The sequence below is a fragment of the Hemitrygon akajei genome, chromosome 3 (genome assembly GCF_048418815.1).
Source record: "Hemitrygon akajei chromosome 3, sHemAka1.3, whole genome shotgun sequence".
Taxonomy (NCBI): domain Eukaryota; kingdom Metazoa; phylum Chordata; class Chondrichthyes; order Myliobatiformes; family Dasyatidae; genus Hemitrygon; species Hemitrygon akajei.
In genome coordinates this window covers 103,420,657-103,492,745 of record NC_133126.1, presented here as the reverse complement: position 1 = coordinate 103,492,745, position 72,089 = coordinate 103,420,657, and the positions used below count along the sequence as shown (strand labels likewise).

Here is a 72,089-nt window from a genome sequence, read left to right as displayed (position 1 = left end):
ATTATGATTAGGCACGGCACCCCACTTCACAAATAACAGATAATCAGCTCCTGAGTGGCCGCTGCAAGCTGTGTCGCGCCGCAATCTTGGAAATCAATAGAGTGCATATTTGAATTTTGCTGTAAACTACTCTGTCCTAACTTGTTGTAAACCTTTTAATTTTACTTCCCACATGAATTAGAGTTGTCTGCAAATAATTTTATGAGTGTGCTACAAATGTTAGTGAAGTTACTTTCAGTAATATCACCTTTTTTATGTAATAGAACATTAGCATTTCCAAAGCCAAACAAGATATTGGCTGTTCCACTCTAATTGCTACATAGCAGGTTCCTGAATTCAGCCTGCATTTGAGTATTCCATTGCTCTGAGTAGTATACATGCAGTTTCTATACAGTTCCAGCTCAACCTGAATAGTTATGTACACATACATAACAGAAAATGCGTAGAATATAAATAATGCATTCAGCTCAATAAAGTTTGAATTTTACTGAAAACTACAATGTGCTAACTTGTTGTAAACATCTTAATTTTACTTAGCATATGATTTAAAGTTGTCTGCAACCAATTTTATGAGTGTGCTACTAAAGTGAGAGGTTCCTTTCAGTAGTAGCTCCTTTTGTACATAATAGAATATTAGGGCTTCCAAAGCAAAACAAAGATATTGACTGTTCCACTCTAAGTGCTTTGTTTGACGTTCCAGAATTCAACGTGCATCTGAGGATTCCAATGCTCTGTTTAGTACACTTGCAGTTTCTTTACAGTTCCATCTTAAACTGAAAAGTTATGTACATATACTTAGCACAGAATGTAAAGTAATGCATTCAGCTCAATGAAGGTTGAATTTTACTGAAAACTACAATGTGCAAACTTGTTGTAAGCCTTTTAATTTTATTTCCCATATGAATTAGAGTAGTCCTGAACCAATTAAATCAGTGTGCTCTTAAAGTTTGAGAAGTTACTTTCAGCAATGTCAACTTTTGTACGCACTAGAACATTAGCGTTTCCAAAGGTAAACAAAGATAGTGGGTGTTCCATTCTAATTGCTATGTGGTACGTTCCAGAATTCAGCTTGCATTTGAGGATTCCAATGCTCTACGTAGTATACTTGCAGTTTCTATACAGTTCCAACTCAACCTGAGCAGTTATGTACAATTACTTAACACAAAATGTATAGAATATTAAGTAATGTATTCAGCTCAATATTCAGATTCAGATTATTGTCATTTAGAAACCACAAATGCAATGCAGTTAAAAAATGAGACAGCGTTCCGCCAGAATGATATCACAAAAGCATATGACAAAACAGACTACATTAGAAAATCCACATAACGTTTGGCAATCCCCAATCCAGAGTCCGGAGAGGCTGCTGCGTATTAATATCGCACTGCCGTCTTAGCGCGCTCCCCGGAAAGGAGCTCCAAATTTCACCAAACCAGACGAAAAACTAAAGCTACAAGAACTGCACAAAACCACATAGTTACAACATATAGTTACAACTGTGCAAACAATAGCATAAATGATTTTTTAAAAAACAGACTATGGGCACAGCGAAAATAGTACAAAGATGTTAAAGGTGTATAAGTTCAAAAGAAATCACCACACAGTTTCCACAAGTCCCCAGGATCCCGATATACTCGCCATCCCACGCAGAGGGCAGAATGGAATAACCCCCGCTATGAACTTCCACGGCGCCGCCCGACTCAGCCTCGCAGACGCAGCACACAACGAAAACTCCGTCGTACGGAGCCTCGAAGACGTAGCACGCACCGAAAGTGACATGACCGCAGCGGTCTCTGAGTCCGTCGAACCTCCGAGCCGACGACCATCCCCTCCGGAACAGCTTCCCTGAGCACAATCCTCTGCCGAGCGTATTAACACGGCACCGCTAACTTCCATTGGCAACGCGACCCCGAGGACTGGGGGCCGGCCATCCCAGCAGAGTCCCGGACCTCACAGCAGCAGCAGCCACGAAGAAGGTCTTCTTGGAGATTTTCCGATGTTCCTCCGTGCTCCCACGTCCGTTTTCAATCGATTATGATTGGGCATGGCACCCCACTTCACAAATAACAGAAAATCAGCTCCTGAGTGGCGCTGCAAGCTGCGTCGCGCCGCACTCTTGGAAATCAATAGAGTGCATATTTGAATTTTGCTGAAAACCTCTCTGTCGTAACTTGTTGCAAACCTTTTAATTTTACTTCCCACATGAATTAGAGTGGTCTGCAACAAATTTTATCAGTGTGCTACAAATGTTAGTGAAGTTACTTTCAGTAATATCACCTTTTTTACGTAATAGAACATTATCATTTCCAAAGCCAAACAAGATATTGGCTGTTCCACTCTAAATGCCACATAGTAGGTTCCTGAATTCAGCCTGCATTTGAGTATTCCATTGCTCTGAGTAGTATACATGCAGTTTCTGTACAGTTCCAACTCAACCTGAGGAGTTATGTAAACGCATAACACAAAATGCGTAGAATTTAAATAATGCATTCAGCTCAATAAAGTTTGAATTTTACTGAAAACTACAATGTGTTAACCTGTTGTAAACCTTTTAATTTTATTTCCCTTATGAATTAGAGTAGTCCTTAACCAATTAAATAAGTGTGCTCTTAAGGTTTGAGAAGTTACTTTCAGTAATATCACCATTTGTACGCACTAGACCATTAGCGTTTCCAAAGGTAAACAAAGATATTGGGTGTTCCACTCTAATTGCTATGTGGTACATTCCAGAATTCAGCTTGCATTTGAGGATTCCAATGCTCTCTGTATTATACTTGCTGTTTCTATACAGTTCCAACTCAACCTGAGCAGTTATGCACACTTACTTAACACAAAATGCATAGAATATAAAGTAATGCATTCAGCTCAATATTCAGATTCATATTCAGTTTATTGTCATTTAGAAACCACAAATGCAATGCAGTTAAAAATGAGACAGCGTTCCTCCTGAATGATATCACAAAAGCATATGACAGAACAGACTACATTAGAAAATCCACATAAAAGTTTGGCAATCCCCAATGCAGAGTCCGAAGAGGCTGCTGCGTGTTAATATCGCGCTGCCGTCTCAGCGCGTTCCCCGGAAAGGAGTTCCTAATCGACCAGACAAACCAGACGAAAAACTAAAGCTACAAGAACTGCACAAAACCACATAGTTAGAACATATAGTTACAACAGTGCAAACAATAGCATAAATCATAAAAAAAACAACAGACTATGGGCACAGTGAAAACAGTCCAAATATGTTAAAGGTCTATAAGTTCAAAAGAAATCACCACAAAGTTTCCACAATTCCTCAGGGTCCCGATAGACTCGCCATCCCACGCCGGCGGCAGAAGGGAATACCCCCGCTATGGACTTGCACGGCGCCGCCCGACTCAGCCTCGCAGACGCAGCACGCAACGAAAGCTCGGTCGCACCCAGCCTCGCAGACGTAGCACACACCGAAAGCGACCGGACCGCAGCAGACTCTGAGTCCGTCGATCCTCCTAGCCGACAACCAACCCCTCCGGCACAGCTTCTCCGAGCACAATCCTCTGCCGAGCGTATTAACACGGCACCGCCGAAGTCCATCGGCAACGCGACCCCGAGGACTGGGGGCCTGCCTTCCCAGCAGAGTTCCGGACCTCACAGCAGCAGCAGCAACGAAGAAGGTCTTCCTGCAGATTTCCCGATGTTCCTCCGTGCTTCCACGTCCGTTTTCAATCGATTATGATTGGGCATGGCACCCCACTTCACAAATAACAGAAAATCAGCTCCTGAGTGGCCGCTGCAAGCTGCGTCGCGCCGCCATCTTGGAAATCAATAGAGTGCATATTTGAATTTTGCTGAAAACTACTTTTTGTTAACTTGTTGTAAACCTTTTAATTGTACTTCCCACATGAGCTAGAGCAGTATGCAACAAATTTTATGATCGTGCTACTAACGTTAGTGAAGTTACTTTCATTAATATCCCCCTTTTTGCGTAATAGAACGTTTGCGTTTCCAAAGCCAAACAAAGATATTGGCTGTTCCACTCTAAATGCTATGTGGTAAGTTCCCGAATACAGCTTGCATTTGAGTATTCCGAGGCTCTGAGTAGTATTCTTGCACTTTCTATACAGTTCCATCGCAAACTGAGTAGTTATGTACACATACTTAGCACAAATGCATAGAATAGAAAGGAATGCAGTCAGCTCTACTTAGTGTAGATTTGAATTTTGCTGAAAACTACTCTGTCCTAACTTGTTGCCGACGTTTTAGTTTTACGTAACATATGATTTAGATTTGTCTGCAAGAAATTTTATGAGTGTGCTCTTAGAGTTAGAGAAGTTACTTACAGTAATATCACCAATTCTATATAATAGTACATTAGCTTACATATACTTAAGTAAATATACTTAACACAGAATGCATAGAATGTAATGCATTCAGCTCAGTAAAGTTTGAATTTTACTGAAAACTACAATGTGCTAACTTGTTGTAAACCTTTTAATTTTATTTCCCATATGAATTAGAGTAGTCCTTAACCAATTAAATCAGTGTTCTACTAAAGCTAGTGAAATTACTTTCAGTAATATCATTTTTTTTACGTAATAGAACATTAGCGTTTCCATAGCTAACCAAAGATATTGGCTATTCCACTCTAACAGCTATGTGGTACGTTCCAGAATTCAGGTTGCATTTGAGGATTCCAATGCTCTGAGAAGTATACTTGCAGATTCTATACAGTTCCAGCTCAACCTGAGTAGTTCTGTACACGTACTTAACACAAAATACATAGAATAGAAAGTAATGCATTCAGCTCAGTAGAGCGTAGATTTGAATTTTGCTAAAAACTACTATATCGTAACATGATGTAAACCTTAATTTTATACTGACCATATGACTTAGAGTAATCTGCAACCAAATTTATGAATGTTCTACCAAAGTTCGAGAAGTTACACTCAGTAACATCACCATTTGTATACAGTGGAGCATTAGCGTTTCCAGAACTAAACAATGTCATTGGCTGTTCCACTCTAAATGTTAAGAGGTAGGTTCCTGAATTCAGCTTCCATTTGAGTATTCCACAGCTCTGAGTAGTATCCATGCAATATCTATACAGTTCCAACTCTCCCTGAGTAGTTAAGTACGCATCCTTAACTCAGAATTCATATAACAGAAAGTAATGCATTCAGCTCAATAGAATGTAGAGTTGAATTTTGCTGAAAATTACTACATGCTAACTTGATGGAAACATTATTTTTTTTACTTACCATATGATTTAGAGTAGTCTGCAACAACGTTTATGAATGTTCTACAAAAGTTCGAGAAGTTACACTCAGTAACATCACCTTTTGTATACAATGGAACATTAGCGTTTCAGGAACTAAACAAAGTCATTGGCTGTTCCACTCTAAATGTTATGATGTTTGATCCTGAATTCAGCTTGTATTTGAGTATTGCAAGGCTCTGAGTAGTATACATGCAATATGTATTCAGTTCCAACTCTCCCTGAATAGTTATGTAAACATCATTAACTCAGAATTATTAGAATAGAAAGTAATCGATTCAGCTCAGTAGAGTGTAGAGTTGAATTTTGCTGAAAACTACCATGTGCTAACTTGACAGAAACTTTATTATTTTACTTACCATATGATTTAGAGTAGTCTGCAAACAATTTTATGAATGTTCTGCCAAAGTTCGAGAAGTTACACTCATTAACCTCACCTTTTGTATACAATGGAACATTAGCATTTCCAGAACTAAACAAGGTCATTGACTGTTCCACTCTAAATGTTATGAGGTAGGTTCCTGAATTCAGCTTCCATTTGAGTATTCCAATTCTCCAAGTAGTATGCATGCAATATCTATACAGTTCCAACTCACCTCAGTAGTTATCTACACATACTTAACTCAAAATGCATAGAATAGAAAGTAGTGCATTCAGCTCAATCGAGTGTAGAGTTGAATTTTGCTAAAAACTACTGTCGTAACTTGATGTAAACCTTAATTTTATACTTACCATATGAGTTAGAGTAATCTGCAACCAATTTTATGAATGTTCTACCAAAGTTCGAGAAGTTACACTCAGTAACATCACCATTTGTATACAGTCGAGCATTAGCGTTTCCAGAACTAAACAAAGTCATTGGCTGTTCCACTCTAGATGTTAAGAGGTAGGTTCCTGAATTCAGCTTCCATTTGAGTATTCCAAGGCTCTGAGTAGTATACATGTAATATCTATACAGTTCCAGCTCTCCCTGTGCAGTTATGTACACATAATTAACTCAGAATTCATAGAATAGAAAGTAATCAATTCAGCTCAGTAGAGTGTAGAGTTCAATTTTGCTGAAAGCTACTATGTGCTAACTAGATGTAAACCTTATTATTTTACTTACCATATGATTTAGAGTAGTCTGCAACCAGTTTTATGAATGTTCTGCCAAAGTTCGAGAAGTTACACTCATTAACCTCACCTTTTGTATACAATGGAACGTTAGCGTTTCCAGAACTAAACAAGGTCATTGACTGTTCCACTCTAAATGTTATGAGATAGGTTCCTGAATTCAGCTTCCATTTGAGTATTCCAAGGCTCTGAGTTGTATCCATGCAATATTTATACAGTTCCAACTCTCCCTGAGTAGAGGCTGAGTCGGGCAGCGCCGTGGAACTCCATAGCGGGGGTATTCCCTTCTGCCGCGGGCGTGGGATGGCGAGTCTATCCAGACCCTGGGGACTTGTGGAAACTGTGTGGTGATTTCTTTGGAACTTATAGTCCTTTAACATCTTCGGACTATTTTCACTGTGCCCATAGTCTGTTTTTTTATCATTTATGCTATTGTTTGCACTGTTGCAAGTACATGTTCTAACTATGTGGTTTTGTGCACTTCTTGCAGCTTTTGTTTTTCGTCTGGTTTGTCTGGTGGATTTGCAGCTTCTTTCCGGGGAACGCGCTGAGAAGGCAGCGCGATATTAATATGCTGCAGCCTCTCCGGACTCTGGATTGGGGATTGCCAAACGTTATGTGGATTTTCTAATGTAGTCTGTTTTGTCATATGCTTTTGTGATATCATTCTGGAGGAAGGCTGTCTCATTTTTTAACTGCATTGCATTTGTGGTTTCTAAATGTCAATAAACTGAATCTGAATCTGAATATTGAGCTGAATGCATTATTTTATATTCTATGCATTTTGTGTTAAGTAAGTGTACATAACTGCTCAGGTTGAGTTGGAACTGTATAGAAACTGCAAGTATACTACGTACAGCATCGGAATCCTCAAATGCAAGCTGAATTCTGGAACGTACCACATAGCAATTAGAGTAGAACACCCACTATCTTTGTTTACCTTTTGAAACGCTGATGTTCTAGTGCGTACAAAAGGTGATATTACTGAAAGTAACTTCTCAAACTTTAAGAGCACACTGTTTTAATTGGTTAAGGACTACTCTAATTCATATGGGAAATAAAATTAAAAGGTTTACAACAAGTTAGTACATTGTAGTTTTCAGTAAAATTCAAAATTTATTGAGCTGAATACATTACCTTACATTCTGTGCATTCTCTACTCACTGTGCATTATGTACATAACTGTTGAGTTTAAGATGGAACTGTATAGAAACTGCAAGTGTACTAATCAGAGCATTGGAATGCTCAAATGCACGCTAAAAATCTGGAAGGTACCACATAGCACTTAGAGTGGAACAGCCAATATCTTTGTTTCTCTTTGGAAGCGCTAATATTCTATTATGTACAAAAGGAGCTACTACTGAAAGTAACCTCTCACTTTAGTAGCACACTCATAAAATTGGTTGCAGACAACATTAAACCATATGCTAAGTAAAATTAAAAGGTTCACAACAAGTTAGCACATTGTAGTTTTCAGTAAAATTCAAACTATATTGAGCTGAATGCATTATTTAAATTCTACGCATTTTGTGTTATGTGTGTACATAACTCCTCAGGTTGAGTTGGAACTGTACAGAAACTGCATGTATACTACTCAGAGCAATGGAATACTCAAATGCAGGCTGAATTCAGGAACCTACTATGTAGCAATTAGAGTGGAACAGCCAATATCTTTGTTTGGCTTTGGAAATGCTAATGTTCTATTACGTAAAAAAGGTGACATTACTGAAAGTAACTTCACTAACATTTGTAGCACACTCATAAAATTTGTTACAGACAACTCTAATTCATGTGGGAAGTAAAATTTAAAGGTTTACAACAAGTTAGCACTTTGTAGTTTTCAGTAAAATTCAACATTTATTCAACTGAATACATTGCTTTGTATTCCATGCATTTTTAAAGTATGTGTACATAACTAATACTGTTCAGTTGGAAATGTATAGAAACTGCTCGTTTACTGCTCAGTCTCATGGAATACTCAAATGCAAGCTGAATTCAGGAAACTACGACATAGCACTTAAAGTGGAACAGCAAATATCTTTGATCAGGTTTGGAAGCGCTAATATTCTATAATGTACAAAAGGAGGTACAAAAGTAACTTCTCTCACTTTAGTAGCACACTCATAAAATTGGTTGCAGACAACTCTAAATCATATGCTAATTAAAATTAAAAGGTTTACAACAAGTTAGCACATAGTAGTGTTTAGCAAAATTCAAATCTACGCTCTACTGAGCTGAATGCATTACTTTCTATTCTATGTATTTTGTGTTAAGTACGTGTACAGAACTACTCAGGTTGAGCTGGAACTGTATAGAAACTGCAAGTATACTTCACAGAGCATTGGAATCCTCAAATGCAACCTGAATTCTGGAACGTACCACATAGCTGTTAGAGTGGAATAGCCAATATCTTTGGTTAGCTATGGAAACGCTAATGTTCTATTACGTAAAAAAGGTGATATTACGGAAAGTAATTTCACTAGCTTTAGTAGCACACTGATTTAATTGGTTAAGGACTACTCTAATTCATATGGGAAATAAAATTAAAAGGTTTACAACAAGTAAGCACATTGTAGTTTTCAGTAAAATTCAAACTTTACTGAGCTGAATGCATTACATTCTATGCATTCTGTGTTAAGTATATGTACTTAAGTATATGTAAGCTAATGTACTATTATATAGAATTGGTGATATTACTGCAAGTAACTTCTCTAACTCAAAGAGCACACTCATAAAATTTCTTGCAGACAAATCTAAATCATATGTTACGTAAAACTAAAATGTCGGCAACAAGTTAGGACAGAGTAGTTTTCAGCAAAATTCAAATCTATACTAAGTAGAGCTGAATGCATTCCTTTCTATTCTATGCATTTATTCTAAGTATGTGTACATAACTACTCAGTTTGCGATGGAACTGCATTGAAACAGCAAGTATAATACAGAGAGCATTGGAATCCTCAAATGCAAGCTGAATTCTGGAACGTACCACATAGCAATTAGAGTGGAACACCCAATATCTTTGTTTACCTTTGGAAACGCTAATGTTCTAGTGCATACAATGGTGATATTACTGAAAGTAACTTCTCAAACCTTAAGAGCACACTTATTTAATTGGTTAAGGACTACTCTAATTCATAAGGGAAATAAAATTAAAAGGTTTACAGCAGGTTAACACATTGTAGTTTTCAGTAAAATTCAAACATTATTGAGCTGAATGCATTATTTTACATTCTGTGCTAAGTATATGTACATAACTATTGAGTTTAAGATGGAACTGTATAGAAACTGCAAGTGTATTAATCAGAGCATTGGAATGCTCAAATGCACGCTAAAAATCTGGAAGGTACCACATAGCACTTAGAGTGGAACAGCCAATATCGTTGTTTAGCATTGGAAGCGCTAATATTCTATTATGTGCAAAAGGAGGTACTACTGAAAGTAACCTCTCACTTTACGAGCACACTCATAAAATTGGTTGCAGTCAACTATAAATCATATGCTAAGTAAAATTAAAAGGTTTACAACAAGATAGCACATTGTAGTTTTCATTAAAATTCAAACTTTATTGAGCTGAATGCATTACTTTACATTCTATGCATTCTGTGTTAAGTATATGTACATAACTATTGAGTTTGAGATGGACAGTATAGAAACTGCAAGTGTACTAATCAGAGCATTGGACTCCTCAGATGCACGTTGAATTCTGGAACGTCCAACATAGCACTTAGAGTGGAACAGCCAATATCTTTGTTTAGCTTTGGAAGCGCTAATATTCTATTATGTACAAGAGGAGCTACTACTGAAAGTAACCTCTCACTTTAGTAGCGCACTCATAAAATTGGTTGCAGACAACTTTAAATCATATGCTAAGTAAAATTAAAAGGTTTACAACAAGTTAGCACATTGTAGTTTTCAGTAAAATTCAAACTTTACTGAGCTGAATGCATTACATTCTATTATATATAAATGTACTATTATATAGAATTGGTGATATTACTGTAAGTAACTTCTCTAACTCTAAGAGCACACTCATAAAATTTCTTGCAGACAAATCTAAATCATATGTTACGTAAAACTAAAACGTCGGCAACAAGTTAGGACAGAGTAGTTTTCAGCAAAATTCAAATCTACACGAAGTAGAGCTGAATGCATTCCTTTCTATTCTATGCATTTGTGCTAAGTATGTGTACATAACTACTCAGTTTGCGATGGAACTGTATAGAAAGTGCAAGAATACTACTCAGAGCCTCGGAATACTCAAATGCAAGCTGTATTCAGGAACTTACCACATAGCATTTAGAGTGGAACAGCCAATATCTTTGTTTGGCTTTGGAAACGCAAACGTTCTATTACATAAAAAGGGGGATATTAATGAAAGTAACTTCACCAACGTTGGTAGCACGATCATAAAATTTGTTGCATACTGCTCTAGCTCATGTGGGAAGTACAATTAAAAGGATTACAACAAGTTAACAAAAAGTAGTTTTCAGCAAAATTCAAATATGCACTCTATTGATTTCCAAGATGGCGGCGCGACGCAGCTTGCAGCGGCCACTCAGGAGCTGATTTTCTGTTATTTGTGAAGTGGGGTGCCGTGCCCAATCAAAATGATTGAAAACGGACGTGGAAGCACGGAGGAACATCGGGAAATCTGCAGGAAGACCTTCTTCGTTGCTGCTGCTGCTGTGAGGTCCAGAACTCTGCTGGGAAGGCAGGCCCCCAGTCCTCGGGGTCGCGTTGCCGATGGACTTTGGCGGTGCCGTGTTAATACGCTCGGCAGAGGATTGTGCTCGGAGAAGCTGTGCCGGAGGGGATGGTCGTCGGCTAGGAGGATCGACGGACTCAGAGTCCGCTGCGGTCCGGTCGATTTCGGTGTGTGCTACGTCTGCGAGGCTGGGTGCGACCGAGCTTTCGTTGCGTGCTGCGTCTGCGAGGCTGAGTCAGGCGGCGCCGTGCAAGTCCATAGCGGGGGTATTCCCTTCGGCCGCCGGCCTGGGATGGCGAGTCTATCGGGACCCTGGGGACTTGTGGAAACTGTGTGGTGATTTCTTTTGAACTTATAGCCCTTTAACATCTTTGGACTATTTTCACTGTGCCCATAGTCTATTTTTTTATCATTTATGGTATTGTTGGCACTGTTGTAACTATACGTTGTAACTATGTGGTTTTGTGAAGTTCTTGTAACTTTAGATTTTCGTCTGGTTTGTCTGGTGGATTTGGAGTTCCTTTCCGGGGAACGCGCTAAGACGGCAGCATGAAAATAATACACAGCAGCCTCTCCGGACTCAGGATTGGGAATTGCCAAACGTTATGTGGATTTTCTAATGTAGTCTGTTTTGTCATATGCTTTTGTGATATCATTCTGGAGGAACGCTGTCTCATTTTTTAACTGCATTGCATTTGTGGTTTCTAAATGACAATAAACTGAATCTGAATCTGAATATTGAGCTGAATGCATTATTTCATATTCTATGCATTTTGTGTTAAGTAAGTGTACATAACTGCTCAGGTTGACTTGGAACTGTATAGAAACTGCAGGTATACTACATAGAGGATTGGAATCCTCAAATGCAAGCTGAATTCTGGAACGTACCACATAGCAGTTAGAGTGAACACTCAATATCTTTGTTTACCTTTGGAAACGCTAATGTTCTAGTGCGTACAAAAGGTGATATTACTGAAAGTAACTTCTCTAACTTTAAGAGCACACTAATAACATTGGTTGGAGACTGCTCTAACTCATATGGGAAGTAAAATTAAAAGGTTTACAACAAGTTAGCACATTGTAGTTTTCCGTAAAATTCAAACTTTATTGAGCTGAATGCATTACTTTGTATTCCATGCATTTTGTGTTAAGTATGTGTACATAACTACTAAGGTACAGTTGAAAATGTATAGAAACTGCTCGTTTACTACTGAGAGTCATAGAATATTCAAATGCAAGCTGAATTCAGGAAACTACGACATAGCACTTAAAGTGGAACAGCCAATATATTTGATCAGTTTTGGAAGCGCTAATATTCTATAATGTACGAAAGGAGGTACAGAAGTAACTTCTCTCACTTTAGTAGCACACTCATAAAACTGGTTGCAGACAACTCTAAATCATATGCTAATTAAAATTAAAAGGTTTACAACAAGTTAGCACACAGTAGTGTTTAGCAAAATTCAAATCTACTCTCTGTTGAGCTGAAAGCTTTAGGTTCTATTCTATCCATTTTGTGTTAAGTATGTGTACAGAACTACTCAGCTTGAGTTGGAACTGTATAGAAACTGCAAGTACACTACTCAGAGCACTTGAATCTTCAAATGCAAGCTGAATTCTGGAACGTACCACGTAGCATACAGATTGGAACAGCTAATGTATTGGCTTACTTCTGGAAACGCTAATGTTCTATTATATAGAATAGGTAATATTACTGTAACTTCTCTAACTGTAAGAGCACACTCATAAACTTTCTTGCAGAAAAATCTAAATCATATGGTACGTAAAATAAAAGGTTTACAACAAGTTAAGACACAGTAGTTTTCAGCAAGTTTTTAATGTACACTCGATTGAGCTGAATGCATTAGTTCCTTTTCTACGCATTTTGTGTTATATATGTGTACAGAACTACTCAGGTTGAGTTGGAACTGTATAGAAACTGCATGTATACTACTCAGATCCTTGGAATATTTAAATGCAAGCTGAATTCAGAAACCGACTACATAGAATGTGGAGTGGAAGAGCCAACATCTTTGTTTAGCTTTGGAAATGTTAATGTTCTATTACTTCTAAAGGCATTGGAATCCTCAAATGCAACCTGAATTCTGGAACGTACAACATAGCAGTTAGAATGGAATAGCCAATATCTTTGGTTAGCTATGGAAACGCTAATGTTCTATTACGTAAAAAAGGTGATATTACTGAAAGTAACTTCACCAACTTTAGCAGCACACTGATTTAATTGGTTAAGGACTACTCTAATTCATATGGGAAATAAAATTAAAAGGTTTACAACAAGTTAGCACATTGTAGTTTTTAGTAAAATTCAAACTTTATTGAGTTGAATGCATTACATAACTATTGAGTTTGAGATGGAACTGTTTAGAAACTGCAAGTGTACTAATCAGAGCATTGGAATCTCAAATGCACGCTGAATTCTGGAACGTACCACATTGCACTTTGAGTGGAACAGCCAATATCTTTGTTTAGCTTTGGAAGCACTAATATTCTATTATGTAACCTCTCACTTTAGTAGCACACTCATAAAATTGGTTGCAGACAACTGTAAATCATATACAAAGTAAAAATAACAGGTTTACAGCAAGTTAGCACATTGTAGTTTTCAGTAAAATTCAAACTTTATTGAGCTGAATGCATTACTTTAAATTCTACGCATTTTGTGTTATGTATGTGTACGTAACTGGTCAGATCGAGTTGGAACTGTATAGAAACTGCATGTATACTACTCCGAGCAATGGAATACTCAAATGGAAGCTGAATTCAGGAACCTACCACATAGCATTTAGAGTGCAACAGCCAATATCTTCGCTTGGGTTTGGAAACGCTAATGTTCTATTACGTAAAAAATTTGTTGCATACTGCTCTAGCTCATATGGGAAGTACAATTAAAAGGTTTACAACAAGTTAAGAAAGAGTAGTTTTCAGCAAAATTCAAATCTACACTCTATTGATTTCCAAGATGGCAGCGCTACGCAGCTTGCAGCGGCCATTCCGGAGTTCATTATCTGTTATTTGTGAAGTGGGGTGCCGTGCCTAATCATAATCGATTGAAAACGGACGTGGGAGCACGGAGGAACATCTGGAAATCTCCAGGAAGACCTTCTTCCTTGCTGCTGCTGCTGCTGCTGCTGCTGCTATGAGATCCGGGACTCTGTTGGGAAGGCAGGCCCCCAGTCCTCGGGTTCGCGTTCCCGATGGACATTTGCGGTGCCGTGTTAATACGCTTGGCAGAGGATGGTGTTCGGAGAAGCTGTGCCAGAGGGGATGGTCCTCGGCTCGGAGGTTCGACGTACTCAGAGTCCGCTGCGGTCAGGTCGCTTTCGGTGTGTGCTACGTCTGCGAGGCTGAGTCGGGCGGCGCCGTGGAAGTCCATAGCGCGAGTATTCCCTTCTACCGCCGGCGTCAAATGGCGAGTCTATCGGGACCCTGGGGACTTGTGGAAACTGTGTGGTGATTTATTTTCAACTTATAGTCCTTTAACATCTTTGGACTATTTTCACTGTTCCCATAGTCTGTTTTTTTTTATCATTTATGCTATTGTTTGCACTGTTGTAACTATATGTTCTAACTATGTGTGTAGTGTTCTTGTACTGCTTCCTGGACCCATGAGGCTAGGCTCGTTTCGCTTCTTCGCCTCCTTGCACACAAACCTAGTGAAATACTCAAAGGGAGGAAATCGACCTTTGTGGCCTTCCTTGTACTCTGAGGCAACAGACACCCACCTTTCCTGCAGCCCAGATGGAAGTTTGTCCACAATTTGTCTAATCCCATATGGAGTATCTCGGTATACTAGACCAGTTGAGTAGCCATCTTCTTTGGCGCCTTGAATCTCCATGAGTAAATCTCCAAGCTCTCTTAACTTAGTGTGGTCCTTGGCTGACACCTTAGGAAAATTTTCCAGACGTTGGTATAGCGCCGCTTCAATAATTTCGGGGGCCGCATAGCCCTCCCAAAGTCTCTCCCATGCTTTGCTTAAGGCTAGCTTGGGGTTGTTGATGGACACTGAACATATGCGTCTCACCTGTTCGCATGATTCTTTTCCCAGCCATTTCGCCATAAGATCCAACTCTTGGGTTGCTCTGAGCTGGACTCCGTCAATAGCGTTGGTGAATGTGGAGTACCATGCACGGTAATTTTCAGGTTTATTGTCAAACTGGTATAGTCCTGAAGTGACGAGATCTCGTTGTGCTAAATACTGTGCCATGGGTTCAACTGCAAGTGGCATGCGGGCTGTGGGAATATGTCGGCGGGTATACATAATATACATAATATGAGGGCGTACATCTGTTATGGAATTTGCTGTTCTGAATTCAGCCTTTGGCTCTCTTCTCGCCAAATCTGCTAAGTTTGGTGTCGAGAAGTATTTGTCATCAGCCCTTTCATTCTTTAATTCATCGCGGAGTTGCGAGGGTAAGTTGTCTTCCTCGAATGGATGTGATGCAATCGGGCCTCTCTGAGACTCGTCATGAAATGGGACGTTATCAAATAAGTATGGAGAGGAAGAACGAGTCTTCCAGTCTATTTGAGATTGGACATAGTCGCTTGTGCGTTCCAATCTGATCTTTTCTGAAGTAGATTTTACGTCAACCAGATCATGCATTTCTTCAGCATCTTCTATTAACTCTGCTTCCACCCTGGCAGCTTCTGCTTCTCATTGTAGCATTGTAGCTTCTAACTCTGACGCTATCCTTGCCCTTTCCAACTGGTTTTCGGCTTCTCTGGCAGCCGCTTCCTTCTGGTTTTTGGCTTCTCTGGCAGCCGCTTCCATTTTCAATTTAGCTTCTTGTTTGGCATAGAGCGCTCGCACCCTGGCGGATTCTGCTTTAGCTCTTGCATGGGCGGCCTTACTTGATGATGTCCTACTGCCCCTGTCGCTGGATGGTAACGACTTGATGCTGGATCGAGTTGTCATTGCAGCACTTGAAACACCTGATAATGCCGCCTTTTCACTGTAATGTTCTCACTCAGGTGTAAGAGAACGCTGATCTAAACACCGAGGTAAACTGTAGTCAATGAAAACAGGATCGCAGTAAGATTAACCGTTTACTGTTCACTCGTCCACATTAACGTATGGTGAAAACTGTTGATCAAACAATACAAAATTTGTACAGTATTTGTTTCCTTCTTGATATCACATTTACATCATAAATACTTGCAAAAGTAAACTACAACTACATTACATTAAAATGCAGCATACAATCGGAATCTACCTTCGCCATTGACTGCTTTAAATACACTTCAACACAAACTATCCGTAACTCTTTAACTAACGAAAACATAAACCTTATCAACCGTCATTACTTTTAACAGAATCAGCGTTAACATTTTAATTCAACACATCGATTATCTCATGAACTTACGGCGTTGCTTCACTATGTTTCTAATGCGTAGAAAGACAACTTTTCTTGCGCTGATCTTGCACATGTGAGCCCCCTCCTTCCCGTTTCTCCAAACCGGTATTTTCCCACAAGACGCGGCGAAACCGGATGTGACGTCATCGCATGGCCGCGATATATCACAGACAACGAATTTACTTTAAACAATCCTAACTTTAACTAAAAAATGCTAACAAACGAATTACTAAAGTGAAAATATTATAAACTAAACAAATGCCATAAAGGCAACACAATGTGGTTTTGTGCAGTTCTTGTAGCTTTAGTTTTTCGTCTGGTTTGTCTGGTGGATTTGGAGCTCCTTTCTGGGAAACGCGCTAGAACGGCAGCGCGATGTTAATATGCAGCAGTTCTCCGGACTCTGCATTGGGGATTGCCAAACGTTATGTGGATTTTCTAATGTAGTCTGTTTTGTCATATGCTTTTGTGATATCATTCTGGAGGAACGCTGTCTCATTTTATAACTGCATTGCATTTGTGGTTTCTAAATGACAATAATCTGAATCTGAATATTGAGCTGAATGCATTACTTTATATTCTATGCATTTTGTGTTAAGTAAGTGTACATAGCTACTCAGGTTGAATTGGAACTGTATAGAAACTGCAAGTATACTACGTAGAGCATCTGAATCATCAAATGCAAGCTGAATTCTGGAACGTACTACATAGCAATTAGAGTGGAACACCCAATATCTTTGTTTATCTTTGGAAACGTTAATGTTCTAGTGAGTACAAAAGGTAATATTACTGAAAGTAACTTCTCTAACTTTAACAGTACACTGATTTAATTGTTTAAGGGCTACTCAAATTAATATGGGAAATAAAATTAAAAGGTTTACAACAAGTTAGCACATTGTAGTTTTCAGTAAAATTCAAACTTTATTGAGCTGACTGCATTACTTTGTATTCCATCTATTTTGTGTTAAGTATGTGTACATAACTACTAAGGTTCAGTTGGAAATGTATACAAAATGCTCGTTTACTACTGAGAGTCATGGAATACTCAAATGCAAGCTGAATTCAGGAACCTACCACATATCATTTACAGTGGAACAGCCAATATCTTTGTTCAGGTTTGGAAGCACTAATAATCTATTATGTACAGAAGGAGGTACTCCTGAAAGTAACCTCTCACTTTAGAAGCACACTCATAAAATTGATTGCAGACAACTATAAATCATAAGGGAAGTAAAATTAAAAGGTTTACAATAAGTTAGCACATAGCAGCTTTCAGCAAAATTCAAATCTAAACTATTGAGCTAAATGTCTTACTTTCAATGCTATGCATTTTGTGTTAAGTATGTGTACATAACTACTCAGCTTGAGATGGAACTGTATAGAAAATGCAAGAGTACTACTCAGTGCCTCGGAATATTCAAATACAAGCTAAATTCAGGAACCTACCACAAATCATTTACAGTGGAACAGCCAATATCTTTGTTTGGCTTTGGAAACGCTAATGTTCCATTACGTAAAAAAGGTGATATTACTGAAAGTAACTTCACTAACTTTAGGAGCACACTCAAAATTTGTTGCAGACAACTGTAAATGATATGTTAAGTAAAATTAAAGGATCACATCATGTTAGCACATAGTAGTTTTGAGCAAAATTCAAATCTACTCTCTATTGAGCTGAATGCATTATTTTCTATTCTTGTCATGGTTCCGGTTGTCCGTTCCCCTTTAACACTTCTTTCTCCTCGATTATGCCCCAATTTTAGTTAATTGCTGCTAGTTCCCCATTTTCCGTACATCTGGCTCTCATCGGAGACTGGGAAATAAATACGATGGCGACTCTATCACGGGTTGCCAGTTCGTTCGTCAATTCTCGTGTGATCCTTCGTTCCCTGTTCCGATTAGAACCGGTAGTTCCGCTCCAGTTTCTAGAGAGTCCCTGTGAATCCCATCTCCTTGTCAAGATCCCTTTGGTTTCCTGCTCTCCGTTCAGTTCTCCGTCAGCCTCCCCAACTGAGTCGACGTGCCAGTGTCCTGCATTTGGGTTCTCCTCCGTCACCCCCGTGTAACAGAACGAATTGGCCAGAATGAACCCAGAGGACACGGACCAACAGGCCCTCGTTAGCCAGGGCTCCCTACTGGCAATACATGAGCAACTACTCAGAGAAGTCATGAATGATCATAGTACCCTATCCCAGGATGTAAAGAAGCAGGTTAAACAGTGTATCCGCTCCCCTTACTCCGTCCCTTCCAAGAACCCAGTCTGACCAAACCGCACAGCCTGGGATGGCTACGCCCCTTTGCTCGGCAACACAATCACCTCGAAAGCCTTACGTACACGAACCAGAACCCTACGCTGGGAACTTAGGGAAGTGCCGGGCTTTCTTACTGCAGTGCTCTCTGGTTTTTGAGCAACAGCCACGTACGTACAGCTCGGACAGATCAAAAATTGCGTACATCCTGGAGCTGTTACGAGGGGATGCCTTGTCATGGGCCACCGCGATCTGGGACAACCGGCCAGAGGTCTGTTCCTCCTTCTCCACCTTCGTCTCCGAAATGAGGAAGGTTTTTGAACAGCCCATTCGCGGGAAGGACGCCGCTAGGTGCCTCCTGCCTCTCTGTCAGGTCTCGCGAAGAGCAGCGAAATACTTCGTAGAGTTCCGAACATCGGCGGCCGACTCTGGGTGGAATGACGAAGCACTACAGGAAGTGTTTCGACGGGGTCTCTCTGACAAGATAAAAGATGAATTAGCGGCCAGAGATGACGCGAACAGCCTGGACTCTTTGGTCTCTCTAGCCACCAGGTTAGATAATCGACTTCGAGAACGTCTGAGAGAAAACACCGGTCACCCCACTCCTCGGGTCACCCTACCATCTTCGGCCAGCCTCTCTTCCCCGTCCACTCCTAGTGTAGCCCCCGCTCCAATTGTTCTGGTGAATCAGACGACACTCCCTTCAGTTCCCCAAGCCCGGATGCAGATCCAAGCTACTGTAATCTACTACCAACAGTCACTGTCGTTGTCTACCTTGATAGACTCCGGAGCTGAGGGGAATCTGTTGGATGAAGACATAGCTGCCCAGGCCGGAATTCCTCGGGAGCCGTTGTCTACTCTTCTGGAAGCCCGGGCACTGGACGGAAGACTTCTGGCTCGAGTCACTCACCGTACTCCACCACTGTCTTTGATCCTCTCTGGGAATCATCGGGAGCAGGTACAATTTAACCTAATCTCCTCTCAAGCCCCGATGGTACTTGGATACCCCTGGTTACGCCGCCATTATCCTTAGTCTACCGGAATGATTAGTCTACCGGAAGGATAGCCGGCTGGAGCCCGTTTTGCCACGCCACCTGTCTGCAGTTGGCCCTATCCCCTAGGGAGGATACAGCGACCTCGCCTGTCTTTGAAATCCTCGACCTGTCCAGAGTTCCCACAGATTACCACGACCTGGGACAGGTATTCAGCAAGCAACGTGCTCTTTCCCTGCCTCCCCACTGCCCGTATGACTGCGCTATCGACCTTCTCCCCGAGGCCTCGTTACCTACCAGTCGCCTGTATAACTTGTCCCGGCCTGAGAAAGAAGCCATGGAGAACTATATTAGTGAGTCTCTCGCGGCGGGCATTAATCGAACCTCATCCTCCCCGTTGGGCGCTGGATTCTTCTTTGGTATTGGTTGGAGGGGTTGGAACACCCATTCATTGTCAGGACAGACCACAAGAACCTTGCATATATCCAGACCAGCACACGCCTTAATTCCCGCCAGGCCCGTTGGGCATTATTTTTTGGCCGGTTCAGGTTCTCCCTCACCTGTCGTCTGGGGTCCAAGAACGGGAAGCCCGATGCCCTCTCCCGCCAATACGTTTCCGAGGAGGATTTTCCCAACCCTGAGACCATTCTTCCACCATCCTGTGTAGTGGCTCCCTCACCTGGGAGATCGAGTCCAAAGTCAGAGGCCCAAAGGACGCAACCCGACTCAGGCACCGGACCTCCCAATCGCCTCTTTGTACCCGATGCTGTTCGATCACAGGTCCTACAGTGGGGGCACACTTCTCGCTTCGCCTGCCACCCCAGAGTCGATCGGACCATGACCCTCCTTGAAGAGGCACTTCTGGTGGCCCTCCATGGACGCTGACACCCGTTCCTGTTTCCGCATGTACCGTCTGCACCCGTGGAAAAGCTTCCCATCGGCCAGCTGCGGGATTATTCCGTCCCCTACCTGTACCTGGGCGTCCCTGGTCCCACATCGCTTTAGATTTCATCACCGGTCTACCCTCTTCACTTGGAAACACTGCTGTACTCACTGTGGTGGATCGTTTCTCCAAGTCAGTGCATTTTATGGCCCTCCCTAAACTACCTTCCGCGCAGGAGACCGCAGATCTTCTTGTCCGCCATGTCTTCCGCCTCCACGGAATCCCCGCGGACATCATCTCCGATCGAGGTCCCCAGTTCGTCTCACAGGTATGGAAGGCCTTCTGTCAAGCCTTAGGTACAACGGTCAACCTGTCGTCCGGCTTCCACCCCCAGACGAACGGGCAGACGGAACGGGTCAACCAAGACCTGGAGGCGACGTTACGTTGTGTAACGGCAAACCACCCGTCAACCTGGAGCGACCATCTCCCGTGGGCTGAGTACGCCCACAACTCCCTGGTGATCTCTGCCATTGGGAGGTCCCTGGTCGAGTTCTCCCTTAGGCTGTTCCCCGCACAGGAAGAAGAGAACGCGGTACAGTCGGTTCGGGACCATGTTGATCGGTGCCGGAAGGTTTGGGAGGAGACTCGCACGGCCCTACTGAAATCAACAAATCGAAATAAGAAAATGGCCAACCGACACCGGACTCCAGCGCCGGAGTACCAACTGGGGCAGATGGTGGCTTTCCTCCAGCGACATCCCGCTCAACTGCGAACACAGGAAACTCGCCCCCGCTTCCTGGGACCATTCAAGGTCGATAGGATTATCAATCCCACAGCGGTCAGCCTCACGCTGCCAAAGTCCATGCGTGTTCACCCAACCTTCCATGTGACTCAGTTGAAACCAGTCTCCGTCAGCCCTTTGTGTCCCGCAGCTGAGAGTCCTCCCCCTGCCCGGCTCATCCACAACCATCCGGCATACACCGTCCGACGACTGCTAGATGTCTGCCGTTGGGGCAGGGGCCTCCAGTACCTGGTGAACTTGGAGGGGTACGTCCCGTAGAGCGTTCCTGGGTCCCCCGCTTCTTTATCCTAGACCCTTCCCTCATCCAGGACTTCCATCGGGACCATCCAGACAGGCCTGGAGGAACGCCGGGAGGCTCCCATTGAAGTGGGGGGGGGGGGTTCTGTCATGGTTCCGGTTGTCCGTTCCCCTTTAACACTTCTCTCTCCCCGATTATGCCCCAATTTCAGTTAATTGCTGCTAGTTACCCAATTACCGTACATCTGGCCTTCATCAGAGTCTGGGAATTAAATACGATAGCGACTCTATCACAGGTTGGTCAATTCTCATGTGATACTTTGTTCCCTGTTCCGATTAGAACCCGTAGTATAAGTTCCGCTCTAGTGTCTACAGAGTCCCTGTGAATCCCGTCTCCTTGTCAAGATCCCTTTGGTTTCCTGCTTTACGTTCAGGTCTACGTCAGCCTCCCCAACTGAGTCGACGTGCGAGTGTCCTGCATTTGGATTCTCCTCCGTCGCCCCCGTGTAACAATTCTATGCATTTTGTGTTAAGTATGTGTACATAACTAATCTGGTTGAGTTGGAAGGGGATAGTTAGTGGCTCCCGAGGTACTCCAGCCTGACAGGCTATGTTTTTGTCCAGCAGGTTGCCCTTGACACCGGAATCCACCAGAGCGGATAGGGACAGAGACTGTCATTGTGTCAGGAGGGGCCGGTTGCGGTAGGACTCAAATGCAGACCAATGAATGTTCTTTTACCAAGATTTTATTAGCGGCCACAGGAGCAACAGTCTTTCAACACCAGGAGGCAGGCACGAAGCCGGAATGGCAGGCGGAGGTCTTACCCGGGAAAGGCTGTCCGGCGAGGGCAGACGGTTACGGGTGTTTCATGCAAGAATCAGGTTCCAAACAGGCAGAATCCGGAAACACAGAATTCAACAATTTCCGTTGGCAGTAGTCACTATAGCAGGCTGGAACGACTCAGTTCAGGACTGGGACGAACAGGCAGCGAGTGTGAGTCGAGGCAGGGTTTAAATGGACCGGGTAATGAGCGAGAACAGAAACAGGCGGGTGCTATTGAGGAGATAAGTGGGTAATTGGCGAGAGTCCAATTAGGAAAGGGGCTGGTTCAATGCCCACATGGCCAGGTGAAAGAAGGTAGAATTTAAGGGCTGTCGTGGTCCAGAGCTATCAGCAGAGCCCCTTTGACTCAGTACCTTAACAGTACCCCCCCTCCCCACGGGCGTTTCCAAACGCCCTTCTTGCCGGTACGGGTATGAGGGGAATAGATATACAGTTGATGTTGATAGGCTTTTTCCATTGAGAGTAGGGGAGATTCAAACAAGAGGACATGAGTTGAGAGTTAAGGGGCAGAAATTTAGGGGTCACACGAGGGGGAGCTTCTTTACTCAGAAAGCGGTAGCTGTGTAGAGCAAGCTTCCAGTAGAAGTGGTAGAGGCAGGTTCGATTTTGTCTTTTTTTTAAAAAAATGGATAGGTATATGGATAAGAAAGGAATGGAGGGTTATGGGCTGAGTGCAGGTAGGTGGGATTAGGTGAGAGTAAGCGTTCGGCACAGACTAGAAGGGCTGTTTCCTTGCTGTAATTGTTCTATGGTTATATAACACAAAGCATAGAGATAGAATGAGGAACATAGACCATACAGCCTAGACTTTTGACCATACACCGTACACCATAGAGCACGGAACATGGAATAGAGAACATAGACCACAGAGCATGACCATACAGCCCAGACAACAGATCGTAGGGCATAGGTCAGAGCCCATAGACCACAGATCGTAATTTATCTGATAAGGATATAGCTGTATACAGTGGCTCTACCTTTACGGCTAAAAAATATTTGATTTTTAAAGCATATCTTGTAACGACATGAGCCTGAGCTTTCTTCTTATATTCATCATCAATTTGAATGAGTGTGCTACATTGGGTCGCAAACAATTTAATAAGGTTTGCACCAGGAAAGGTCCATTCTGTTCCAGTTGTATTCCTGCACTATTTGCGCACATCTTTAAACCGGAAAATGAAATCTGTTTTGGGCTCATCCTTTTTCTGTTTGCATCTCGTGATCTGCCCAAAATCACTTTGCTGTCTGGCCCCTGCTAGGATTGTCTCTTTGGCCTGTTCTAACCATGTCTGCTTGCATGCTGGGGTTGAATTCACCTCCATCTGCATTTGGGACCCAATCGCCATTTGTTCGAAAATGGTTAAATGAGAAAATTGTTAAAAATTCACAAGATTGTACTAACCACGTGGAATGCAAGAGGTTTCCTTATTGGGTTAGGGAGTCATGGATCATACTCCTAATCCCTGCAGGGTTCCAGGACTTGAGGATCCTTATATCTCCTGTCATTATTCGGTGTTCCTGCATATGTGTTGTACTACCAGGTAGCTCACTTTCCTTATGGCTATCGCTAGGTCTTGCTATCTGCTTCGTAGACTGTACTGTCTTTGTCTGTGACCACATGTGCACCCCTACATCCTGTGTAAAGTCCACATGTTGCAATTGCTCCTGTTCCATGGAAAATGAAGCATTGCCGGGTGGGGAAACCTATTCATAAGAGGGAAGCTGGTTTCTGGAACAGGACTGAAACAATTGTATTTGTCATTGCGGCTGTCGGGTTTTATGTTAAGCGGTGACTGTTCTAAACCTTGCTATTTCCATAATAGGATCTTGCGGCAGCCCATCTTCTAGAATGTTAGGATATAATCCCACAAGGAGGTGGGGGGGTGAAAGAGGGGGAGGGTAAGAGGGTCTACTTCCAGGTTTTTTGTATTTTTCTCCTTTATCTAAGGTTTAGGTTTTGCTGGCCGGTGCCTTTTGGCCACTTCTTCCCATTTATTCCAAAGTTCATTCCAATTCCCATCCCTTCCTTTGGTCTCATCTTGCTAGTAACGAGTTTACTTTAATCAAAATAGCCTCAAAAAGCCATTCTCCCTGGTGCCATCCTTATAAATCACTAGAAAAGGTAATCACATACCTGCTGTCTCCTTTTCCACCGGGGAGCCCGGAGGCCCTAGAAACTCATCCAGAAGTTGCTTAGTCTTCTTATACTTCTTTACCTTTTTCTCGGTATGTTTATTCATTGGAGCCTTTGTTGGTGGATCGGCCAGCCTCGAGATTCTGTTTCTTCTCTTTGGTACAGCGCTGGTGGCTTTGGCGCATTTACTTTCATTACTGCCCATTTCTTACATGTTTGTTTTAGGTTAACCTGTAATCAAATTTAGTTAGTTTGCAATCACAATACAATTTCCTTACCCTTTTCAGGCCAGAATTTATCTCAATCTTCGAAGCCCCTGTTGTCCTTTAATTTGACTATTCAGTAAACTCCCTGTTCGTCTTACATCCTCATCTTCCACCTACCATCTTGCCCCTCTCCAGGAGCTCAGGGATAGTCACCAGCTTGGCAGACACCTCATCTGCACCTGTCTTGCCCTACAGGTCTTGGCTCCACCAGGGGCTCAGAGCGGTTCACGTTCAAACATTCCCCATGAACACTTCCCATATGTAACTCATATTGCCAGAGAAATTTATTATCGCTAAGGTTCTCTTGGATTCCGTATCTATATGGATCCCATTCTAGTCGCCATATTGTAAGGGAAATTAACTTGCTAAGGAAATTCAACTAAAATTGATCACGTGAATTAGACATGGACCTCAAAATATAGAGAGCTTTCTTCACAATATCATGTGGAGTGGAACCTCCAACAGTGGGCTCGAACTCCAAATAATGGAGAGACCACAGCTGTTTTTATACCTATACAAATCAACTGCAAAAGCAAAGGCTGTTCTATTAACCTTGTGAATAAGGAAAGATGAGCTTGGTTCACATGCATTTCCCTTGTGATAAGCTATACCTTTAGCACCAGGCAAAAATTAAAAATTCAGTCCTGTGTACAACTTTGTATAAACAGTTTGTCTCATATCACTGAGTCTAATCCTTACAAGATAAGCAACTGCAAGTGTTTATTCTAAGAGTCATGTCTGCTGAAAGCCAAGGCAGTATCTATAACAAACTAAGCTGCAAACTGGTCTCTGAACTCAAAAAGTGAATACTAATGCTTCATCGATCAAAATTTTAACTCACAATATTTTCCTCCACACCCTGGCACCTTGATAGGTGACATATAATCCAGAAGTCTTGTTCTCATCCACATAAGTGGGAGAGTGGGTGGATGTGGGTATGTTGGGAATGAAGGCTAATGAAAACTTCAAAAGTTTATAAGTTAATTTCTAAATGATGTTTTAGTATATTAAGAACAAAACGGTAACCAGGGATGACTGAGTCTGTTAGGGACCAAAGTGACAACCTGTATGTGGGGCCAAAGAATGTAGGCAGAGTCTGGAATGAATAGTTTTCATCAGCTTCACAAGGAAGAAAGACATTGTAATTGAAGATTTTAGTTGGGGCAGTAATATTCTGCAGCATTTTAAGATTTAAAAGAGATGTCTTGTTTGGGGCAAAGGTAGGTATGATGAGATATATCCTAGGCTGCTGTGGGAGATGACAGAGGAGAGTGTTGTGGCCCTTCTAGAGATAATTAAACATCCACTGGCCAAAGGTGAGGAGCTACGTGAGTTACTTCCTGCCTATTAGACTGCTGGCGTTCAGGGCAGTAATGAAGGCCCTGCATTTCTGGTGGAGTTCAGGGCTTCCTTTATCATGTTAGTAGCTTCGTCTTGATTTTCACTACTGTCAGTCATGCAAATCCTGGGTGGAGACCCAGGAATACCATTGCACTCTGATACAGAAGGATTCTTCATTGCTGTTTTAGTAACAATTTTGTTTTACCAGTCAGGGTTGTTAGCCCTGGGCTGAACCCCTAAACCTGGAGGACCGGTGAATTATTCTTAGTCTGGCCTCTACCCTTTGACCTGTTTGGCATGGCTGACCCTACCAAGAGCCAAAGCATTAACTCCAGCCAATATAGCTCTCCCAGTCAGCAAGGCACACAACCCCCCAGAGCACAATAAGGTTATAGTCTTCTTGGATAGTTGAACATTCACTGGCCAATGGTATGGTGCCACATGACCAGAAGACAGCAAATGTGGGATCTTTATTCAAGGACAGTAAGCATGATGGACTGGGGAATTATAAACCATTTTGTTTAAAATCTATGGTAGGGAGATTATTAGAAAGATATTCTGAGAGACATAAATAATCTGCACTTGGAAATGCAGGGGTTGATCGGAAAGAGTCACTGCAGGTTGGTTCGTGCAAGACCCATCCTGTCATGGTCCCTTCTGGCAATCACCCACCTGGCTATTTACCTCAGAAATTGGGCCTCAATCACCTCGTTTAGTTTCCAATCATTCCCAGGTTCCACTAACTACAAACACCTGCTTTCCATCAGCAAATGCAGTATAAAAACCCTATGACCACAACAAGGAGATGCCAGTTCATTGGTTGACTCTGGTGTGAGTGACCTCATTTCAAGGTTCTTAGGACTACCAGTTCTTGGTCTAGCATCACTCCTGGATACCGACTCCACGCTCGCTACGTTAATAACGCCTCCCAACTCTGCCTCCATGCCCGTGTTCTGCACTTGGGTTCGTCCACCCAAGTTGTTGGGTTCATTTGTTCATGTAACAAAACGAACTGGCCATAAACCCAGTGGACACGAATCCCCAGCAACAAGCCCTTGCCAGCCAGGGCTCCCTACTGGGCTTGTATGATCAGCTGCTCCAAGATGTCATGGAGAACCTCCATTCCCTGTCAGTGGACAGGTCAACCGAGTATCTGCCCATCTTACCCTGTCGACTCCGGGAACTCCGTCTGACCAGCCCAGACAGCCTGTAGAGGCGACGCCTGATGCGTCAACAACATGTCCACCAAGTGAGCTGCACATACCTGAACCAGACCCTACGCCGGAGATCTGGGGAAGTGCCAGGCTTTTCTACTGCAATGCTTCTTGGTGTTCGAGCAGCAACCATCCATGTAGGCCACAGACAGATCAAAAATAGCTTACATTATGGAGTTGTTGCGAGGAAATGCCTTAGCATAGGCCACCGCGATTTGGGATAAGCAGCCAGGGACCTGCTCTTCCTTCCCCCACATTCAGCTCAGAAGTAAGGAAGATTTTTGACCATCCCGTCCGCGGTAAAGATGCCGCTAAGCATCTACTCACCCTTCGTCAAGGCTCAGGCAGTGTTGCTGAATACTCCGTGGAGTTCCGGATGCTAGTGGCCGACTCGGGCTGGAATGATGAGGCACTCCAGGAGGTATTCTGGCAAGGCCTCTGTGGCAAGGTAAAGGTGATAGGTGAAACTGGAAGGCACAGAGGTGAAGTTAAGAGCTGGGAAGTGAGTGGTGAAAGAGATACGTGTCTGGCGAAGGGGGAATGTAATAGAAGAGGACAGAAGGTCATGGAAGAAAGAAAAGGGGTGGTGGAAGGAGCACCAGAAGGAGGCAGTGGGCAGGCAGGAATATAAGGTAAGAAAGGGTAAAGGGAATGGGAAACAGTGAAATAAGGGGCATGAGCTGAAGTTTGAGAAATTAGTGTTCTTGCTATCAGGTTGGAGACGACACAGACAGAATATAAGGTGCTGTTCCTCCAACCTGAGTGTGGCCTCGGCATGACAGAAGTGCCACTTCTGATAGCAGTGGGTGGCCATTGGGAGATCCCGCTTTTTCTGGCGGATGGAGTATAGGTGCTCGGTGATGCAGTCTCCGAATCTACATCAGATCTTACTGATATACAGGAGGCCACACCGGGAGAACCAGACACAGTTAATGAGCCCAACAGATTCACGGGTGAAGTGTCGACTCAGCTGGAAAGACTGTTTGGAACGGTAGTGAAAAAGGAGAGTAGGGTCAGATGTAGCAATTGTTCAAATTGCAAGAATAAGTACCAGAATGGAGATCAGTGGGGAGGGACGAATGGACAAAGAAGTTGTGTATGGAGCAATCCCTGCACCTTTATCATTTCTCTGGCCTCATTTGCTAACAGTCTTAGCATTATCATTTCTCTTATATTTTCTTAATATACTTGAAAAAGCTTTAACTATCCATTTTGCCATTTGAGTATTTCTTAGTATTTGGAATACATCTATCCGTAGAACCATAGAACCATAGAATATTACAGCACAGAAACAGGCCTTTTGGCCCTTCTTGGCTGTGCCGAACCATTTTTCTGCCTAGTCCCACTGACCTGCACCTGGGCCATATCCATCCAAACCCCTCTCATCCATATGCCTGTCCAAGTTTTCTTAAATGTCAAAAGTGAGCTCACATTCACCACTTCATCTGGCAGCTCATTCCACACTCACACCACTCTCTGCATGAAGAAGCCCCCCCCCCAATGTTCCCTTTAAACTTTTCCCCTTTCACCCTTAACCCATGGCCTCTGGCTTTTTTCTCCCCTGGCCTCAGTGGAAAAAGCCTGCTTGCAATCACTCTATCTATACCCATCATAATTTTATACACCTCTATCAAATCACCCCTCATTCTCCTACGGTCCAGGGAATAAAGTCCTAACCTATTCAACCTTTCTCTGTAACTCAGTTTCTCAAGTCCTGGCAACATCCTTGTAAACCATCTCTGCACTCTTTCAACCTTATTAATATCCTTCCTGTAATTAGGTGACCAAAACTGCACACAATACTCCAAATTCGGTCTCACCAATGTCTTATACAACCTCACCATTACATTCCAACTGTTATACTCAATACTTTGATTTATAAAGGCCAATTTACCAAAAGCTCTCTTTATAACCCTATCTACTTGTGACGCCACTTTTATGGAATTATGTATCTGTGCTCCCAGATCCCTCTGTTCTACTGCACTCCTCAGTGTCCTACCATTTACCTTGTATGTTCTGCCTTGGTTTGACCTTCCGAAGTGCAACTCGTCCAGACGAAAAAGGAAGCATATGTTAGATATAAGAAGCAGAAAGTAGGAGGGGCTTATGAGAAATATAGGGTACCCGGGAAGGAGCTAAAGAAAGGACTTAGGAGAGCTCGAAGGGGGCATGAGAAGGCCTTGGCATGTAGGATTAAGGAGAACCCCAAGGCATTCTATGCATAGGTGAAGAATAGGAGAATGACGAGAACAAAGGCTAAAGGATAAAGAGGGCAACATGTGCCTGGAGGCGGAGAAGGTTGGGAAGGTCCTAAATGAATACTTTGCTTCAGTATTCACAAGTGAAAAGGATATTGATCAGGATGAGGTCAAAGTAGAGCAGGCCTGTGTGCTGGACAGTGTGGAGATTAAGGAAGAAGAAGTGCTGGATCTTCTTAAAAACATTAAGATTAATAAATCACCAGGGCCGGATATGATACCCCTCAGGTTGTTGTGGGAATTGAGAGAAGAGATCGCAGGAGCATTAGCCATGATCTTTGAATCCTCTTTGGCTGCAGAGGAAGTGCCGGAGGACTGGAGAATGGCAAATGTAGTTCCCTTGTTTAAAAAAGGTAATGGGGAGAAACCTGGGAACTATAGACAGGTGAGTCTTACGTCAGTGGTATGCAAACTACTGGAAAGGATTCTTAAGGATAGGATCTATGAGCATTTGGAGAAGTACAGTCTACTCATGATTAGTCAAAATGGCTTTGTGAAGGGAAGATCGTGCCTCACGAGCCTGATTGAGTTTTTTGAAGAGGTAACAAAAGAAATTGATGAGGGTAGGGCAGTGGATGTGGTCTACATGGACTTTAGCAAAGCATTTGACAAGGTCCCTCATGTCAGACTCATCCAGAAAGTCATGAGGCATGGGATAAGTGGAACCTTGGCTGTTTGGATTTTTAAAAATGGCTTAAAGGAAGAAAGCAGTGGGTAGTTATGGAAGGAAAGTATTCTGCCTGGAGGTCGGTGACTAGTGGAGTGCCGCAGGGATCTGTCCTGGGACCCCTGCTATTTGTGCTATTTATAAGTGTCCTGGATGTAGAGGTGGAAGGATGGGTGAGTAAGTTTGCGGATGACACGAAGATTGGAGGAGTTGTGGATGGAGCTGTAGGTTGTCGAAGGTTACAAGAGGATATAGACAGACTGCAGAGTTGGGCAGAGAAATGGCAGATGGAGTTCAATCTGGACAAGTGTGAGGTGATGCATTTTGGAAGGACGAACAAGAAGACTGAGTACAGGATTAATGGTCAGTTACTTAAGAGTGTGGATGAACAAAGGGACCTTGGGTTCAAATCCATACATCCCTCAAGGTCGCTGCACAGGTTGATAGGGTAATTAAGAAGGCCTATGGGATGCTAGGCTTCATTAACAGGGGGATTGAGTTCAAGAGTAGAGAGGTCATGTTGCACTCTACAAATCTCTGGTGAGACCGTACTTAGAGTATTGTGTTCAATTCTGGTCACCTCATTATTGGAAGGATGTGGAAGCTATGGAGAGGGTGCAGAGGAGATTTACCAGGATGTTGCCTGGATTGGAGAACAAGTCATATGAAGCAAGGTTAGCAGAGCTGGGACTTTTCTCTTTGGAGCGTAGAAGAATGAGAGGAGACTTGATAGAGGTCTACAAGATTATGAGAGGCATAGATAGGGTGGATAGTCAGTACCTGTTTCCCAGGGCACCAATAGCAAACACCAGAGGGCATATGTACAAAGTTAAGGGAGGGAAGTTTAGGGGAGACATCAGGGGTAAGTTTTTTACACAGAGGGTTGTGAGTGCCTGGAATGACTTGCCAGGGATGGTGGTGGAGGCTAAATCATTAGGGGTATTTAACAGCCTCTTGGACATGCACATGGATGAAAGAAAAATGGAGTGTTATGGGGTAGTGTGGGTTTAGTAATTTTTTTAAGGATTATATGGGTCAGCACAACATGGAGGGCTGAAGGGCCTGTACTGTGCTGTAGTGTTCTATGGTTCTATGGAAACGACCGATATGGTTTGGTATCAGCAACGTTGCAGGAGTCACCAGTCTACATTGAGCTCTGTGTAAGACTTTGTTAAGGACTCTAGCTCCGTATTTTCCATCGGGGTTTATTCCCAAAGCATTCCCTTTTTTTTCAATCTTTTTATTAAATTTCAAATTTATTTTCAAATCTTTTAAATACATTTCAAATCTCAATATTGATAATAGTACATAGAGATCAGGATTACATTAACAACGGTTAACATGTAAAAACACATATTTCAAGTAACAGATGGAGTTTAGCCTCCCAATCTCTTAGTAATTTACAATGAAAAAGATATTTATAAGAAGAGAAAAATAACCCCAAAACTAAGAAAAACTAAACTAAAATAAACAAAGATTGGCCTGCCATGTTTCATCGGTTAAAATTATAATTTGTCGTTTTCTCCATTCCTCTATACATGAACAAAAAAATTACTAAAAATGATTCAGAGTCAAATTGCATCATATGAAAATATTGAATAAATGGCCTCCAAGTTTCTTCAAATTTAACCAAAGGGTCCATACTACCACTCCTAATTTTTTCCAAATTTAGACATGCTATCATTTGGGAAAACCATTGAAATGTGGTGTGGGGGGGGGGGTGGTTGGAATCTTTCCATTTAAGTAAAATGGATCTTCTGGCTAGTAATGTCACAAATGCAATTAAACAAGCTGATGAGGATAAATGACTGGAGTCTATCACTGGTAGTCCAAAAGTTGCAGTAATAGGATGAGGTTGTAAATAAACACGCAGAACTACTGAAATAATTCCAAAAGTATCTTTCCAATATTTTCCTAGAAGAGGACAAGACCAGAACATAAGTGTCAAGGAAGCTTCTTCAGAATTACATCTATCACAAACAGGATTTATATGACGGTAAAAACAAGCTAACTTATCCTTGGATATATGAGCCCTATGAGCCACATTAAATTGTATCAAAGCTTGTCTGGCACACATTGAAGAAGTATTAACTAGTTTAAGAATTTTCTCCCATTTCTCTGTAGATAAAGATATTTGAAGATCCCTTTCCCACTCATTCTTAATTTTATCAGATGTACCTAGATGTATTTTCGTAATCAGATCATAAATAATTGCTATTAAATTCTTCTGATAGGGGTTTAAACCTAAAAAAAATTCTGTAACTTCAATTTGATGTGATATCGGAAAGGTAGATAAAGTAGCATTCAGGAAGTTTCTAATCTGTAAGTATCTGAAAAAGTGTGATCTAGGCAAATTATATTTATTAGACAACTGTTCAAAAGACATGAAACAGTCATCCATGAATAAATCATGAAAGCATGTTATTCCTTTTGTTTTCTCATCATGTGAACTCAGTAGTGTGCCACATGTTTAGATATCGGTGTATATTCCTTCCAATTGTCTGAGCAGGTGAACAGTCTCTCCCCAGTGTGAATCAACTGTTGTGCCAGTAGGACAATTGACTAAGTGAATTTGTTCCCACAATCTGAGCAGGTAAAAGGACTCTCTCCATCGTGAACTAATTGATGCCGCATTGGTTAAGATTTCCTCATTCTGGGCAGGTGAATGGCCTTTCGGCATTGTGAAGTCACTGGTATACCAAGAGGGTAGATGATTGAGTGAATCCCTTCAGACAAACAGAGCAGGAGTACGGCTCCTCCCATGCTGCAGGTGGGATGACACAGTCAAAGCAGGTTAATTGTTTCTCCCTAGTGTGAACTCGCTGTTTGTACAAACCTTCTGTTTGTACAATGCAATAAATCCCTTCCCACAGTGTGAACAGGTATATGGCCTGATTCCAGTGTGAACTGACTGGCATGTTTGTAGCTCAGATGGTTGAATGAATCCCTTCCCACAGTCAGAGCAGGTGACTGGCCTGACTACCATGTGAACTCGCTGGTCAGTCTATAGGTGGGATGTCTGAGTGAATGCCATCACACAGTGTGAACATTTGAATGCTCTGTCCCCATTATGAACAGGCTTGGTCAGATGACCAAGTGAATCCCTCCCCACTGTCTGAGCGGGTCTCTCAACAGTGTGCACTTTATGGTGTAGCAGTAGTTGAAATGATCGAGTGAATCCCAGAGAAAATTCACTGGTCTGCCTGCATGTGAGGTGATCGTGTGAATCCCTTCACACAGTCTGAACAGGTGAACGACCTCTCCGCCGTGTGATCTCACGGATGTGTCAACAGATCAAGCTACTGAGTGAATCTCTTCCCACTGTTATGACCCCAGCCCTTCCTTTGTGAGATTCGCAAGAGCCCTAGACAAGGGGGGGTCAAATGACCCAAGAGAGAGAGGGAGACGTGCTGAAGACCACGTTCCCCTGGGAAGCAGAATAAAGCGACTCTTTGACTATTGTCTCATGAAGACCACATGTAAAGCCCTCGGGCAAAGTGGGCTGGTCGCTCAACAAGACAAAAACCTCTGACATAGCCATTGTCTTGGGAGACACCTTTGTGAGATAAGGAACTGGCCTACGTGCAAAATCTCAGGGCAATGTGAGATGGGTGATGGGAGAAGGATTGCCTCGCCCCCACCCTGATGGACATCTACAACCCTGCCAGTCCAGATAAAAGGTGGGCTGCCGAGGCGGGGCGCCAGACGCACCGGAAGACGCGCTTGAGATCCTGTGACAGCGTTTTGATATCGGCAGCAGGTGGTGGGGTTCGTGTGCGTCTTTTCCTTGCCTGGGATTGGCGACCTCACCACGGAAGAACGGCCTAGCTACAGGGGAAGCCACAGATGAGAGTCCATTCCCCAACGAGACTTCCGACTACCTCCTACAGGTTGGAAAACCTGTCGGGTAAATGTTTCATTCTCTCTCTCTCTTTCTAACAAAAGTGCACCAACGCGACACCACGACAACGGCAGCTGGTGGAACTGCAGTGACCGCAAAAAGACTTTGAAATATCCAGTAAACAAAATATATCTACATTACCCCTAGACAACGATGGAGCTTATTTCTGATTGATTATTACTATACCTGTGCTTTAGATTGAGTTGTGACGACGTATATGATCTGAATGTTTTGTATTAACCATACGCTTGTGCCCCTTTATAAATAAAAACGTTTGAAAATAGTAGCATCAGGCTTCGGTGGATCCATCTATCTTTGCTGGTAAATTACTCGGTTACTGGGGAATGTAACAAGTGGGTTGCTCGTCCTGGATTTGAAACCAAAGGGGAGGGTCAGTGAATCGGGCTGTAAGTCCAAAACTTAAATCTGGTTATGCAGGTAGCCAGACAGGAAACCAGCAAAGATGGATGTGAGTGAATTTATAAGAAATCCGACTGTAGAGGCGCTAGGGACGGCTACCAAATCAGACTTGGTAAATCTGGCAAAGGGGTTAGGCCTTGCAGAGGTGAGGTCATCAATGAAAAAGCAGGAAGTGCGAGGGGTTATAAATCAGTATTACATTGAAAAGGAGGTGTTTGCAGCGGAGGATTTGGAAAATATCCCCGAAAAGAGATTAGCGAGTGGGACAGATCAGGTAGAGTTGGAGAAAGTAAGGTTGGAACATGATCTTCAAGTAAAGCAGCTAGAAGCAGCTGCAAAGGAAAAGGCTGAGGAACGAGCTGAAAAGGAAAAGGAAAGGGAGCAGGTGTTCAAACTAAAGGAATTAGAGATGAAACGGGGACATGAGCTCCAGCTAAAGCAGCTAGAAGCAGAAGCAGAAGAGAAAGAGAAACAAAGGAGCCATGAATTGGAGCTGGACAGGCGAAAGCAAGAGCGAAGAGCTCAAGGGCAAGAGAGAGAGGAGGGGTTTGATGTTAGTCGGGCGTTGAGGTTGGTCCCCCCGTTCGAGGAGACGGATGTTGATAGTTATTTCTTGATTTTTGAAAAGGTGGCAGTGAATCAGAAGTGGCCCAGAGAGCAGTGGGTGGCGTTGTTACAAAGTGTGTTACGAGGGAAAGCACAGCGGGAATATGCCGCGTTGCCCCCAGAAGGGGAAGGGAATTATGATCAAGTAAAGGAGGCCATTCTCCGAGGTTACGAGTTAGTACCTGAGGCGTATAGACAAAGGTTCCGAAATTTAAGAAAAGGATGGAATCAAACGTATACCGAGCTAGCCCATGAGAAGGGTGTGCTCTTGGACTGTTGGTGCACCGCGGAAAAGGTGGCCGAGAATTATGGGCATCTCAGGGAGTTATTTTTGATTGAGGAATTTAAAGGTTGTGTTCCGGAAGAGATCCGGATGTATTTGAATGAGAGGACGAATCAGTCCATCTCAGAAATTGCTAGGTTCACAGATGAATATGCCCTAACCCACAAGACAAAGTTTTCCATGCCAAAAAGTTACCAGAGAGACCATGGGAACGGTAGAGAAAGTCCGCCGGCTGAGGCGGAGATCCCGCTGGGAGCTAGTGGTAAAATTGAGGAGGGGAGGCAAGACGGCAGGAGAGGTCCTGGCTTGACCTGTTTTAATTGTGGAAAGGTGGGTCATATTGCATCTAAATGCTTTGCTCCAAGAAAGGAGCCAGAGAGAGGGAAAGCAGCGATCCCTATCGGGTGTGCAGTGGTAATCAGAAAATCGGCAAGAGGGTCCCAGGGGAGCAGAGAGATCGGTCCCCTCTCTGTCGGAATCGGTCGGAGATTTATATGTCACACGGAACCGTGTCTGTGAGGAAGGGGGACCCGCCAATTCCCATACAGATTTGGAGAGACACGGGGGCGGAGCTATCATTAATTAGCCGTAACGTATTACAATTCGGACCTCCGACGGGCGAGGTAGCCCTGAGAGGAATAGGAAAAGGGACAGAAAGGGTGTCTTTGCGTAGGGTCATTTTGGATTGTGAGCTGGTGTATGGATCAGTTGAAATGGGGGTGCCATCAGAATTCCCGAGAACGGACGTGGATGTCCTCCTTGGGAATGATTTAGCAGGAGGAAAAGTTTGGTCAGCCATGACTATGACCCGCCGACCGGTGCGTGTTGAGGCCCCGCCCATAGAGTCCCCGAGCTATCCCGCATGCGCGGACACTCGCAGCCTGTCGAGAGCGGCAGCTGAGAACGGGAGCAGTTTAAAATTGACCAGTTTTGATTTGGCCCAGACGTCTTTACCGACCCTGTGCCACGAGGGTTTCGAGGGTGGTAAAACGAGGAATAGTAACATAAAAAGGGGTAAGGGAGAGAAGGTAGATCTTCCCTTAGCGAAGAAAAAGGTCCTAGAGGTAGGAAATAAAGATGAGAAACAGATAAAGCTGTTAAAAGGTCCAGGGTTGGACATGGATGATCTGTCTGGTTTGGCAGGACTGTTTGAAGAAGTTGAAAATTCTAAAGGTGTTCCCGATAATGAAATGAGGGCAGTCCTTGATGAAAAGGATGCCATTACCTTGAAGAAGTCTGCTGGGTTGGCAAATGGGGTTGTTTCAGCCCGTGGGATTGAGTTTACTCCAGAAGTGAGTTGCCCAGAGAGTAACTGGGAGGATCAGAGGAATTTAGAATTTGAAAAGGGTACGGGTATTGAAAGCCTGGAAGAGGCCAATGCCCCGTTTGAGTGTGTCCAAGATGGGGATGCACATGGTCCTGAACCTAGTCACGGAGCTCAGAAAAAGTCTGAGGTATTTGACTCAGCTGGACGAGACGGTCGTCCTTTTGGAGCAGATAGACTTGGTTCGGGAAAAAAGGGGTTAACCTTGGGAAGTGTGAGTTCCCAGATGGTTGTGCTGAAGGGGGTGTTCAGAATTAATGGGGAGATAACTGTTGTTGTGGAGGAGAACGGTAAATCTGTAGTTCCCAAATCGAATGAAAAAAAGTTAAAGTCTAGATTGATGCCTGCGCATCGATTACAGGTTGATTTGGAATGTAAAGGTGCCTCACACGCTATTGTTATTCAAGAAAGCGCTGTGAGGAAGCCAAGATTTAAATGCGGCCGGAGAAAAAGGTTCGAACTGAAACACATCAGCCTGCATGGTCCTGACAAAAGGTAATGCTACCTGTGTAGCATTAATGAATTGGGTGGAAATTCCCATGATGGACTAGGTTGGGGACACGGAGTTAAGAGAATAACCCTCGTGGAAAGGAAAGGCGGGAGAGTACCTCGCCAAATTACTCAAGTTCCCCACGGGGAGACTCTCCGGAAAAGAGGCGATGGTTAATAGAAAATGCCATTTTTAAACAGCAACGCCAGTTGTACGGGTTTGCGCCAAAGCCTGTGACTAATAAAGACAACCCCTTTGGAGACCTGCCGGTGAAATAACACGACCGAAACGATTAGTATTGGGATAAACTTTTGTAGATGCACCTAAGCTAAGATCACACCTCCTTAGTTTTGTTGCTGAAGAAAATAAATAAATAGGTGGTTATTGAGCTGAAGTTTGATGCTACCAGACTTTAGTACGGTACGCGATGTTAAGATATTAAAGAAAGGGACACTGTAATTGTTACCTGTTTAGATACTGACTTGAATGTATAACGGTAGTACTCTGTGAAGAGAGGAGCTTGTGTATTGTGTTAGAAAAAAAAATCCTATAAGACTCTGTACCAACTTGTTTTTAACCGCTGGTAAAAAAACTTTTAAGAGGGGAGGTGTTATGACCCCAGCCCCCTCCTTTGTGAGATTCGCAAGAGCCCTAGACAAGGGGGGGGTCAAATGACCCAAGAGAAAGAGGGAGACGTGCTGAAGACCACGTTCCCCCGGGAAGCAGAATAAAACGACTCTTTGACTATTGTCTCATGAAGACCACGTGTAAAGCCCTCGGGCAAAGTGGGCTGGTCGCTCAACAAGACAAAAACCTCGGACATAGCCATTGTCTTGGGAGACACCTTTGTGAGATAAGGAATTGGCCTACGTGCAAAATCTCAGGGCAATGTGAGATGGGTGATGGGGGAAGGATTGCCTCGCCCCCCACCCTGATGGATATCTACAACCCTGCCAGTCCAGATAAAAGGTGGGCTGCCGAGGCGGGGCACCAGATGCACCGGAAGACGCGCTTGAGATCCTGTGACAGCGTTTTGATATCGGCAGCAGGTGGTGGGGTTCGTGTGCGTCTTTTCCTTGCCTGGGATTGGCGACCTCACCACGGAAGAATGGCCTAGCTACAGGGGAAGCCACAGATGAGAGTCCATTCCCCAACGAGACTTCCGACTACCTCCTACAGGTTGGAAAACCTGTCGGGTAAATGTTTCATTCTCTCTCTCTCTTTCTAACAAAAGTGCACCAACGCAACACCACGACAACGGCAGCTGGTGGAACTGCAGTGACCGCAAAAAGACTTTGAAATATCCAGTAAACAAAATATATCTACATTACCCCTAGACAACGATAGAGCTTATTTCTGATTGATTATTACTATACCTGTGCTTTAGATTGAGTTGTGACAACGCATATGATCTGAATGTTTTGTATTAACCATACGTTTGTGCCCCTTTATAAATAAAAACGTTTGAAAATAGTAGCATCAGGCTTCGGTGGATCCACCTATCTTTGCTGGAAAATTACCCGGTTACTGGGGAACGTAACACCACATACAGAACAATTGAACAGTCTCTCTCCCTTGTCAAGTCACTGGGGTATCTGTGATCAACTGAGTGAGTGAATCTTTTCCAATAGCAAGTGACAAGCCTCTCACTGCTGTGAATTTTCTGATGTATCATCAGCTTGGATAACAGAATGAATCGCTTCTTGCAGATGGACAGATCAACAAATGCTGGTGTGTTCTCAGCACCCCAGTTCCAGTGGATTGCACAGAGATACGTCTTCCTCTCATCAGATTAACCACAGATAAATTGGTGCTACAAAGGAAATATCTGATCACTCCATAAATATCTGGATAGAGACATTAGAACTGAGGTGTTATTGTGTTTGAGATTCCTGCACACTGTTTCTTTCCCATGTCGAACTTGTTAAAATATTTACAAAATACATCAATGGGTAAAGGACATTTCAGATGAGATAATTTCAGATATTATGAACTCTGACATCACAATATTACAGCGAGGTTCAACCCAAGTTGGAGGAACAACTTCAGTGTATGGGAAAGGATTCCCAAGGTCATCCTTCCTATTGGCACGCCAAAGTTCACACTGGGGAAAGGCTGTTCACCTGTTCAGACTCTGGGAAGGGATTCACTCAATCATCTCAACTACAGAGACACCAGCCAAATCACACTGGGGAAAGATCTTTCACATGTTCAGATTGTGGGAAGGGATTCACTCGGTCATCTGTCCCAGTGGCAGACCACAGAGTTCATATTGAGGAGAGGGCATTCACCAGTTCAGGGTGTCGGAAGGGGTTCACTCGACCATCTGTCCTGTTGGTACTCCAGCAAATTCACATGGGGGGGGGGTGGAGAGTCCTTTCACTTGCTCTGACTGTCAGAAGGTATTCATTCAATCATCTGAGGTACAGGCATATCAGTCAATTCACATTGGAATGTGGCCATACACCTGCTTAGACTATGGGAAGGAATTCATTACGCCATCTAAACTCAGAATCAGAATCAAAATCAGGTTTATTATCACTGGCATGTGTCATAAAATTTGTTAACAGCAGCTGCAGTTCAATGCAATACAAATTACATAAAAAATGTAAAAATAAATAAGTAAATCAATTACAGTAAATGTATATTGAATAGATTTTAAAATCCTGCAAAACAGAAATAATATATATTTTGAAAAGTGAGGTAGTGCTCATGGGTTCAATATCCCTTTAGGAATCGGATGGCAGAAGGGAAGAAGCTGTTCCTGAATCACTGAGTGTGTGCCTTCAGGCTTCTGTACTTCGGCCTGATGTTAACAGTGAGAAAAGGGCATGCCCTGGGTGCTCGGGGTCCTTTCTGAGGTATTGCTGCTTGAAGATGTTCTAGGTACTTTGTAGGCTAGTACAGGGGTGCAGTACTAATTTTTTAGGTGCCAGAGCTGACAAAATGCTTGCCACTTCCTATATCCTCACTCTCTCTCTCTCTCTCTCTCTCTCTCTCTCTCTCTATATATATATATATATATATCACCCAATTTGTGTACCTGCTCATTTCACGTACTGGGCAACTTCCTTGCCCCATTCATGTAATGAATACATGAATAGGGCTTCTTATAATGTCAAGCACTAAACCAAAATGAAAGAAATATATGAATTCCAGAGCTCCACAGAAATATAGTGATAGTTAAGACGTTAACAAGATTATAACCTATCACTACATTTCAGTGTATAACTGGTACAATAAAACATATAATACTTAATAATATGACAAAGTATTGCACAGTTGCACTCACTAATTATCTTAAAATATAATTATCAAGCAAGTAAAGAAAAAGACGGTAATCATGTATTTCACTAATTTAAAAGTAATTACAGTACCTACTTACCAAATGCCACCAATGAGAAGATTCACAATAATTTCCACAAAGGGTCAGGCGTAATATGTGTTCAGGGGTCTGAAGGAACTCTTGTCCTGGTGTCATCTGCTGATCTGTGGTACCGCAGCCATGATGTGACATACAGCTCAGGATTCCACTGAACTAGAGGAGGTCCGTGTAGTTTAACAAACATAAGCAAGGATACATGATTTATGAGAATTCTTGAGCATGTTGTTGTTATTATCAAGTTCATGTGACTGAATCCTCTCTCACACTCAGCAGTACTAATAGGAATAACTTGTGAACAGCTCAGTAATGGGCATAAATCTTGGGCGAGTTGCTATGCTGCAAATTGTTTATAAGACTAGTAAGAAACTGTAAATAATTAACGGAGACAATTTTGTTGTTGCTTGTTAAGGTAATTTCTCCAAACTTGCCCTTTTCACTGCCTCTTGAGCTTCCAGAGTTTTTCTACCAGGTTGCTATTTCAGCCCATGCAGTGATCTTATACTCTGTTGGATCAGTTTGTCTGCATAAGCAATTGTGGTAGTGAGTTTCTGCAAACACTCTAACAGTAAACCAAGTTCGTGCAACGTGTCGTACATTAGAGCTAAGTGCAATAGAAACTGTTCTGAAGACAAGTCTTTTCAACAGACCTTTATAGGTTTTTCTGTCACTCCCAGATCTTGTTTCATCCTTCACTGCTTTTTCAAAATGAAAACACCATGCTTCATAATTTTGCCACACTGCTGAAACTGTTCGAAATGTGCTAGCTACCCACCTGGTGCCCAAAACACGGCCCATTTTGCAAATTTGTTGTTCTAGTTGAGAGGCACATTCAGACAGTTCATTTTGATTCAGAGGTGATCTACTGTAAACAGAGTACAATTTGTCAATAAATGATTGAAAATGATTTATTCCATGAACTTCTCTCACCAAATCACCTACTGCAAGTTCTAATCTGTGATTAAGACAGTACCAAGTTATCATATCAGGGTAATGTTCCTTGAGAATTGTAGCAACACCAGATTTGACACCAGGCATTACACTCACCCTATCACTAGCAAATGCTACTGCGATGTTAAAGGATTCATTTGTCCTGCTGACATGTAAGAAATTAGATACCAAGCTACCAAGAAATTAGATACCAAGGGCTTCCTTGTCTCACATGTAGGATGTGACAATCTAATTTAACTCTGTTCTCTGAAAATGCTGAATTAAGGCTAAAGATAAGAAACTATGGTTGAAAAATAAGGAACTATCTAATCGCACACATTGTTCTCGGGTGGCTGACCTTTACCTCTGCTTTTAGGTGATTAAGTGGTCTTTGTCTCGTACTATCACTGTTGCTAGGCATGTGACTGTGGGGTAGCTAAAAATTGTATCTTACATACGTGACTGACTGTGGTGTAAAACCCTATAAAAGGGAGGACTGTTCCCTTATTCGGAGAGCATTGCATGGCAGGGCTCCGCAAACACAGCGAAGTTTGTTAAGTGATCCTCCAAAAGCTTGTACTCGCTTGAACAGAGAACTGTGATCATTCACAGACGTTGGCGTATTGCGTTTGTATCAAGTGCGTAAGGATCTCATAAAAACGAAGTTGACGCTACAAGGTTCTATTTCAAGTAAGTCATCAAACCCATGGTTATTGAGACAGTTCAATAGATGCTTAGCAATAGTTGCAGCTTTCTGATCAGGCAGTTCAATTAGATCGAAAAACATAAAATGGGGATCACCTTATCACTTCCACATTTCAAATAAACAGGGTGGTCTTAATGCTCAGGCTTGTTAATTCATCAATGAGAACAGAAAATTTGCTATTTATCTGCTTGATATGCTGGCAAATTTTATTTTTCATATTAATGGCTATGTGATTAATTATCTCTGTAGCACTAATGCGGGAATGCAGTCCAATTCCAATGTCAATACTCTTTTTTTTGAAGTTCCAATAAGCCAAAGTGATCAGAGTATGGTCTATCATTCTGAGCTAAATAATATGCAGAACGAAAAATTGAACAAGTTGCCTTTAGATGCGAAGCATTCATGGTGTCCCATAATTTTCCAAGAGCATTTTCACTAGCTATATTTTCAACACTTAGAGCAGCAGTGTGAGCTTTTGATAGGTTGTGATCAACAACTTTTTTTCTGAGACTTCAAGCATATATTTCGATCGGCTCCATAATAGGATACTTGTGTTACGAATGTGCCACAACTCTGAGGGGCCGAAGGGTACAAAAGGGTACAATTCTTTTTCAGAATTGCAAGATCACTATTAATTCAGGTCTGGGACCCAGGAAATGAGAGAGAATCCACAAGGTTTGGAATGTGTCCTGGCCTCAGCAAAACAAAGCCACTGATAACGGCCATTGTCTCTTGGAGACGGAATTGTGTATTGAGTACTGTACTATTCATTGAAGCCCCTCAGGGGATGACCAGAGTGGGCTGGTTGAGGGATTGCATCATCCCAACCTGATTGACATCTGAGACCCCGTGAGTAAGGATAAAAGAGGGTCTGGGGAACAACCCCTTTAGACACACCAGGAGAAACACTAGAAATCCCGTGACAGCATTTAATAACGACAGCTGGTGGGAACTCGTGTGCGTCCTTCCCTTGCCTGGGATTGGCGGGCTCACCACGGAAGAACGGCTTAGCTAAAGGAGAGGCCACAAGTGAACGGCCACACCAACGAGACTCCGACGGATCGAAATCATAAAAGGAATCGGCAAGTTTTTCTCCAAATCTCTCTCTCTCTCCAACCATTGCCACACAGCGGTCCCCAAAGGCTGCAGCCTGCATGAACTGAGTGAACTTTATATTTCCATCAGACAATACATTATCCCCTAGACAACGATAGAGCTTATTTCTTATTGATTATTATTATACCCGCACTTTTAGATTTAGTATTGACGACGTATATTATCTGTATGTTTGCATTGATATTATTTTTGTGTATTTTTACTAATAAATACTGTTTAAAATCGTATCATCAGACTTCAACGGACCTCTCTATCTTTGCTGGTAAGTGATCCAGTTACGGGGTTCGTAACAAAGTGGGGGCCTTGTCTCGAGATTTGATACCAAATTGGAGGGCCAGTGAATCGGGCTTTTAAGTCCAAATGTGGATCTGGTTGCACGGGTAACCAGACAGGAAACCAGCAAAGATGGACGTTGACGAATTTATAGAAAACCCGACTCTGGAGGCGCTAGAGGCTGCCACAAAGTCGGACTTGATAAATATTGCGAAAGGACTAAATCTCGCAGAGGCTAGGTTGTCGATGAAAAAGCGGGAGGTGCGGAGGGCCATAACTCAGTATTATATTGTGAAGAATGTGTTTTTGGCTGAGGTATTGGAAAATATCCCTGAAAAGGTACCAGCTAGTGGGACAGCTCAGTTAGAGTTGGAGAAATTAAGGTTGGAACATGAAATTAAGTTAAAGCAGCTGGAAGCAGCTGAAAAGGAAAAAGAAAGAGCCGAAAAGCAACGGGAGCATGAGCTCCAGCTAAAGGAGTTAGAGGTGAAGAGGGAGCAGGAAAGAGCTGAGAAGCAGAGGGAGCATGAAATTCAGTTAAAACAGCTGGAAGCAGCTGAAAGGAGAAGGAAAGGGCCGAAAAAGAGAAGGAAAGGGCCGAGAAAGAGAAGGAGAGAGCCGAGAAGGAGAGGGAGTATGAGGAGAAGGAGAGACAGAGGCAACATGACTTGGACATGGAGAAGTTAAGGCAAGAGCGAAGAGCTCAAGGGCCGGACCGAGAGGAGCAGTTTAATGTTAGTCGGGAGTTTAGGTTAGTACCTCCGTTCGAGGAGACGGATGTTGATAGTTATTTCTTGCATTTTGAAAAGGTGGCAGTGAGTCAGAAGTGGCCCAAAGATCAGTGGGTGGTGTTGTTACAAAGTGTGTTAAAAGGAAAGGCACAACGGGCATATGCGGCTTTGTCCATGGAGGAGGAGGAGTCTGAGAATTATGAGAAAGTAACGGAGGCCATTCTGCAGACCTATGAATTGGTACCTGAAGCATATAGACAAAAGTTCAGAAATTTAAAGAAAGGGTGGAATCAGACGTATGCAGAATTTGCCTATGAGAAGGGTGTGCTCTTGGATCGTTGGTGTGCAGCAGAAATGGTGGAAGAAGATTTTTGGCATTTCAGGGAGTTAATTCTGATTGAGGAATTTAAAGGTTGTGTTTCGAATGATATCCGGATGTATTTGAATGAGAAGCCGAATAAGTCCATATCCGAATTTGCTAGGTTCGCTGATGAATATGCCCTAACCCACAAGACAGAGTTTTCCTCGAACAAAAGTTATCAGAGAGACCGTGGGAACGGTAGAGAAAGCCCGCCGGCTAAGGCAGAAATTCAGCCGGGAGCCAGTGGTAAAATTAAGGAGGAGGAAAGGCAAGATGGCAGGAGAGGTCCTGGCTTGACCTGTTTTAATTGTGGAAAGGTGGGTCATATTGCATCTAAGTGCCTTGCTCCGAGGAAGGAGGTAGGAAAAGGGAGAGCAGCAGTCCCTACAGGATGTATTGTGGTGATCAGTAAATCAACGAGAAAGCCCCAGGTAGACAGAATATGAGAGGGGTCTGAGAAATGTATTTCAGAAGGAACCGTGTCTGTGAAAGAGGGAGACACACCAGTTCCAGTGCGGATCTGGAGAGACACGGGAGCTGAACTGTCATTGATTCGCAGTACGGTACTAGATTTTGGTCCTCAGACTGGAGAGGCAGCTTTGAGAGGCATAGGAAAAGGGACAGGAGCGGTGCCCTTGCATAAGATCATTATAAATTGTGAGCTGGTATCTGGACCAGTTGAAATAGGGGTGCGATCAGAATTTCCGAGAACTGATGTAGACATCCTTCTGGGTAACGATTTAGCTGGTGGTGACATTTGGTCGGCCATGGAGTTGACGAGCCAGTTTGTAAGTGTTGAGGACCCGCCCCTAGATTCCAAGATCTATCCCGCATGTGCGACCACTCGCAGCATGTCGAGAAAGGCAGCTGAGAAAGAGACCAGTTTAAATCAGGCCAGTATCGATTTGGCCGAGACGTTTTTACCGACCCTGTACCAAGAGGAGTTAGAGGGTGGTAAAACGGAGAATAGGAAAGTAAAAGAGAGTAAGGGAGAGGAGGTAGACTTGCCCTTAGCCAGGAGGAAATTTATAGAGGCACGGAGTAAAGATGAGAAACAGATAAGGCTGTTAAAAGGTCCAGGGTTGGACACGGATGATCTGTCTGGTTTGGCAGAACTGTTTGAAGAAGTTGAAAATTCTAAAGGTGTTCCCGATAATGAAGTGAGGGCAGTCCTAGATGAAAAGGATGCCATTACCTTGAAGAAGTCTGCTGGGCTGGAAGATGAGGTTGTTTCAGCCTGCGGGGTTGAGTTTACTCCAGAAGGGAGTTGCCCAGAGAGTAACTGGGAGGATCAGAGGAATTTAGAATTTGAAAAGGGTACGGGTATTGAAAACCTGGAAGAGGCAAATGTCCCGTTTGAGTGTGTTCAAGATGTGGACGCACGTGGTACTGAACCTAGTAATGAAACTCAGAAAAAGTCTGAGGTATTTGATTCAGGTGAAAAGGAATGCAGTCCTTGTGGGTCAGATGGACTTGGTTCAGTGAAGAAACGGTTAACCTTGGTAATAGTGGGAAGTGAGAATTCCCAGTTGTTTGTGTTCGAAGGTGTGTTAAAAGTTAGTGAGGAGATAAAAGGTGGTGAGGTGAATATTATTATTGAAGGAAAAGGGAAAAGTGTAGTTCCTAAATTGAATGAAGAAAATTTAAAGTCTGGATTGATGTCAGAAGCAGCAACCAGGCTACAGAGACAATGGCTTGGTAACACGGTGCCTGCGAATCAATTACACGTTGATTTGGAATGTAAAGGTGCCCCACACGCTATTGTTATTCAAGGGAGTGCTGTGAAGAGGCAGAATTTGAAATGCTGTTTGGACAAAGAGAGATCGCTTGCAGAGTTTAAACTGAAAACTCATGCTAACAACTTGCTTAAAATTAAAGAATTGTGTGGAAATTCGGAAAATGGTCTAAGTTTGGAACACATTGTTGATAAAATAACTCCTATGAAAGGAGCATGCGAAAACCTATTCCACACTAGTATACCAGTTAACCACATGGGAGTTAACTGGAAAAGGGGCAAGGGTTGACGGGATGCCATTTTAAATAACAGGATCCGGTCTTAAGGGATTTCGACAAAGCCTGTGAATAATAAAGACAACCCCATGGAAGATTGACTGTTAAGTTTGAAAGTAACATAAAGATTAGTATTTGCATGAACTTTTGTAGTATACACGTAAGCTAAGATCACAACTCTGTAGTTTTTGTTTGCTGAAGGAAAGGAATAAAAATAAGTGGTTATTAAATTGGAGTCTAATGCTACAAGAATTTATTAAGGTACAAGATGTTAAGATATTAAAGGAAGTGACAATGTAATCGCTAACTGTTTAGATGCTGAATTGAATATATAACTGTATTACTCTGTAGTGAAAAAAAAACTCTTTTGTATTGTTAGATTCTGAAAATCCTGTAAGACTCTGTATTAATTCATTTTTACCAGTGGTAAAAATCTTAGAAGGAAGGGGATGTTACGAATGTGCCACAACTCTGAGGGGCCAAAGGGTACAAAGTCACCCCTTCCTTTTTGAGAATCGCAAGATCGCTATTAATTCGGGTCTGGGACCCAGGAAATGAGAGAGAATCCACAAGGTTTGGAATGTGTCCTGGCCTCAGCGAAACAAAGCCACTGATAACGGCCATTGTCTCTTGGAGACGGAATTGTGTATTGAGTACTGTACTGTTCATTGAAGCCCCTCAGGGGACGACCAGAGTGGGCTGGTTGAGGGATTGCATCATCGCAACCTGATTGACATCTGAGACCCCGTGAGTAAGGATAAAAGAGGGTCTGGGGAACAACCCCTTTAGATGCACCAGGAGAAACGCTAGAAATCCCGTGACAGCGTTTAATAGCGACATAGGTGGGGGCTCGTGTGCGTCCTTCCCTTGCCTGGGATTGGCGGGCTCACCACGGAAGAACGGCTTAGCTAAAGGAGAGGCCACAAGTGAACGGCCACACCAACGAGACTCCGACGGATCGAAATCATAAAAGGAATCGGCAAGTTTTTCTCCAAATCTCTCTCTCTCTCCAACCATTGCCACACAGTGGTCCCCAAAGGCTGCAGCCTGCATGAACTGAGTGAACTTTATATTTCCATCAGACAATACATTATCCCCTAGACAACGATAGAGCTTATTTCTTATTGATTATTATTACACCCGCACTTTTAGATTTAGTATTGACAACGTATATTATCTGTATGTTTGCATTGATATTATTTTGTGTATTATTACTAATAAATACTGTTAAAAATCGTATCATTAGACTTCAACGGACCTCTCTATCTTTGCTGGTGACCCAGTTACGGGGTTCGTAACACTTGGTACATCTACCATGCTGATTCTCCCGTGATCTTTAAGTTCTTGAGGCTGTAGCGCTTTACATAGCTAGCCGGCCATCCTTTACTAGCCTTAAACTCCTTCCTCTTGCTCTCCTCAACCCCCTCACAGTAGTGCTCATAGATGCTAAGTGCTTTTTCTTGCATAATTCTGCCATCAACAGGGACTTGCTTCTGTGACATGTCCTCTAACCACACTTAATGATTTCTCAGTCTCTGCAAGCACTTAATCACGAACCAGAGAGACCATTTTTGCCATTGAAGGGGTAGCATTAACACTTCAAAGAATTTCAGCTTTTTTCTGCTTTATTGTGCGAATGCTTGATTCGCTCTTACTGACCTTATGGCCCACTTTGGCAAGTGAAATGCCACTTTTCAAAAGATCTAAGATTTTTATTTTCTCGGCAAACAATGCTCAAATGAGTGCTGGAGAGAGCCTAAGGATCTGTGAAGTGGCAGGAGGCTACAGCAGGGTATGCTGGGACAACGGGTCAAACAAGGAGGAACTTCACAAAACAGTCACAGCTCCAGGACTTCACCAAAAATGATCAAATATCCTAATGTTATTAGTGGTCTTTTCTCCACCAGCCACCACCCCCTCTCCCCAACCCCTACTTCTGTAAAATTCCCTCTATTTAATACGTGGCTGCTGTTAAGTTTCCCGTTTATTTTGACTTTTTTTTAACAGAGGTGCTGGTGCAGAGCTCCGGTAGAACTGCACGCCTGGGCTAGTACCCAAGATGGAGCTGACTAAATTTATGACCTTCTGTAGCTTCTTTTTGTCCTGTGCAGTAGCCACCCGCCCCCCCCCCCCCCATACCACACAGGGTATGTCAGAATGCCCTGTCAGAATGCTCCTCTCCATGGTACATTTATAGATGATTTTGAGTCTATTCGTTGACATACCAAATCTCTTCAAACTCCTAACGAAGTTGTTATGATCCCAGCCCCCTCCTTTGTGAGAATCGCCAGAGCCCTAGTGAAGGGGGGGTCAATGACCCAAGAGAAGAGAGAGATACGTGCGGTGTCCCTCGTTTCACGGCGAGGCAAAGCTGGTGACTGTGGTCATTGTCTCATGGAGACACCTTTGTGAATTGGGAACTGTACTACGTGTATACCCTCAGGGCAACGTGGGTGGAGAGATGGAGAGAGATTGCATCATCCCAACCTGATTGACATCTGAGACCCCGTGAGTTCAGATAAAAGAGGGGTTGTAAAGACGGCCCCCCAGACGCACCAGAAGACACGCTAGAAATCCTGTGACAGCGTTTAATAGCGACAGCCGGTGGTGGGGTTCGTGTGCGTCTTTTCCTTGCCTGGGATTGGCGACCTCACCACGAAAGAACGGCTTAGCTACAGGGGAGGCCACAAGTGAGCGTCCATTCCCCAACGAGACTCCGACGAATCGAACTCCTAAAGGTTGGAAAAACCCGCCGGGTAACTGTTTCATTTAATCTCTATCTCTCTCTCTTTAACAAAGTGCACCAACGCGACACCACAAAAGACGGCAGCTGGTGGAACTGCAGTGACCACAAGAGACTTTCAGATATACAGCGGACAATATATACATTACCCCTAGACAACGATAGAGTTTATTTCTTATTGGTTATTACTATACCTGCGCTTTAGATTGAGTATTGATGACTTATGGTATCTGAATGTTTGTATTAACCTTACTTTTGTGCCCCTTTATAAATAAAAACGTTTGAAAATGGTACCATCAGACTTCAGCGGACCTCTCTATCTTTGCTGGTAAGTGATCCAGTTATGGGATACATAACAACGTGGGTGCCTCGTCTCGAGATTTGAAACCTAATTGGGAGGGCAGTGAATTGGGTTTGTAAGTCAAAAAAAAAACATAAAATAAATTGGATCTGGTACGCGGGTAGCCAGACGGGAAACCAGCAAAGATGGACGTGGATGAATTTATGAAAAACCCGACTGTAGAGGCGCTAGAGGTGGCCACCAAATCAGACTTGTTAAATTTGGCGAAGGGATTGGACCTCACAGAAGTGAGGTCATCCATGAAAAAGCGGGAGGTGCGAGGGGCCATAACTCGGTATTACATTGGGAAGAAAGTGTTCAAAGCTGAGGTCTTGGAAAATATCCCTGAAAAAGTACCAACGAGTGGAATGGATCAGCTAGAGTTGGAGAAATTAAGGTTGGAACATGAATTTAAAATGAAGCAGCTGGAAGTGGCTGAGAGAGATAAAAAACGGGCTGAGAGAGAGAAAGAAAGGGACCAGGAGCTCCAACTAAAGGAGTTAGAGGTGGAAAAAGAGCGGGACCAAGCTGAAAAGCAAAGACAGCATGAAATTCAGCTAAAAGAGCTAGAAGTAGCCGAGAACGAGAGGGAACGAGCCGAGAACGAGAGAGAACGAGCCGAAAAGCAAAGAGAGTATGAGGAGAGACGAGAACAGAGGGAACATGACTTGGAGATGGAGAAGTTAAAGAAAGAGCGAAGAGATCTAGGGTTAGATCGAGAGGAGAGGTTTAATGTTAGTCGGGAGTTGAGGGTAGTACCTCCATTCGAAGAGTCGGATGTTGATAGTTATTTCTTGCTTTTTGTAAAGGTGGCAGTAAATCAAAAGTGGCCCAAAGAGCAGTGGGTGGCGTTGTTACAAAGTGTGTTAAAGGGGAAGGCACAACGAGCATATGCAGCCTTGGCCGTCAAGGAAGGGGAAGTGGAGAATTATGCCAAAGTAAAAGAGGCCATTCTCCGGAGTTACGAGCTAGTACCTGAAGCGTATAGACAAAGGTTCAGAAATTTACGGAAAGGGTGGAATCAAACGTATACTGAGCTAGCCTATGAAAAGGGTGTGCTCTTGGACCGTTGGTGCACCGCGGAACAGGTGGACGGGGATTATGGGCGTATCAGGGAGTTATTTCTGATTGAGGAATTAAAAGGGTGTGTTCCGGAGGAGATCCGGATGTATTTGAATGAGAAGGCGAATAAGTCCATCTCAGAAATTGCTAGGTTCGCAGATGAATATGCCCTAACCCACAGGATAAAGATTTCCTCGCCAAAAGGTTACCCGAGAGACCGTTGGAACGGTAGGGAAAGTCCGCCGGCTGAGGCAGAGGTCCCGCCGGGAACTAGTGGTAAGGTTGAGGTGGTAAGGTTGAGGGGGAAAGGCCAGGCGGCCCGAGATTTCCGGGCTTGACCTGTTTTAATTGTGGGAAAAGAGGACATATTGCCTCTAGGTGCTTTGCTCTGAGAAAGGAGCCAGAAAAAGGGAGAGCAGCGGTCCCTATCGGGTGTGCCGTGGTAATCAGTAAATCAACGAGAGAGCCCCGGGTAGACAGAGTACGAGAAGGGTCAGAGACTTGGCTGTCACCCGGAACCGTGTCTGTGAAGGGGGGAGACCCACCCATTCCCGTCCGAATCTGGCGAGATACCGGGGCGGAGCTGTCGTTGATCCGCCGTGATACTAGATTTCGGTCAGAGAAGGGGAATGGTCGCCGTGAAGGGGATAGGTACAAGAATAGAAATGGTGCCCCTTCATCAGGTAATTATGGATTTTGAGCTGGTATCTGGACCAGTCAAAATAGGGGTGCCATCAGAATTCCCGAGAACTGACGCGGACGTCCTCCTCGGAAATGATTTAGCCGGGGGGGCAGGTTTGGACATGGCTCAAACAGCCTGTGAGGATTGCAGCCCCGCCCCTCGCATCTCCAGTCTGTACCACAGGCGCGAGCATTCGCAGCCTGTCGAGAAAGGCAGCTGAGAAAGCGAGCAGTTTAAATCTGGCCAGTATTGATTTGGCTGAGACGGTCCTACCGACCCTGTACCACGAGGGTTCTGAGGGTGGTAAACCAAATAGTAAAGTGAAAGGGGTTAAGGGAGAGGAGCGAGATCGTCCCTTAGCGAAGAGAAAGGTCCTAGAGGTAGGAAATAAAGAGGAGAAACGGAAACAGCTGTTAAAAGGTCCAGAGTTGGACATGGATGATCTGTCGGGGGTGGCAGCCCTGTTTGAAGAAGTTGAGAGTTATCAAGGTGTTCCCGAGAATGAGATGAAGGCAGTCCTAGATGAAAAGGATGCCATTACCTTGGAGAGGTCTGCTGGGTTGGCAGACGAGGTTGTTTCAGCCCGCGGGGTTGAGTTTACTCCGGAAGGGAGTTGCCCAGAGAGGAACTGGGAAGATCAGGGGAAGTTAGAATTTGAAAAGGGTACAGGTATTGAAAGCCTGGAAGAGGCAGATGTCCCGTTTGAGTGTGTCCAAGATGTGGATGCACGTGGTACTGAACCTAGTAATGGAGCTCAGAAAAGGTCTGAGGTATTTGATTCAGTTGAAAAGGAATGCAGTCCCTGTGGGTCAGATGGACTGGGTTCAGTGAAGACAGGGTTAACCCTGGTAATTGGGGGAAGGGAGGGTTCCCAGGTGTTGGTACACGAAGGGGTGGTGAACCTTAAAGTGGAACTCGACCATGGGGGGATAAACATTATTATTGAAGGGAACGGGAAGTTTGTAGTTCCCAAATCGAATGAAGAAAATTTAAAGTTTAGATTGGTGTCAGAAGAAGCAACCAAGCTACAGAAACGAGGGCTTGGTAACGCGGTGCCTGCGCATCGATTACAGGTGGATTTGGAATGTAAAGGTGCCCCACACGCTGTTGTTATTCAAGAGAGCACTGTGAAAAGGCCGAAATTTAAATGCGGCCTGAGGGAAAGGTTCGAACTGAAACCCATCAGCCTGCATGGTCTTGACGAAAGGGTTAGCTACCTGTGTAACATTAAAGATTTGGGTGGAAATTCCCACGATGATTTAAGTTTGGGACACGGTGTTGAGAGAATAACCCTTATGGAACAGAAAGGCGGGAGAGTACCTCGCCAAATTACCCAGGTCCCCCACGTAGGAACTCACCGGAAAAGAGGTGACGGCTAATGGGGGCGCCATTTTTAAATAGAAAAACCGGCTGTACGGGATTTTGACAAAGCATGTGAATAACAAAGACAACCCCCTTGGAACCCTGCCTGTTGAAATCTGATGCTACCAGCCTTTAGTCAGGGACAAGATGTTACCATATTAAAGGAAGTGACACTGTAATCGTTAACTGTTTAGATGCTGAAAAATGTGTGACGGTACAGTTCTGTAGTTAAAAGAAAAGCTTTTGTACTATGTTAAATCCTAAAACTCTGTAAGACTCTGTACCACTCCGTTTTAACCGCTGGTAAAAACGTTTTTAAGAGGGGAGGTGTTATCATCCCAGCCCCCTCCTTTGTGAGAATCGCCAGAGCCCTAGTGAAGGGGGGGGGGTCAATGACCCAAGAGAAGAGAGAGATACATGCGGTGTCCCTCGTTTCACGGCGAGGCAAAGCTGGTGACTGTGGTCATTGTCTCATGGAGACACCTTTGTGAATTGGGAACTGTACTACGTGTATACCCTCAGGGCAACGTGGGTGGAGAGATGGAGAGAGATTGCATCATCCCAACCTGATTGACATCTGAGACCCCGTGAGTTCAGATAAAAGAGGGGTTGTAAAGACGGCCCCCCAGACGCACCAGAAGACACGCTAGAAATCCTGTGACAGCGTTTAATAGCGACAGCCGGTGGTGGGGTTTGTGTGCGTCTTTTGCTTGCCTGGGATTGGCGACCTCACCACGAAAGAACGGCTTAGCTACAGGGGAGGCCACAAGTGAGCGTCCATTCCCCAACGAGACTCCGACGAATCGAACTCCTAAAGGTTGGAGAAACCCGCCAGGTAACTGTTTCATTTAATCTCTATCTCTCTCTCTTTAACAAAGTGCACCAACGCGACACCACAAAAGACGGCAGCTGGTGGAACTGCAGTGACCGCAAGAGACTTTCAGATATACAGCGGACAATATATACATTACCCCTAGACAACGATAGAGTTTATTTCTTATTGGTTATTACTATACCTGCGCTTTAGATTGAGTATTGACGACTTATGGTATCTGAATGTTTGTATTAACCTTACTTTTGTGCCCCTTTATAAATAAAAACGTTTGAAAATGGTACCATCAGACTTCAGCGGACCTCTCTATCTTTGCTGGTAAGTGATCCAGTTACGGGATACGTAACAAAGTATAGTCACTGTCTTGTCTTCTTTATAGCTGAAGGTACATTGGTTAGTTCATACTGGGGAGAGGCTGCTTACCCACTAAGAATGTGGATAGGAATTCACTTGGTCCTCAAGTACTGGATCCAACGTTGAGAATTTTGGTCTTGGACAAAAGAATGTTTGTCTCCCGTGAAGAAATTGTAATGTATCTTTCAGACGAGTAGACCAGTGATTTTTTTTCACCAATTGAAGTGGAACATTGAAATCAGGTCTGATATCCACAACCAGCTAATCTCCAGACCTCGGTAGTTAATGGGAATAGTTCTGACTGAGGCTTAAAAGGAAGAACTGGGTCCAACTCCCAGTGAATTAAAATTTCAATTAGAGCTCTACGAGATACATAAACTCCTTCTGTCTCTTTTGGTTCTTCAGCAAATCATCTTTGTGATGCTGATGCCAATTGCCCTTACCTCCCACTGTCTGCTTGACAACACCCACATCCCCATTCTCCTAATACTCAATCCCGGCTCATCCCATTCCCAGTGTCCAGAGTGCAGAACTGAATGTAATGATTGAGTGAATCCCTACCCACATTGGGAGCAGGTGAATGGCCTCTCCCCAATGTGAACTTGCTGATGTACCGTCAGTTAAGCTGACTGAGTGAATCCATTCCCACAGTCTGAGCAGGTGAACAGCTTGTCCTGAGTGTAAGCTCCATCACGCGTTAGCAGATCAGATGGCCAAGTGAGTCAATCTCTTTCAATATATGGAACAAGTGAATGCCTCTCACTGCTGTGAATTTGCTGTTGTATCGTCAGCTTGGATGACATAATGAATTGCTTCCTACAGATGTCACAGGTTAATCATTTCACTATGGGATGAACTTGCTGATGTATGTTCACACTGGATGACTAAATAGATCCTTTGCCACACACAGAGCAGGTGAGTGGCCTCTTCTCATCGATATGTCTGCGAGTCAGATGAATGAGAGAAACCCTCCCCACGATGGGAGGACAATGATATCTCCCTGTTATCAGTTCTCTGGCAATTCATCAAGTCACATGCCAAATATAGTAAATTCCTTGCTCAGTCGAAATCATTGAAGTACTAATCTCAAGTAAAAAAATACAGGTTTGTTCTCATTAACCCACTCCCAGTATATTTCATTGATTGAAAAAAGGAAACCTTATTTCAGACACAAGACATGTTTCCAGCTGGGATGAGATATTTCTTCATTTCTGAGGGTCGATAACAGATATATGGGTGTTACAAAGGAAACATCTGGTCATCAAACATCTGGACAGAGACAGCAAATCTGACATGCAGCTGTGTTTGAGGGTCATGTACACAAATGCTTTGTCATTACTAACCTAGAAAAAGTTTTTCAAAAGACATCAATGGGTGAAGGACGGCATTTCAGATTAGATAATTTTAGTTTATGTCAGGACATTACACTGGTACAGCAAAGTTCAACACAAGCATAAGAAACTCCTGAGCAGAACAGATCATCAAGTTATCTGCCTGTATCAGAATGGGCCATTTCTGCCGGCCTTCAATCTGTGACGTGACTCAGTTTGTCTCTCTCCATTTGTAATATTTCAAGGACCAAAATGAAATCGATGATGGATGATCGATAGCTGTGGCAGGGCTTGAATGCTATCACCCCTTACAAAGTGAAATTTAGAGAGGTGCGTGACCACAGGGCTTCGCTTCCAGATGAGCTCAATGTCTTCTATGCTCGCTTTGACTGTCGTAACTTGGACTCCCACAGCCTCAGATAATGCTGTGATTTCAGTCTCTGTGGTCGAGGGGTGAGCATCCTTCAGGAAGGCAACAGGCACAGATGTGGCAACTGGCCATGTAATAAAGATCTGTGCTAATCACTGGTTGGATGTGTTCACCAATATATTCAAGATCCCACTTCGGCAGTCTGAGGTACGCACTAGCTTCAAGCAGGCCTCACTTTTACTGTGCCTAAAAAGAACGTGCTATTCTGCCTCAATGACTATCATCCTGTAACACTTACATCCACTGTAGTGAAGTGTATTGAGAGGCTGGAGATGAAACACATCAACTCCTGCCTGAGAAGCTATTTGGATCCGTTCCAGTTTGCCTATGGCACTACAGGTCCACAGCAGAAGCCATTTCATTGACTCTGGGAACATCTGGACAGCAAAGATGCATAGACTAGGGTGTTCTTTATCGACTACAGTTCAGCATTCAATACTAGCTTCCCCTCAAAACTAATCCTGAAACTGTGAGACTTTAGCTTGGTTAACTCTTTGTGCAATTGGATGCTTGATTTCCTCACTTTCAGACCCCAGTTTGGATTACAAAATCTGCCACACAATTTCCATCAGCCCAGATGCACCACAAAGCTGTATGCTTAGCCCCTGCTCTACTCACTTTACACTTACGATGGTGTGACGAAGCACAACTCTAATATCCTTTTTAGGTTTGAAGACAACCCCATGGTCATTGGCTTAATCAAAAGTGGTGACAAATCAGCGTATAGGAGCCTGATTGGAAATCAAGCTGAGTGGTGCCACAACATATTACTCAATGATATCAAGACTGAGAAGCTGATTATTGACTTCAGAAGGATGAAGCTATTAGTCCATGAACCAGTCCTCATCGGGGGAGCAAAGGTATCAGCAACTTAAAATCCCTTGGTGTTATCATTTCAGGGTATCTGCTCTAAGACTGAATATAATTGCCCAAAAACCCTGCAACCACTGTACTTACATTAGAAGTCTATGAGGTTTAGGCATGACATCTAATACATTGGCAAACTTCTGGAGATGTGTATTGACTGGCTGCAACACAGCCTGGTATGGGAATTCTAAAGCTCTGGAATGAACATTCCAATAAAAAGTGGATATGGCCCAGTCTATCACTAGTAAAGTGTTCCTCTCCATTGACGCATCAATACAGAGCACTATAACAAGAAAGCAGCATCCATCAACGGGGACCCAGAGGCTTCAGAACCAACACAACCAGGTTCAGGAACAGTTATTATCCCTCAACCAGAGGGGATAACTCCATTTAATAGTTCACTGGCTTCATTCAATATCAGAGAATGTGTGCAATGAAGAAAAGAAGAAGAAAGCCCTCAACTCTGAGTGGAGTCATTGGGACGCCGTCGTGATGACGCTTTTTTTTTTAGCAGGCTTTCTTGTTTTTACGAGGCCGAGTTGCTAGCTCGATGCTCAACCCAGCAGATGGAAAGCGTGCAAGGGATGTGTGCAATATACAACCTAAAATTCTTAACTCTCCACAGATGACCACAAAAGAAAACCCCAGAGCAAATGACAAGAATGTTATAACCCCAAATCTCCCCCTTCCACTCACAAGCAGAACAAAAGCATCTACACACTCCCACCCCTCCCCCTTATTTCACCAAAGAACATCAATCACCCAATATCAACAGGAAACCCCCAAAGAGACCATGATCTAGACTCCATCCCAACGACCCTCTCTGTCACTAATGAGGGAAAGCTATCACTCCTGCCATAGTGAGAGTGAGACCAATAGCTTGCTGTTTCAATGTTAAGTCTGCAGCGCCACTTTTACTTCGAGTTTACTGACTTGAGTGTTGGCAGAAAATCTCACTCGTCGTCGAGAGGGAGAGAGGAGAGGAAGAGGGAAAGGGAGAGAAAGAATGCATATCATGGTCACTTTTCTGACATTGTTAATCTGGTACGCTACTACTTTGATTCACTAATTTATTGGATGCGAGGAGGAGTGGATAGTGGGAGCCAAGTCCTTGGTCGTAGCGACAATTAGGCCTGAAGCCACGGTGTCACTTGCTTACAAGCCGCCCACAGTGAGGAGACAAACCCTCTGTGCTTCACCGGGGGCGTTGTGGCGCGCCGTCCAGAACGTGTTTGAGCTGCCTTCACAGGGTTTCACTCAGCAGTAGACAAGCTCTGTTGTGGCCAATGCAGATTTTTTAGCAGCACTCATTGAAACTTCTTGCCACAGGCAGTTGTGGAGTTCAATTTATTGGATGTATATAAGGCAGAAGATTAGGGCTGATACGGAAAATAGGTCGGCCATGATGAAATAGCAGTACAGACTCAAAAGGCTGACTGGCCGAATTTGGCTCCCATCTTTAATGGTCTTAAAAAGTACTAAATATTTGGATGTGTGATGAAGAGTCCCTGAAACTGAGTCCACAATTTGTGGGATCTGTTCACTGATGGGGCAAGTGAAGTGGAGGTGCAGCTAAAGATGGTCCCAGAGGATGAATTCTCTGAGCACATCTGCAAAACAACTTTTTTCCAATGCCTCATCTTTCTTTTTAAGGTAGCTGGGGCCCTATTGGAGAGTCTGTCATCTACTGCTGCATTCACACTGCTGTTTTTCATGGTGGTGGGTTCCCATTCTTGGACTTGCCAAGTGGCCACGTTTTCGATATGTCTACAGGGAGCAGCGTAACATAGTTGTGCTAATTGAAGATTTAAATGGACTGAAGGGGCTGGTTTAAACCTATGTATGTCTCTGGTTGTGGTTCTACTAATTGATATATACTTGCATATGTGAGGACTCGCTGATGTACCTTCAGATTAGATGACTGAATGATTCCCTTCCCGTACACTGAGCAGGTGAAAGGCCATGCACCTGTGTGAACTCGAAGGTGTGTCTGAAGGGAAGATAATTGAGTGAAACCCTTCCCACAGTCTAAACAGGTAAACTCCCTCTAACCAGTGTGAGTTCACTGGTGTATCTGTAGTGAATTTAATTATTTGAAATCCTTCCCACAGTCTAAACAGGTGAACTCCCTCTCCCCAGTGTGAACTCGCAAATGTGTCTGTAGGGAAGATAACTGAGTGAATCCCTTCCCACAGTCCAAACAAGTGAACGGCCTCTCCCCAGTGTGAACTCGCTGGTGTGTCTGTAGGGAAGATAATTGAGTGAATCCCTTCCCACAGTCTGAACAAGTGAATGGCCTCTCCCCAGTGTGAATTCGCTGGTGTGTCTGCAGGGAAGATAATTGAGTGAATCCCTTTCCACAAACTGAACAGGTAAATGGCCTCTCCCCAGTGTGAATTCGATGGTGTGTCTGCAGGGAAGATAATTGAGTGAATCCCTTTCCGCACACTGAACAGGTGAATGGCCTCTCCCCGGTGTGAACTCGCTGGTGTGTATGTAGGGAAGATATTTGAGTGAATCCCTTTCCACACACTGAACAGCTGAATGGCCTCACCCCAGTGTGAATTCGCCGGTGTGCCTCTAGGGAAGATGACTGAGTGAATCCCTTCCCACAATCTGTACAGATGAATGGCCTCTCCCCAGTATGGACACGATGGTGTACCAATAGTGCAGATGATTGACTGAATCCCTTCCCACACACTGAGCAGGAGAATGGCCTCTCTCCAGTCTGAACTCGTTGATGGCCCTGTAGGTGACGTGATCGACTGAATCCTCTCTCACACACTGAACTTGTGAATAGCCTCTCCCCAGTGTGAACTCGCTGATGTCCCTGTAGGGAAGATAACTGAGTGAATCCCTTCCCACACACTGAACAGGTGAATGGTCTCTCTCCAGTGTGAACTCGTTGGTGTGCCTGTAGGGAAGATAACTGAGTGAATCCCTTCCCACAGTCTGAACAGGTGAACGGCCTCTCCCCAGTGTGAACTCGTTGATGAGCCTTGAGAGAAGATAATTGAGTGAATCCCTTCCCACAGTCTGAACAGGTGAACGGCCTCTCCCCAGTGTGAACTCGCTGGTGGACCAATAGAGCAGATGATCTAGAAAATCCCTTCCCACACACTGAGCAGATGAATGGCCTCTCCTCAGTGTGAACTCGCTGGTGTCCCTGCAGGTGATGTGATCGACAGAATCCCTTCTCACACACTGAACCGGTGAATGGCCTTTCCCCAGTGTGAACTCGCTGGTGTGTCTGTAGGGAAGATAATTGAGAGAATCCCTTTCCACAGTCTGAACAACGGAACGGCTTCTCCCCAGTGTGAACTCGCCGGTGTGTCTGTAGGGAAGATAATTGAGTGAATGTCTTTTCACAAAGTGAACAACTGAATGGCCTCACCCCAGTGTGAATTCGTCGGTGTGCCTCAAGGGAAGATGACTGAGTGAATCCCTTCCCACAGTCTGAACATGTGAATGGCCTCTCCCCAGTATGGACACGATGGTGTACCAATAGGGCAGATGATTGACCGAATCCCTTCCCACACACGGAACAGGTGAATGGCCTCTCCCCAGTCTGAACTCGCTGATGACCCTGTAGGTGACGAGATCGACTGAATCCCTTCCCACACACTGAACTGGTGAACAGCCTCTCCCCAGTGTTAACTTGCTGATGTCCCTGTAGGGAAGATAATTGAGTGAATCCCTTCCCACAGTCGGAACAGGTGAATGGCCTCTCCCCAGTGTGAACTCTCTGGTGTGCCAACAGGGCAGATGAATTACTGTACCCTTTCTCACACACTGAGCAGGTGAATTGCCTCTCCCCACCGTTAACTCGGTGGTGTCCTTGTAGGTGATGAGATCGACTGAATCCCTTCACACAAACTGAACTGATGAACAGCCTCTCCCCAGTGTGAACTCGCTGGTGTGTCTGTAGGGAAGATAATTGAGTGAATCTCTTCCCACAGTTTGAACAAGTGAACGGCCTCTCCCCTGTGTGAACTCGCTGGTGTGTCTGCAGGGAAGATAATTGAGTGAATCCCATTCCACACACTGAACAGGTGAATGGCCTCTCCCCAGTGTGAACTCGCTGGTGTGCCTGTAGGGAAGATAACTGAGTGAATCCCTTTGCACACACTGAACAGATGAATGGCCTCTCCCCAGTATGAACTCGCTGGTGTACCAGTAGGGTAGATGATCGATTGAACCTCTTCCCACAATCTGAGCAGATGAACATCTTGCCAGTGTGAACTGGCTAATAGATCCGATGACAAAGTCAATCCCTTCCTACAGTCTGAACAGTTGAACAGCCTCTCACCAGTGTGAACACACTTGTGTCTAGGCAGGTCACATGACCAAGGGAATCTCTTTCCATTGAAGACTCTGCTCCTTGTGAACTCACTGTTGTGTGTCAGGGTTGGCTGAATGAGTATATCTCTTCCTAGCAAGTGTACAGCCTCTCACTGATGTGAATTTTCTGATGCATCGTCAGTATGGACAATAAAATAAATCACTTAATTCAGACAGAACCGGTGGAGCATCTCACTATGGTGTGAACTTGCTGATGTATCTTCATGTTGAGTCATTGAGTAGGTCCTGTCCCACACACAGAACAAGTGATTGGCGTCTCCACTCTGTAAACTCACAGATGTTTCTGTGGCTTGCTGAGTGGCAGAATCTCACACTGAGAAAGTCTCTTGGCATCAAACGCTGGTGTGTTCTCAGCACCTCATTTCCAGTAGATTTCAGAGTTAGAACTTCACTTCAGACACAAAGCACTTTTCCAGCTGGGATGAGATATTTCTTCATCTCCTAAGATCAACAACGGATATATTGGTGTTACAATGGAAATATCTGGTCACTCCTTAAGTATCTGGACACAGACAGCAAACCTGAAATCTTGTTCTGTATGAGATACCTGCGCATAAATTCTTTGTCATTTCCAACCTGTAAAAAGATTTACAAAAGACATCAATGGGTGAAGGACAGCATTTCAGATGAGATAATCTTAGTTTCTATGGTGATGTTTGATATTACACTGTTATAGTCAGGTTTAATCCAAATTCAAGAAACAACTCCTGATCTTCTTACTGGGACCATCCAGTTCCCCGGCAGTTTTTCTGTCTATATCAGAATGAGCCATTCTACCCGTCTTCAATCTGTGACAAGGCTCCATTTGTTTCTCTTAATTTGTATCATATCAAGCTCTGTTCATGTTCTACAGAGTCCTGGCAATTCTGAAAATGTTTCCCAGCCTCTGCATGTCACCTCTGCTGAACATAGGAACACTTTTAGTAAGGCAACAGCGCTGCTTTAAAGAGCGTTTTACAAGCCCATTCTTAGCCATAAGACCATAAGACATTGGAGCAGAATTAGGCCATCTGGCCTACCGAGTCTGATCCACCATTCAATTATGGCTGATCTTTTTTATTTTATCTCCTCCTGAACCTAAATTCCAGGCCTTCTCTCCATAATCTTTGATGCTATGTCCAATCAAGAACGATCAATCTCTGCCTTAAATACACCGAACGACCTGGTGTCCACAGCTGCATGTGGCAACAAATTCCACAAACTCACCACCATTTGGCTAAAAAAATTTCTCCACATCTCTGTTTTGAAAGAGTGCCCCTCTATCCTGAGGTTGTGCCCTTCTGGCCTAGACTCTCCCACCATGAGAAACATCCTTTCCACTTCTACCCTGTCTAGGCCTTTCCACAGCTACTCTGTCTAGGCCTTTCAACATTCAAAAGGTTGCAATGAGATCCCCCCTCATGCTTCTGAATTCCAGCAAGCCATCAAATGAAGTGGCAAATGAAATACAATGTTGGAAAATGTATGATCATGCACTTTGGTGGATGAAATAAATGGGCAGACAATTATTTAGATGGAGAGAGAATTCAAAAAGCAGAGATGCAAAGGGACTTGGGAGTCCTTGTGCAGGATACCCTAAAGGTTACGTCCATGTTGAGTCGGCGGTGAAGAAGGTGAGTGGAATGTTGGCATTCATTTCTAGAGGCATAGAATATAAGAGCAGGGATGTGATGTTGAGGCTCTATAAAGCACTCGTGAGACCACACTTTGAGTATTGTGTGCAGTTTTGGGCTCCTTCTTTTAAAAAGGATATATTGACATTGGAGAGGGTTCAGAGAAGCCTCATGAGAATGATTCCAGGAATGAAAGGGTTAACATATGAGAAATGTCTGGCAGCTCTTGGAGTGATGATGCTGTGGCCATTACAGAGACTTTGATGGCTCAGGGACAGCAATGATTACTTCAAGTGACAGGCTTTGGATGTTTCAGAAAAAACAAGGAGGGAGGCAAAAGAGGTGGGGGCGTGGCACTGTTGATCAGACATGTGGCACGGCTGCAGAATAGGAGGAAGACATGGAGGAATTGTCTACGGAGTCGTGCAAGATAAGAACATGAAGGGGTCAATAACTCTACTGAGTGTTTTTTATGGACCACCCAATAGTAACAGGGATATCGAGGAACCGATAGGGAGACAGATTCTGGAAAGGCGTAATAATAACAGGGTTGTTGTGGTGGGAGATATGAATTTCCCAAATATCGATTGGCATGTCCGTACAAGGTTTAGACAAGGTGGAGTTCGTTAGGTGTGTCCAAGAAGGTTTCTTGACACAATATGTAGATAAGCCTGCAAGAGGAGAGGCTGTACTTGATCAGGTATTGGGAAATGAACCTGGTCAGGTGTCAGATCTCTCAGTGGGAAAGCAATTTTGGAGATAGTGATCACAATTCTATCTCCTTTACCATAGCATTGGAGAGGGATAGGAACAAACAATTAGGAAAGCATTTAATTGGAGTAAAGGGAAATATGAGGCTATCAGGCAGGAACTTAGAAGCATAAATTGGGAACAGATGCTCTCAGGGAAATGTATGGAAGAAATGGGGCAAATATTCAGGGGATATTTGCGTGGAGTTCTGCATAGGTAGGTTCCAATGAGACAGAAAGGACGGTGGGGTACAGGAACCATGGTGTACAAAGGCTGTTATAAATCTAGTCAAGAAGAAGAGCTTACAAAAGGTTCAAAGAATTAGGTAATGATAGAGATCTAGAAGATTGTAAGGCTAGCAGGAAGGAGCTTAAGAAAGAAATTAGAAGATCCAGAAGGAGCCATGAGAAGGCCTTGTCGGACAGAATTAAGGAAAACCCCAAGGCATTGTACAAGTATGCGAAGAGCAATAGGGTAAGACGTGAGACAATAGAACCAATCAAGTGTGACAGTGGAAGTGTATGTATGGAACTGGAGGAGACAGCAGAGTACTTCACTGCGATAAAGGATCTTGGCGATTGTAGAGATGACTTAGGGCAGACTGAAAAGCATGAGCATGTAGATATTAGGAAAGAGGGATGTGCTGGAGCTTTTGGAAAGCATCAAGTTGGTTAAGTCACTGGGACCGAACGAGATGTACCCCACGCTACTGTGGAAGGAGGGGGAGGAGATTGCTGAGCCTCTGATGATGATCTTTGCATCATCAATGAGGACGGGAAAGGTTCCGGAGGATTGGAGGGTTGCAGATGTTGTTCCATTACTCAAGAATGTGAGTAGAGATAGCCCAGGAAATTATAGACCAGTGTATCCTACTTCAGTGGTTGGTAAGTTGATGGAGAAGATCCTGAGAGGCAAGATTTATGAACATTTGGAGAGGCATTATATGATTAGGAATAGCCAGCGTGGCTTTGTCAAAGGTAGGTTGTGCCTTACGAGCCAAATTGAATTTTTTTGAGGATGTGACTAAACACATTGATTAAGGTAGAGCAGTATATGTAATGTATATGGATTTCAGCAAGGCATTTGACAAGGTACCCCATGTAAGGCTTATTGAAAAAGTAAAGAGGCATGAAATCCAAGGTAACTTTGCTTTGTGGATCCAGAATTGGCTTGCCCACAGAAGGCAAAGAGTGGCTGTAGACAGGGCATATTCTGCATGGAGGTCAGTGACCAACGGTGTGCCTCAGGGATCTGCTCTGGGACCCCTGCACTTCACGATTTTTCTAAATGACCTGGATGAAGAAGTGGAGAGATGGGTTAGTAAACTTGTTGATGATACTAAGGTCGGGGGTGTTGTGGATAGTGTGGAGGGCTGTCAAAGGTTGCAGCGGGACATTGATAGGATGCAAAACTGGGCTCAGAAGTGGCAGATATAGTTCAACCCAGATAAGTGTGAGGTTGTTCATTTTCGTAGGTCAAGTATGATGGTAGAATATAGTATTAATGGTAAGACATTTGGCAGTGTGGAGGATCAGAGGGATCTTGGGGTCTGAGTCCATAGGACACTCAAAGCTGCTGCGCAGGTTGACTCTGTAGTTAAGAAAGCATACGGTGCATTGGCCTTCATCAATCGAGGGATTGAGTTTAGAAGCCAAGAGGTAATGTTGCAGCTATATAGGACTCTGATCAGACCCCACTTGGAGTACTGTGCTCAGTTCTGGTCGCCTCACTGCAGGAAGAACATGGAAACCACAGAAACGGTGCAGAGGAGATTTACAAGGATGTTGCCTGGATTGGGGAGCCTGCCTTCTGCGAATAGGTTGAGTGAACTCGGCCTTTTTACCTTGGAGCGGTAGAGGATGAAAGGTGACCTGATAGAGGTGTATAAGATGATGAGAGGCATTGATCGTGTAGATAGAAACAAAGAAGCATAGAAAAACATACAACACAATACAGACCCTTCAGCCCACAAAGCTATGCCAAACATGCCCCTACCTTAGAACTACCTGGGCTTTAACAATAGCCCCACACACAAAATGCTGGTGGAACGCAACAGGCCAGGTAGCATCTATAGGAAGAAGCATTGTCAACGTTTCGGGCTGAGACCCTTCGTCAGGACTAACTGAAAGGAAAGGTAGTAAGAGATTTGAAAGGAGGGGGAGGGGGAAATCTGAAATGATAGAAGACAGGATGGGTGGGTGAAGCTAAGAGCTGGAAAGGTGATTGGCAAAAGGGATACAGAGCTGGAGAAGGGAAAGGATCATGGGACAGGAGGCCTAGGGAGAAAAAAGAGGGAGGGGAGCACCAGAGGCAAATGGAAAACAAGCAGAGTGATGGGCAGAGAGAAAAAAAAGGAGGGGGTAATAAATAAATCAGGGATGGGATAAGAAGGGGAGGAGCCCTCTAGTTTTCTAAGCTTCATGTAGCCATCCAGGAGTCTCTTAAAAGACCCTATCGTTTCTGCCTCCACCGCCGCCGCCGGCAGCCCACACACTCACCAGTCTCTGTGTTAAAAAACGTAACCGACATCTCTGTACCTACTTCCAAGCATCTTAAAACTATGCCCTCTCATGCTAGCCATTTCAGCCCTGGGGAAAAGCCTCTGACTATCCACACGATCAATGCCTCTCATTATCTTGTACACCTCTATTAAGTCACCTCCTCTGTTGCTCCAAGGAGAAAAGGCTGAGCTCACTCAACCTATTCTCATACGGCCTGCTCCCCAATCCAGGCAACATCCTTGTAAATCTCCTCTGCAACCTTTCTATGGTTTCCACATACTTCCTAGAGTGAGGCGACCAGAATTGAGCACAGTACTCCAAGTAGGGTCTGACCAGGGTCCTATATAGTTGCAACATTACCTCTCTGCTCTTAAACTCAATCCCACGATTGATGAAGGCCAATGCACTGTATGCCTTCTTAACCACAGAGTCAACCTGAGTAGCAGCATTGAGTGTCCTTCGATAGTCAGAGGCTTTTTCCCAGGGCTGGAATGGCTAGCCCGAGTGGGTACAGTTTTAAGGTGCTTGGAAATAAGTACAGAGGGGTCAAAGGTAAGTTTTTTACACAGAGAGTGGTGAGTGCGTGGGATGGGCTGCCGGCGATGGTGGTGGAGGCGGATATGATAGGGTCTTTTAAGAGACTCCTGGACAGGTACATGGAGCTCAGAAAGAGTGCTATTGGTAATTTCTCAGGTAAGGCCATGTTCGGCACATTTTTGTGGGCTGAAGGGCCTGTATTGTTCTGTAAGTTTTCTAAGTTTCTATGTGTTTCCTGAAGTTCAGGAGAATGAACAGATTAGATATGGCAAAGTTATTTTCCATGGTAGGGGAGTCTAGGACAAGATCGCATGAATTTGGGATTGAAGGATGTCCATTTAGAACAGAGATGTGGAGAAATTACTTTAGCCAGAGAGTGGTAAATCTGTGGAATTTGTTGCCACGAGCGGCCATGGAGGCTAAATCATTGGGTGCTTTTAAGGCAGAGGTAGTCAGGTCCTTGATTAGCCAGGGCATCAAAAGGTATGGGGAGAAGGCAGGGGAGTGGGCATGACTGGAGGAACTGGATTAGCCCATGACTGAATGGCGGAGCAGACTCGATGGGCCAAATGGCCTATTTCTGCTCCTATATCTTATTGTCTCATGGTTCCTCGTATGATAACCCTTTCATTCCTGGAATCATCCTTGTGAACCTCCTCTTACCCTCTTCAATGCCAGCACATCTTTTCTAAGTTGAGAGGCCCAAAACTGTTCACAATACCCAAGCTGAGGCCTCACCAGTGCCTTAAAAAGTTTCAGCATCACATCCTTGCTCTTGTATTCTATACCTCTGGAAATGAATGCTAGCATAGCATAAAAAGAAGTGGTCCCAATACCAACCCCTGTAGAACACCACTAGTCACTGGCAGCCAACCAGAAAAGGATCCTTTAATTGTCACTCATTGCCTCCTACCAATCAGCCAATGCTCTAACCATGTTAGTAACTTTCCTGTAATATCATGGGTTCTTAACTTGGTAAGCAGCCTTATGTGTGGCACCTTATCAAAGGCCTTCTGGAAGTCCAAATATACAACATCCACTGCATCCCCTTTATCTATCCTACTTGTAATCTCCTCAAAGAATTCCACCAGGTTCATTAGGCAGGATTTTCCCTGAAGGAAATCATTCTGACTTTGTACTATTTTGTCCTGTGTCACCAAGTAATTAATCACCTCATCCTTAACAATTGACTTTGACATCTTCCCAACCACTGAGGTCAGGCTAAGTGGTCTATAATCTCCTTTCTGCTGCTTTCCTCCTTTCTAAAAGAGTCGAGTGATGTTTGCAATTTTCCAGTCCTCTGGTACCATGCCAGAGTCCAATGATTTTTGGAAGATCATTTCTAATGCCACCACAATCTCTAACGGTACCTCTTTCGGAACCCTAGGGTGCAGTTCTTCTGGCTGAGATGATTTATGTATGTGTAGGTCGTTCAGCTTTCTGAGCACCTTCTCCCTTGCAAAAGTAACTGCGTCCACTTCTCTTCCTTCACACACTGCAACATCAGGCATACTGCTAGTCATTAAGCTCTACCCTTGGCCATTCAGCTCTGCAATGAGTCAACCTACAGTCGAGACACTGACAACTCCTCCTGTGAGACTGACTCTGGTAACTTCTTCTTATGTTTATATCTGTGCAGTTCTGTGACACTGTTTATTTACTTTGGAGTGAATAAAGTACCTATCAATCTATCTACAAAAAGCACATGATTTTACACAGCAGAACCTACAGTTTATGATTATTCCATCCACTGCCCCCAACCCCCCACGTGATTGACGGTGGTGAACTCATTGATGGCAATAGCAATGAATATGAGTGGAAGGGCAGTCATCTTTCTCATTGAAGAGTGGCACTTCTGTGTTGTGAATGCTACAGGTCATTTCTTTTCCACAGACAAATGTATTTGATATGTAGTTGATATTTGCTATCATTATGTACCAGAGAGAATGGTACAAAGTATGCTTTCATTGGTAGATAGATCCAAAACAAGAGGAGATAGAACAGAAGTGATTTTCTCAAGTACTAAAGCTGAGGGAAGGATTTTGTTATTTTTCCCCATGCAGTCAGTTATAATTGACTGGATGGTAGACTCTTCATCTAAGATTAACATTGGACTATATTCTTGTATTGACTTCCTCAATATGGGATTTAGCAAGCTGGAGGTGGGCAATGTCAGTCAGATCCAATAACTCCAAATTCCAATCACTCCACCCGAGTATTCAACCACATTCTGTCAATTACCAGGGAATGTCCCCCATGTCTATCTGTCTACCCAGAATCTCCCTTGAATAAGAGACCTGTCTAATGGCCATGGCCCCAGAGGTGTACGTACACCAGATATATAGTGGAAGCTCCTTTGCTGAGCAGTACAATGCTCCCCGAGGCCCGGGTATGGATTGTGGGGCTGAGATAGAGGTAGTTGACTGGGAATGTCCTGGGATGCGTGACCACTGTGTGTCTGGAGCTTACAGTAATTGTCCCTCAGTCATGGCGTGGATGCCATTGGTGATGAAATACCTGACCGGATGACTGCTCCACCCTTCTACCATTTCTCCACCATCAACACTGTCCTCAACTGCATCTCTTCCATTTTGCGCATGTCTACTCTCACCTCATCCTCCCGTCATCCCAACAGGGAGAGGATTTCTCTTGTCCTCACCTACCACCCCACCTGCCTCCGTGCCTAGCACATAATTCTCTGTGACTTCTGCCTTCTCCAGTGGGAGTAACTGTCACTCCCCACCCACCCCTTTCTGCTTTCCTCAGCGATCGCTCCCTACACAACTCACTACTCCCTTGTCCTTTCATCCCTCCGTACTATCTCCCTCCTGTAAGTTATCTTTGCAAGCAGAACAAGTACCACACCTGCCCATACACCTCCTCTCTCACTACCATTCTGGGCCCCAAACAGTCCTTCCAGGTGAGACAACAGTTCAACTGTGTGTCTGTTGGGGTCATCTACTGTATCCAGTGCTCCTGTACATCAGTGGGGCCCGGTGTAGATCGGGAGAATACTTAGCCAAGCACCTATACTACATCCGCTAGAAAAAGTTCTGCTAGAAAATCCGCTAGAAAAAATGGTCACCCACTTTAATTCCACTTTCCATTCCCATTTGGATAGCCTCCAACCTGATGGCATGAATATCAATTTCTTGAACTTCCAGAAGTGATCCCCTCCCAACTTCCTTTATTCCCCCAACACACACAAAATGCTGGTGGAATGCAGCAGGCCAGGCAGCATCTATAGGAAGAAGCAGTGTCGACAAGACCCTTCGTCAGGACTAACTGAAAGAAAAGATAGTAAGAGATTTGAAATAGGAGGGGGAGAGGGAAATCCAAAATGATAGGAGGTGAAGCTAAGAGCTGGAAAGGTGATTGGCAAAAGGGATACAGAGCTGGAGAAGGGAAAGGATCATGGAGCGGGAGGCCTTGGGAGAAAGAAAGGGAATCACCAGAGGGAGATGGAGAACAGGCAAAGAGTGATGGGCAGTGAGAGAAAAAAAAGGGAGGGGGAAATAAATAAATCAGGGATGGGGTAAGAAGGGGAGGAGCGGCATTAACGGAAGTTAGAGAAATCAATGTTCATGCCATCAGGTTGGAGGCTACCCAGCCAGTATATAAGGTGTTGCTCCTCCAACCTGAGTGTGGCTTCATCTTGACAGTAGAGGAGGCCATGGATAGACATATCAGAATGGGAATGGGACATGGAATTGAAATGTGTGGCCACTCACTGGGAGATCCTGCTTTTTCTGGCAGACAGAGTGTAGGTGTTCAGAGAAACAGTCTCCCAGCCTGCGTTGGGTCTCATCAATATATAAAAAGGCTGCACTGGGAGCACCGGACACAGTATACCACACCAGCTGACTCACTGGTGATGTGTCGCCTCACCTGGAAGGACTGTCTGGGGCCCTGAATGGTGGTGAGGGAGAAAGTGTAAGGGCAGATGTAGCACCTGTTCTGCTTACAAGGATAAGTGCCAGGAGGGAGATCGGTGAGAAGGGATGAGGGGGACGAATAGACAAGGGAGTCCATTTCCCATTCCCTCTAACACCTTAGTTCCTTACCTGACCATTGCCTCCCTCTGGTGCTACACCTCCTTTCTTCCATAACCTTCTATCCTCTCCTATCAGATTTCCCCTTTCTCCAGCAGTATCTCTTTCACCAATCAACTTCCCAGTTCTTTAATTCACTCTTCCCTCTCCCAGTTTCACCCATCAATAGTGTGGTTCTTCCTCCCCTCTCCCCACTTTCTTACTCCGACTCCTCAATTTTATCTCCAGTTCTGATGAAGGGTCTCGGACTGAATCGTTGACTGTACTCTCTTCCATAAATGCTGCCTGGCCCGCTGAGTTTCTCCAACATTTTGCGGTACTACAATTCCTGCAAAGCCTGTCGGCTACTAAGCACATGCGCGAGAATCGGAGGAGGAAAAAATATGCAACATGCGCAATAGTCGGAAACTGTCCGTTCCTTAGGCATTTGATATTGAGGTCATGGGTCATGATCGCTGGATTCTGAATTTAGAAATGGCGCCAGCTCTTTCCCTCGTTAGCAGTAAGCTCCTCTGGTCCCGGGTACTGATCGTGGGGCTGAGAGAGAGGGAAAGGACCGGTACTGTCCCGGGATGTGGAGCCACGAGGTGTTCAGGCTCACAGTAATTGTCCCCCAGTCCCGTTCCTACCTGCTGCCGATTCTCCAAGAGCCTTTTGTCCACTGATCGCATGCGCGAGAACGGGGTGTGGGGGAGGGGGAGCAGGAATGACATGCGCATCAGTCGGGAACTGGCTGTGATACGTACGCATGCGCATTTGGTCGCGTGGTCATCGGTCTCGTTCGGCGAATTCTGAAGCGCTAGACAAAATGGTTCAGGAACTCGGCAGCTCTGGCAGCATCTGTGGAAATGAGTAAACATTGGACGTTTCTGGCCAAGACCCTCCTTGCGGACTGATAAGCGAGGGAGAAGACGCTAAAATAAAGGGGTAGTGGATGGAGGATAAGGGGTTATGCGAAGCCGTGTTTTAGGATAAGGATTAATATGTCAAGATTGTAGCCCAAAACTGCCCTCAATGCTTCAAGTCAGGCTTCACTAGTGTTCTATAAAGGCTTAATATTGCATCCTTGTTTTAATATTCTAGTTCTCTTAAAATGAATGTTAACATTGCATTTGCCTTCCTCAGACTGAACTGGCAAATTAACCTTTAGGGAATCCTGCACAAGGATGCCAAGACCCTTTACGCCTCAGATTTTTTTTATTTTCTCTCCGTCTGGAAAATAGTCAACCCTTTCATTCCTTCTACCAAAGTTCATGACCATACATTCCTGACACTGTATTCTTCCTTTGTCTATCCTGCTCATTGTTTTTTCAGTCCCTGAGTAATGAAAGCCAACTTAACACCTTCTGAACCATCTCTGTTGACTTGCATGGAAACTTAGAGAGATCTATAGATGTAGACCCT

General features: G+C 43.9%; 1 protein-coding gene across 2 annotated transcripts; it reads right to left on the bottom strand.

Moving 5' to 3' along the window:
* Positions 1 to 55,629: 55,629 nt before the first annotated feature.
* On the bottom strand, positions 55,630 to 71,377 carry LOC140725276 (uncharacterized). Of its 2 annotated transcripts, none has more exons than XM_073040541.1 (2): positions 71,315 to 71,377; positions 55,630 to 61,808 (listed from the first exon to the last, which is right to left on the bottom strand). In XM_073040541.1, the coding sequence occupies exon 2, from the start codon at positions 61,096 to 61,098 to the stop codon at positions 58,960 to 58,962; it is 2,139 nt and encodes a 712-aa protein (XP_072896642.1). In that variant the 5' UTR covers positions 61,099 to 61,808; positions 71,315 to 71,377; the 3' UTR covers positions 55,630 to 58,959. The 2 variants fall into 2 exon arrangements, with proteins under 2 accessions (XP_072896642.1, XP_072896643.1); XM_073040542.1 differs by lacking the exon at positions 71,315 to 71,377 and having other exon boundaries at positions 55,630 to 61,673; positions 61,780 to 61,811.
* Between the last annotated feature and the right edge of the window lie 712 nt (positions 71,378 to 72,089).

Excerpts from the sequence above, each read along its gene's own strand:
- LOC140725276 (XM_073040541.1), bottom strand. The coding sequence starts at position 61,098 with ATGTTCATCTGCTCAGATTGTGGGAAGAGGTTCAATCGATCATCTACC.